The following is a 71192-nucleotide window of genomic DNA, read 5'->3' as shown; positions in this document are numbered from 1 at the left end:
ATAATATTTGATATTTCATGGGAACAAGTCCTAGTCAAATTCTATATGGTCCATTCAAGCCCTTAACCTTAGCGTCATCATCATTCATCTTTCTAACACCACTACAAAAAAAAAAAAAAAAATGATCATTAACGGCGATTTTTCATTGCCGCTGAAAGTGTTTTTGTCGCCACTAATGTGATCACCACAAATATTCCGCCTCTAATGATCAATAGCGGCAACCTAACACATCACTGCTATTGAGTGATCAATAGCGGTGACAAAAGTCGCCACTAAAACTATTTTTTGTCTCTGCTAAGTGGTTTTTGAACCAAAGACGTGTGTCGCCATTACTGGTCTATCAATAGCGGCGACAGTTGTACCGCCGCTATTGACAGACCAATAGGGATGACATTTGGGTCGCCATTATTGATAATCCAATAGCGACGACAAATAGGTCGCCACTATTGAGAGACCAATAGTGATGACAGTTGGGTCGCCGCTATTAAGGAAATACAATCATTAAATAAATCAACATAATACTTGAGAGGGTTACCTCAATTCTAGTACAATATTATCCCAGCAGTCAGATATCTCAATTTTAGTAGAATTTATCAAGAGAAGACAAAGTTCATTTCACGCCCCCGTTTTGGGATATAAGGGAAACGTGAGTTTGAGTACTAAAATCATATAAATGGAAGTGTGCATTTACAACATATAAATTTAAAACTCCTATTTTATTAAACCTTTCTATTACTACTTCTTTACAAGGTCATGAACTCCAAAAAGAACAAAACATACTATACAATATTAGGGTTTGGCCGGTTCATCATGATCTATCGCTCTCAGCGAGGTCTATGCCCTTACAAGGAAAAGACTTCGTCTTACTGTTGTCATCTGGAAAGGGGTGGAGGAAAAAGGGGTGAGTTCGACAACTCAGTAAGGAAAATACAACACCAGGGGAATAAAACATGTTATGAACCTTTATGCTATAATCTTTAGTCATGCATAATGACAGATTTATTCTACTCACTGATAAGAATTATTTTCACATATGATGAATTGCATAATGTAAATTGATTTATAACCTAAACCAATAGTATGTTGATTTTAATTTATTTTAGATGATTTAAGTGTTTTTGAGTATATTAAAATTTACGATGATGTTTAAAAGTATGAACATGATATGTGACTTTAGATTGAGTATAAGTTCAAGATTCAAGTTATGAATAGTTGTCTGAGAAGTGATATGCTAGGCTGTTTATGTTTTATAAGAAAACACATATTAAAGCATGCTTCATAAAGTGAAATGTATTGTTTTAGGACATGTGGCATGGCATATGAACATTTAAATAGAATTTGAAGAATATGAATAATGGTATAAGAATGACAGTTTATGCAGTTTAACAAAATGAACATTTAAACAGATTTTTTAATGATTCAGTAAATTCTTTTTATCAGTTTTCTCTTTAATCCTTTATCTGTGGTTTATCCCTTTATAGACTCTACACCGCCAATTCCCGTGAGCGGCGCACGTTGGCTTTGTCCAAAGGACCTATAGACTCAGCCTGTCGTCACAGAGAAGAGTCGCCGGGTTGGGGATCTTCCCTAGGTGAAGGCCAACTCCGGATGGTAGCACACACCGACTTACGGTATGCTTGCCATGCTACCCTATGGGTACCAATTCTAATTGTAGTAGTGCCTCAGGGTTAAACAATTACTGCACATGAACGTTTCTCTGTAATACTGTAGGCTCTGCTTTATCTGTATACTTTATTCCAAAACTATAAGAGCCGCTTTCATAACTGTAGTCATGTGCAGAATTTAACTTTAGATTCTCTTTTCTTTCAAAACTGTATTCATGAATAAAATCATATACTTTGGTACACTCTGTAATCATATCTTTGAAATGCTCTTAATCATCTCTATGAGTATGCATAATTCATAATTTTTGAAATGCTCTTAGTCTTAACTATAATTATGCATAAATCATAATTCTTAAAAATGCTCTTAACCATAACTGTGATTTATGCTCAAAATTCTTAAACAATATCATATGAGTAATAAAGCTTGGCATTAAAAATCACATGAGCTACGCTTTGTAAATTTCCCCAACAATTTTTCAAAAGATTTGTAATAAAATCTTGTTGGGGGTTTTTCGGTGTTGTATCCCCTTACCTAGACTTTCCATTAGCGTCAGAATCGACCTTTTACCTAGATAAAACACAAGGATGAATTTAGAGGAGCGTTCTGATATTTCAAGTTTAAAACTTAACTAAGATATCTTATATATATATATTCTACATACAAAATCTCTATTCTAAATCTACTACACTTATGAAGACCATATTTCTATCCAACTAATATTTCCCTAGATAGAAATTCATTTCAACGAAGAAACACACCATATAATCATCTAGAGAAAATATCAATAATCATCCCACAACAACTAAGCTCATAATCAAGCCTAAAGCCATGGTCAAAACTCAACTCTAGGAATCACAAGCAATCGATTACACGGCTAAATCGGGAATCCAAATTCACAAAAATTCCCAAAACAGTACACAGTCAAACTCATAAAAATTCTCCATATTTATAAATATGGCAGAACACCTCAATTCACCCAACTCTCAGAGTGATTTCAACAACTAAAATCAACACATCACTACTGACACATAAAATCAATACTTAAAACTTAGCTCAACCTAACAGTGGATTATTTCCATTCAGGAGTACACGGCCAATCTTCAAAACCCATAATACCACACAATCGGTTAAGAGACAAGAAACCCAATTCAGACTATAGCCAAAACAGGAGGAATATACACTCACTGCCAACAACCGGAATCACACCCAATCAGTTTAACAAGCCTCAACTAGAATCACCCCACTGCCAAAACTTTTACAGCCAAATCAGAAACACAGGCAACAACAAAAATATTCATCATCAATTTCTAAATATCATGCATATTGATCAAATAGCACAATACCCATATATACCTATTCAATCGGCCAGCACCCACGGAAAACCACAAAACAGAAAATACCAAACAATGATATCTCCCACCAATATTCAATCACCACATAATTAACAAGAAATTACTCTAATTTAAAGAATAACTCACATTAAGAATTTTCACAGAAAATCCACCGACAAAACAGTGAAATCGGCAACGGAAAGGATCGCCGGAAGTCCACCATCGAAGAATCGGGTTGCGGGTTGCACTCCCGGGTCTGGCGGGTTAAGGTCGGGTTCTAGGTCACGGGGCTTTGAGTCTTCATGGATCGGCCGGAAAAACACCTGAGCCCGCCGGAAATCGGCTTCTGGTTCGCCGGAAGTCCACCGGTACCGCCGGAAATCACACCGGACTCCACCACCGAAGGATCGGGTTGCGGGTTTCACTCCCGGGTCTGGCGGGTTTGAGTTCCTGGGTTCCCTCGATCGACGACCCAACTCCGGCCATCGAAGGATCGGCTTCCAGACCGCCGGAAACAGCGTCGCTGGTTCTCTCTCTCTCCGGCCATCTCTCTCTCTCTGGGTCTCTCGGTCTCTCTGCCTCTCTCGACATCTCTCTCTTTCTCGATCTCGTCTCTCTGATCTCTCAATCTCACTCTCTCGTCTCTGTTTCTCTCCTCTCGCGCTCCCTCTCTGTTCTCGGGTAGAAAAAAAAAAAAAGAAGAAGGAACGAAGAACAGAGAAGAAAGAAAGAAGAAAAGAAAGAAGAGAAGAAAAAGGAACAACTTGCACGGTAAGTTGTTGCTTCTTTTTTTTTTTTTTTTTCAACTTATCGATTAAGTTACTTACTAAATAAGTTATACTTTATTTTATTATAAAAAAAATATTATTAGGCCAATTAATAAGTTTTAAAAAAATATCTGGGGTATTATAGTTCAATTCAATGCAATCATCTGCAAATATGCTAAGAAAATACAATCATTAAATAAATTAACATAATTGTTAAAATTCATCTCTTCATTTCATTAAAGAAACTCCCTTGTTACAAAACACTCCAACTTTTAAACAAACTGAACATCAAGCTGCAAAATATAGCATATATACAACATACAACCAAACTCTAACCAAAACAAAAACAAATCTACAGAATCTAAGTATGCAATACAACAGACCAGAAGTATATCTTTAATTTGCAGTACCACAAAACAGAGAAATCTGCATATACACTTGCTAATAAACACTCCAGCTTTAAAAAATGTTGGACCTCAAGCTGCAAAAACAGCAAACAACAAACACTACAACTTGCTATACACCCCAACTCTAACGAAAACCAAAACAAATCTGCAATACAGCAAACCAGAAATATCTTTAATCTCCAGTACCACAAACCAGAGAAACCGTAGTAACTACACTACATATACCAATCAACCAAAGCAATACAAGTATTCGATCATTTTTTTTTTTAATATAAGTAATGCATATCATTAATGAGCATAGGGGAGCGCAATCCTGTGTACCTATTACAAATGATGTATACAAAAGGTAACCCTCTCAAGTATTAAAAGAAATACCTTTCAAAAATTGAAGTGTTTGTGATTCAAAGTTGAGATATTATATGCTAATATCTCTAATCCGATTGGCGAGACCATAGAGGAGCTTGTAGCGGAGTGACTCGGACTGGGCAATAGCGCAGAGCCCTCTAATCCTCCTCCCCATCTCACTCATAAAATCAAACCCTATAAAATCAACACGTTGGAATCACACACAAAACCAAACAATTTTTTTTTTTTTGTTCGATGAATAAGTGAACTATATTTATCTCAAAACAACTATACAAACTGTCTAAAACAAAATAATCAATAACGAGCTCTAACAAACAAACAAAACTCATCAAAAGCAAACATGATAGAATACAATTTTTTTTTTTGAAAAAAAAAAAAAAAAAAAAAAAAAAAGCAAACTGGACAAAAGCCATAAAACAGCCAACCAACTGTTAGAACATGACAGAAATAAGCAAAATTACTCCAAAATACTTGTATCAATTGGAAACTCAAAATTACGCCAAATGCTAGATACAGTACAACTCAAAATCAACCGACAAAGGATACCCTCCATGGATTTTGATTTCTATTTTCTGCACCTAACATTGATAATTTCTGACCAATCATTTGGAAACACATAAGAAATCAAGGAATACTTACAATTAAAACTTTCACAAAAAGCTCCTGGGTATTGATGCTTATTGTAACAGGTCTATGGTCTACAGATTGGGCCAAGTAAAAATAATTCAATTACATGGGCTTTGTTAGATGGTTATAACTAAATGGGTTTCGTTAGTTTGTTATAACACTTGGGCTTAGCTGGCAACAATGGGTTATTCTATAAATTCCAAACCCATCTTGTATTGGGCATTCAGTGAATCGTAATCTCAAGTTTAGTTCTATAGGTAGATTAGCTTTAGTCTTGTAAGAGGAGTTCGATCAAACTCGAATTGATCTAAATAGTGTAATCAGTATATCTTTTCTATTCAATTCCATATCTTCTCAATCTCATTTCATCACTATTTCTTACAAATCAACCCTAAATCCCTAAATCAGCAACAGACTTGTTACAAATTGGTATCAGAGCACTTTCCTTAGTGACGAAGATGCAAGAAATGAGTTACAATTTTCAAGATGGTCGATGAGCAAGATTCCAGTACCAAGAAGATTGAATTTTCGAATTTCATTACCTGCAAAGCAGGAAATTCTTTCCAAGAAGACTATTTTTGGGGAATTACCAAACCAGGCTGCAAAATTCAGAATTCAAGCAATACCCAGAACCCATAATGGACGAATTCTACCGCCCAGGACCCAGGATGGAAGGATCTCATCGATATCAAGAATTCAAGTAGTATCTAGAACCCAGAATGGACGGATTTCACCATTATCATTCTGAAATTGGTGCGGGTCATCAGTCGGGAGAGTTCTTGCCACAAAGATTCCAATTTCAAGAAGATCGACCAGGAGGGGTCCGGTATCAAGAAGATTGGAATGCTGGTGGATCCAAGTACAGAGATGACAAAAATGTTGGTGGGTTCAAGCACCAAGATGTTATGGGCCTATCATGGGTCAAGCCCAGAGGTATGGATCTACCATGAGTCATTATCAGCCAGCCGCCAGAAATGGGTGACGTAGCAGGAAGTTAGAATCAGTCGAGGGAGCATTCTAGAAGTATTTCAGAATCTGTTATTCTAGTGTTAATTTACCTTTTTACCCTAAGTTTTTATCAATTACTGTTAGGCGTTCAAGGAGAGAGAGTAGGATAGATTCTTAGCTGAGTCTATATAAGAACTATGTGATAGAGAAGGAGGCAGACTTGAGAATTATTGTGAAGTTCTTTTTGGAGAGATTGAGCCTCTCGAATAGCTCAGAATTATCAATTTAGTATTATTCAGCCATTTCCTTCCATTTTCCTTCTGTTATCACATCTTCACCTTACACAAGATGATAGAAATGCTGCTAGATTCGTTGGTGGTAATGCAGGAAAAGAAACGAGCCAATCACAACGGCATATATGGTGATCGATACTCCAGAAAAAAATCAAGAAATGGTGGGGTACTATCTTCCCAAATTTGATGGTCAGAATCTTTCGGTTTGGTTGATCAAGGTTCACCAATGTTTCAACTATTATGATACTCCCGACGATTTTCACAGATATATGTTAGCCTCATATCATATGGCAGGTGAGGCTCTAATTTGGTTGGAAAAAAATGGAAAGAGAGAGAGTCTTTACAATTGATACTGATTGGAATAGTTTCCAAATTAGATTTGGACAACATGAAATTGTTGGCATACCTAAAGACGAACAAGAATCAGTGGAACAAAAAGGTGATGAAATTGAAAAATTAGAAGTTTCTGGTGAAGAAATTCAAGAAGCAACCAAGGAGCAAATCAAGACCGTAGGACCGGATCATAGTCCTTTATCCACATTGCCCGAACTATTGGGGAGCATCAGTGAGCAGACGGTGATACATTTGGGCGATCTTAATCCGAACAACGTCCTCCAAGAAGAGAGTTTAGTTCCAGCCAAGGAGTTCGAGTCCATGAAGAGCCAAGAAACTCTTGGGGTTTCAGATCAAAATCAAGGACAAAAAAAATTCAGGAATTCATTACCATTGATCGTCGTAAAGGTAATTGGTGTGCTAATTCCAAATTTAAATTGTAGCATCAAATTCTTGGAAGAAGTTTGCGTCCTCATCACCTTGTCTTTGACACAATTCCAAGATGATGATGTACTCTATCAAGATGAAGAGAACGTCTTTGATGAAATGTTGAAAAGTAAGTGGAAGCCAAGAGGAGATATGTTTTGGAAATACAATTGGTGGGTCTTCAAAACAAGGTGGAAGCCAAAGGAAGTGGTGGGTTGGCTTAGTTTTAGCAACTTTAACTACGGGCAGAAGAATCTTGGATGGGCTGAGAATCTCACGTTGATGGTGAAGTCGAAGCAGGAGGTGGTGACGCATATTTTGAGACAATTTGTGTTTCACTATTTGACTAAAAATGGTGTGAAAATTGTGATTTTCAAACATAGATGGAGATGGAAGTTTAGACACAAGCTTGGATGAAGAGGAGTCACTAATGGCGTGCCAGATGTGCTCTTTACATTGGAAAGAGAAGAGTAAAGTTGAATTCAAGGTCAAAAGTGTACATTTATTGTCTTGATTTTGGAAGAGTAGACAATCTCACATGCCTTGGATAGTGTGATGTCAGATGTGCCTTGGTGTTGGACAGGGTTGCAACGGGCGAAGCTCGAGGTATTGCATTACAGTGGGCTTGGTTGTTTACGTGCAATGAATCTAATGTGCAAGGATCAGTTTAGGTGGGTGATTATCATATGGGCTGAAGGGCGATTGGCACATGGCAAGATTCACGGGCATGTATAACCAAATTGGTTGATCTGTTAAAATTACAGCAAATGGGCTTTCTTTCTTTAACCCGCACCTTGTGGGCAAGGTGCTCTTGACGGAGTGAGTAATGTAACAGGTCTATGGTCTACAGATTGGGCCAAGTAAGAATAATTCAATCACATGGGCTTTGTTAGATGGTTATAACTAAATGGGTTTTGTTAGTTTGTTGTAACACTTGGGCTTAGCTGGCAATAATGGGTTATTCTATAAAACCCCAAACCCATCTTGTATTAGGCATTCTGTGAATTGTAATCTCAAGTTTAGTTCTATAGGTAGATTAGCTTTAGTCTTGTAAGAGGAGTTCGATCAAACTCGAATTGATCTAAATAGTGTAATCAATATATCTTTTCTATTCAATTCCATATCTTCTCAATCTCATTTCATCTCTATTTCTTACAAATCAACCCTAAATCCCTAAATCAGTAATAGACTTGTTACACTTATACGAAGATTTCTTCTTACAATTCCAAAGTTTCAATATTTACAATCAAAAACTTGCACCAGACCATTTTGTTTTCCATTAAGCTTTTAAATACAAATTAAACCCACATATTAATAAAACACACACACACCCGACACTTGAAAAAATATGTTCTTTTTAATGGAATTAGAATTGATTTCTTCATTTTGGTTTGGAAAAACAAATTTATGTGCTTAACAATCCAACTCCAGGTAAACTGTTTTTCCATCAGACAAATGAACAAACCTTAAAAAAAAAAAAAAAAAAATCCAAGCAATATAAGCACAGAGAGAGAGAGAGAGAGATTACCTTCTTTTTCTAGGTGAAAAGGAAGACCCAGAGCGTTTTGGGTCCGTGTGGCTTTGATGATGGTAGCGAGGTGGGCAGCAGTGTCGACCTGGGCTGCTTCAATTAGAGAGAGAGAGAGAGAGATGTTAGATATGTTGGAGTAGAGTGAGACGTGCAGGAGAGAGATAGAGATAGGGATAGAGAGAGAAAGAGAGAGAGATGTTAGATATGTTGGAGTAGAGTGAGACGTGCAGGAGAGAGATAGAGATAGGGATAGAGAGAGAGAGAGAGAGAGATTTGATATGCAAGGGAAGCTCAATTTTTTTAAAAAAATTAATTATTATTATTATTATTATTATTATTTTTAGTTGGTTTTGGGCGAAATTTTTTTTAGCGCATTCCATTCCCGCGTTAAGCATTGGGTGTTATCAGCGGCGACACCAACTAGTCGTCGCTAATAGTCATATATTAGCGGCAACAAATATTATTTGACCCATTTTTTTTTTTGGGTAAAAAAGAAAAAATTACATATAACCCCTTTAAACTATCACCACATTGTCAATGTCTCCCTCAAAACTATCAATTATATCAATGTCCCCCTAATGACAAAAATACCCTTCATAAGATTATTAAAATAAAATAAAAACTAGAAACTTATTAAAAAATATAGGGTAAATGTATAATAAATTCATGAATTGACGCGCGATTTGAAAATAGTCCCTTACTTTTTAATTTTAAATATTTACTCCTTAACTTTTTCGTGTTTTTGAATTAGGTCATTTCTTCTATTTTCCATCCAATTTTGTTAATTCCGTTTGGCTAGTCACCGTTTGGCCATGTTAGCATCGACAACTAAGCTTAAAAACGACGCCATTTCAATATTTACTTATTTTTTTAATAATTTTATTTTAAAATGATAAAGTAATTAAAAAATGAAGGAAAAAAAGAAAGAAAGAAAGAAAGAAGGGGGGTGACCGGCCACCCCCTTGATCTTAGTGCATTGGATTCTAGACTTTGTCATGATACATTTGACAAAGTCTAGAATCCAATGCACTAAGATCAATCATGACAAAAACAATTAATAGATATCTAAAATAAAAAAAAAAAAATCTAAACGGTGAATACATTTTAAATAAGAATAGTAAATAGAAAACTTCACTAATAATATTTAAAAAAAAATCATCTTTTCTATATAGGGTTTAATTGTTTTTTAAAAAATTAGTAGGCTAATATGATTTGAGGCTAGAATATGATTTTATTTTATTTTATTTTTTATTTTTATTGTGTAGGGTTAATAGCAACGACCCCAATTGTTGCCGCTATTGACCCATTATTAGCAGCGATTCTTAATGTCGTCGCTAATAATCTAGCATCAGCAATGACTTATGAGTGTCACCGCTAATGTTCGATCATCAGCGACGATATTTAGTCACCACTAATGATTTAGTATATATTTGTGGCCACTATTAGTAGCGACTTTGGTGTCGCAACTAAAAAGTCGGTTGTTAATGTAAAAATTTCTTGTAGTGCACCTAAAAAATTTATAAATTTAACCTTTCTAACACCTCATAGGGCTTTACTACAACTCCCTACATTGTCTTTAGCATAAAACAAGATCCAATATGAGATTTCAGCACTAAAGCCCTCATCTTTCTTCCAAAATCCAAACTTTACGTTAACCCATAACAAGTCTTTCCTAAATTATTCTCAAATAACGTGGATGTACTAAATCCTTTAAAACAATAAGTGAATGGGGGAGCTAAGCCTATGCTAATACTTCACTAACAAAAGCGTGATCATACATAAGAATACTCAACCCGATCCTTACTGATGCTTCCTATGCTTGTCAAGCCCTAAACGGTATATCAAGCACTCACTTGTTGGACCTTTGGCGTCTATGCACAAGCCCAACTTGTATGACATCCAAATTTGTCCTGCTGTTCGCTATGTACACCCATAGCACCTTGCCATGTTACAGACTTGTTTGCTCACATCACCGAGCACACCTTAACCTTACCTTGGCCGCGATCATGCCATTGCTCTAATAAGGCCAACACACTACATCAACAACATATAGTGCACTATGACATGTAGTGTAATGCTCAAGCCACCTAATATTGAGCATTCATACTTCATCAACTCTTGTTATCACTTTCGAGTAACTTCTTGTGTCTTCTAGCATGCCTTCTTCATGTTGTGACAAACAAACAATTTTTTATATATATAAAAGTACGACTTGAAATTCATTTTCTTTTTGCTAAGCATGATTTAAAACCAATCCACTTGAGTAGGTTTTTGACTATTTTTGATGATCAAACCAACATGTGTTGACCACTAGAAATCATCACCTGAATCAATTAGCAACGGCAGGGTTATTGAACAGATGTATTGTATAGGGTGCAATAATTCTAATTTGGGCTGTTCATTTTAAACGAACGACCCAAAAAACTGCCACATCATCTAAAAAAAAATTACATCTCATTTTTCACCAGTTGCCTCATCTCCCCGCCCACTGTCGCTTCTCTCTCTTCTCCATCATCAAACTCTTATCCTGCTACCTCCCCTATTGTCACCCCTTCATGCAAGGTGGCTGAGCCACCTCCAGTGACCGAAATGGGGTGGTTCAGCCACCTTCAACTGGCCTTTGGTGGTGGCCAAACTACCCCCAATGGCCAAAGGGGTAGTTCGGTCACTTTGCTTGATGGGGCGACGATGGGGGATGTGGTAGGCTAAGAGCTCAATGATGGTAGAGAGGTGGCGGAGGAGTAGAGGGAAAGGCGACAGTAGGCAAACATATGAGGCACTTGGTCTAAAATTATAAAATGAAACCACCCTGTGCAATGCTCTAAGTAATGCAAGGGATCTCGATGCATATCAAACTAAGGTATTGCACAGGATCTCAATGCCTGTCAAACTAAGGTATTACACGGGATCTTGATCCATATTGAACTTCACTGGCATTGAGAGGTTTTGGTTGGTTAGACAATTTGAGATTGGTCGATGTCGATATCGTTGGCGTTGTATCATATGGTGGAGAGCGAGGCAGAGGTAAAAGGAGTCATTAGTAGTCCTAAACTTGTTGAATGACATGACACATTCGACGTAGTGAGGATTTCAACATGGTTGTGGAGAGTGTAGACAAGGGAGGCAAAGATAGTGCAACGAGAGAGTCCTAAACAAATATTTATATTAACGTCGTTTGTTGAATTAGGTATTGAATTAACTTTATATGATGATGCATTTGATCGCACGGATGGATTCGGACAATAGATGCCTGCAAAAAAGGTAGAAACAATAAGAGGCATGCCAGACTTGCTAGTAGGAAAACTCTTTGATGCTTAAGTTAACAAAGAAAATAGCATATTGCTCGAAGGGAGAGAGGTAGAGTGTTCTTTTGGAAAGTGTTTGGCGTATGACAACGATTGTGTGATTGAACTTGAAATGATCGTATATGCTTTCCTTATGTGAAGGGTCTGATGGGGGTACTACCTTTAGCGAGGTGTGTTAAATTCTTCACTTACTGGTAGGTTATGACCGTAGCCATATTTTGTACCAAATTCTACGCTTGCTAGCAAGTTACGGCCTTAGCCAAATTTTTCGCCTAAAATCACAAGACAATTGAGATGACGCTTTAGAGTGGTTATTCTTGGTGTCACAATCCCGACGTTACCTGCGCAACCACTACACTGACACAACTGGTCGAACTATCTAAATTTCCTTTCTATGATCGGGTCTGATTATTTGTGCTCTATTTTGCTCTCTCGCATCCACCTTCGTGGTCTAGTAAGAGCTTGCAATTAAGGATTTATCATCCCTACTCAAATCATAAGCTTCTGAATCGGCATTCCCAACTTGGGTTGGTGTAGTGTATAGCTTGTCCATCACTATCGAATTTTTAGAGATATACCAAAATCTTAATTGGACGAGTATCAAAGCCAACCAATGCACGTTTGTTTGGATGGGAATAGTCGGCGCATTGGGATTCCGGGGTATTTCGGCCGACCCCACCGCCAAATCGTGGGTAAAGATTGAAGAAGCCTGTAATTCACCACCGGCCAGGACTTAAGAATAGTGGGCGAGGGGGCAGGGGCAGGGGCTCGTACAGTCACTTGCCCTTTCATTTAACGTGGTCCCTACAAGCTCAATGGTAAAATCTACAGTACAGCCAAGAAAGTACTAGAACCTTTTCCAGTGCCAAGCCTCCCACTATATCTTCCCACGTGGCAAGAAGCTATAGGCCGAGACACCGACCGTAAAAAAGCAGCCCGTAGACTCCCACACGCATAGCTCTTATTGAATTCCGCAGGCCGAAATTTCAGTCTATCTATAAATACACGGCACGTCTCTACTGCGCAACCTCTCTTTTCTCTCTTCCGCCTTCGCAATCGCTGAGCTAATCAGCTCCCCTCTTTCTCTCTCCTTGGAGCCATCTCCCTCTCATGGCTTCCCAGGCGAGTCTCCTCCTTCAAAAGCAGCTCAAAGGTATGGAAATTTCAATTATCTCTGTGTCGGGCGGAATTTGGTATAGGTTTTCTTTTTCGAAGGGATTGATCATGAGCCGGGTTTTGATTGATCTTGTTATGTGGTGCAGATCTTTGCAAGAACCCGGTGGACGGGTTCTCGGCGGGTCTTGTGGATGAGACCAATATCTTCGAATGGAGCGTAACGATTATTGGACCGCCAGATACTCTTTAGTACGTGCTTTAAATTGTTCTTTGCAAGCATAAATCTTGTGCTTTTTGGATCACTAATTGGGTTTTCTTGTTGAGTTTTTATGGGTGAGGGTGTGGATCAAGGGCTGGGATTGTGATTTTGGGGAAAGTTTGTATGTTTGAATAGCTATTGGGGTTTTGGAATTGATTGAGCTAATTGGGTCTTTGGTGCTTGTGGAGTCTTCTTGATTTGATATCTTTTCTGAGGGTTATTGACTGATGGTTGAATTGAGATATTGTTTCAAATTAGTCATTTTTGGAAGAGAAAAGTTAATAGAAGGAAACTTAACTCTCAGCTTGTTACTAGACTATGAATTTCTGTTTATATCTGTTTCTGACAATTTCTCATTGACGGTTTGGGTTGGAGTTGTTGAAAGTTTCATATTTTGAAAGGATATGTTACACATCGGTTCTTTAAAAAGATGAGGGAAGAGAATGAAGAAACTGATTATCATTGTTCAGAAAACACAAAGAACCAGACTTTTATTTTAACTTGTTTGGTCACAAAGGCTGATACTTTTTGCCTATAACCCAAAGAACCAGACTTTTAACTTGTTTGGTCATAAAGGCTGATACTTTGCCTATATTTTTTTTGATGGCTTTTAAGTCCAGGGATGTATCTATTGCTACTTGCTTGATTTGGTTGTTGAGTTCGTTGCTTTTTATCAAAGCATGCACATGTATTTAACATTGATTGAGGGGTTAGTTCCTAGCATGTAGCTTTTCATATATCTACCCTAATATTTTTTTTCTATAAAATAGAGCAAGTATACTGTTTATGGTCATCTTGTTGAGATTCAATCTAGGGTTTAAAGCAAAAAAAGGTTTCATCATTATGATTATAACACATTACTTGATTGCAGTGAGGGTGGTTTTTTCAATGCCATTATGAGCTTTCCACCCAACTACCCAAACAGCCCTCCAACAGTGAAGTTTACTTCGGAGATATGGCATCCTAACGGTTGGTTACTTGTTATCTTTTTGTTCGTGTTAGTGGCATACTGCATGAAACTGATTTATTTGATGCATTAATTGCAGTTTATCCCGATGGTCGTGTTTGTATATCAATTCTTCATCCTCCTGGTGACGACCCAAATGGTTATGAGCTTGCAAGTGAGCGCTGGACACCGGTCCATACGGTAGGTCATAAACACTTCAAACTAGTATTTCTCTCTTGCTTCCATTGGATGAAGTTGGTGATTCTGAACTTAGAAGTCTCCACTTTCCAACTTCAGGGTTGGGGAAGATTGTGCGAAGTCAATATTCTGAAGTAAAACGCTTATAGTGAGTCAAAAAAATTAATATAGGCATACAACATTAATGATTACTCAGAACTAAAGACTATTGTGTTAATTATTATATTGAACTTCAATCAGTGGCTTGGCTGTATACGTGTTATGGACTTGACAGGAAAAGTGCAGTGTTTTGGACTTGCCATGCAATTTGTGCATTATTATTCATGATAACAGTTGAAAGCATAATCTTAAATAATGGAGCTATTCAGAATATAGAGCTACATTGCAATGGAATGTACAGTGACCAAATCCTGTAACACCGTTGTCTAACTTCAGATGTTGTCAGCTACACAAATTACATTTTCTCGTTTGAAGTGGGGTTGAGCATCTGACTTGAAATCCAACCTGCATGATGCCACTGACCTAGAGTCGATGAATGTTGTTGGTTGGTTTCTGACAGTCCAGCAGAGTGATCAGGTTTCAAACATTGAGAAATTGAAGGCTGTGACAGATTGGTTGTTGGCTGTCCGACAAAACTACTTAACTGATGTTTATCAAAAGAATAATGTACCTCGTTACAATGATTTATCACCGGCTGATGTAGCATATTTTAAGCGGCTTACAACGTCATCCACTTAAAAAAAAGTGTAAGCCACTTCAAACACATCACGTTAGTCGTAACATGAGTTTGATAAATGTGTATGAAGTGTAGCATTACTCCTATTAAAATCCCAAATATTCATAAAAAAAAATTCCTAATAAACACAATTACTTTTTTCCCCCTTCTCTCGACCCATTTCGTTAGTTTTCCCCTTCTCATTTTCATCACTCATCAAAATCGATCCTAGATATCGTCAAACCCTTGTCATTCATCTGCCCCCTTTTCTTGTTTGATGACTCCTACGTATACTCTTGGTCTATCCTCGTCAGATCTTGTCAACAAGTATTGGTTTTCATTTTTTTCTTTTACTTTTTCATGCTCTTATGCTGGTTGAGGACTGATTGGCCTTGTTGCTTTGCTATTTTCACTTTTTGTGGTCTATTGGTTGTAGGATTTATGTCGTTGATGGTATTAGTTCCGGTGGGTGGCAGGTATGGGATTATTTCTTGTGGTAGGTTTGGTCCTTCTGCCATGGGGGTATGGTTGTAGATGATCTGAGGCCATGGAGTGGTTTGTGTGGGGTAGTGAGTCCTGATTGGCGAGCTTGGGTGTGGTGGTTGCGGTTTTTGGGCTTTTCCGTCCGTGAATGGCCGTGATTGGTGGTAGTGGGCAAGCGGTTGGGGCAAACTTAACAGTCTAAACAATCCAAAACAGACCAAACGAGTAATAGATATGATGGCCCAAACAATCAAGCAAAACCCAAAAACCAAAAATCGGGCTCAACTGACATTCGAAATGCATTGCACCAACATTCGTTACTGGCCATCAATGGGCTTGGTTTAGCGCCTAGTTTCCAGTGACCCACACCATCGTGTTAATCTTCTATATATATATATATATAACTGACCGTTGGTTTGATGCTCACCCCCTATCTGAAGTGCATTGCTAGAATTGAGTTATCATAATATTTCCATGGCTTGGTTTTAAAGGTCTCGAGGCTTATGCTTTGAGTCTCATGTTGAATGCCATTGAGTACAAGTTCAAGGCTCAACTGTGCTTGTTTTAATGAAAGGTTTTTTCACGGTAGACTTTTTTGGTTCTTTAAAATTATATATGTTAGTAGAATCTATTTTTCTGGTTGTAGGAAATATATTCACTGACAAAGTCGTGGGTGCCATTTTCTTCTATTTTTCTGCCTTGTAGGATTTTTTTTGTTCATAGAAGTTTGCATGAGGTAGACAGTTGAGAATTTTGGGATTTATTTTGTCTTGATTTTTCTCGAAACAAACACAGCCTGGAAAGGCTTCTCTCCGTGTTTTCATGTCATTTGGTTTCCCTTTCTGTCTGTTATCTATGATTTATTTATTTTTTGATAAGTATTATCTATTATTTTCCCTTGTTGTTTTAGTTGATTCTTATCTTATAGCAATGGATGACTGATTAAGAGGTTTTCTCCAATGGTTTTATTGCTTCTAAATTTCCTATAGTTTAATTTAGTAATGTCAAGGTGGAAACTGGTCCCTAAAAAGAGGTGGCTAAAAGAAAATTGGAGAATCCCAATGTCATCAAACCAGTCTGACACTTCAACTAAGCAACTTTAGCCTGTTGGTTTTCTTTCAATTTTATGAGTTTTCTGTTATGTGAACTCAAAAGATTACGAGACTTGAGGCTTAAACCCTTGGCTCAACAATTTGTTTTCCCATCAAGATCGTTTTATAAGACCCTTGAGGGCTGAAGCTCTGTACCAGCACTCACCCTAGAACTCTATGGTTAACTGTGAATGGTTGATCTTTACCATAATCTGCATTAACAGGTATTGTTATTGCTGTTGCAGGTTGAAAGTATAGTTTTGAGTATAATATCAATGCTTTCCGGTCCCAATGACGAATCCCCTGCAAACGTTGAAGCTGCAGTAAGTGATCATTCGCTACTGATTTTTCTCTTTATATTGATAAATTAAAGAACTTATAACGTGTAATATGTCAATGAGAAAATGTTTTAAGTCATTCTAACAGTAAATTTTGTTGACAGATTATAAGCATGGTTGCAAATCAGTTGTAGTTTTTGGTTAGATATTTTAGATAATTCTCTTTATTGATTCCTTTTGTTTACTTCTGGTGTACTTAGGGCACATTATGCATTTAATAAGACTTGACTTACTTGTAAAAAAAAATTCTCTTTATTGTTTTAGTTCCATAATGTTGGTAGCCTTGTGATAGATTACTTTAACTTGAAAAACTGTTGAACCAAATGAGGAAAATGCTAAAGCTTGTCATACATTAGGTGAAAAATGGATTTTGTGGCAATTCAACGGCAAGGGAGGATTAATCTAGTTGGTTACAAGCATCCACAGAGGGGGACTAACTTCCCACAAATATATTTTAACGAACATTTGATGAATGTCATTTAGTGAATGAAGAAGGAAATAAATGGGTTGATGTCATAATTTTGGCCATTCAGATGGTTGTGCTTGTGTAGGTGGTAGAAGTCATCAACTCCAAGGGATTGGCTCAAGTGGTAAGGGCATTTGTCTTTGTGGTAGTCCTATGAGGTCTAAGGTCTGAATTCCCTTGGATGCAAACAATTTCTTGGGGCCAGCTCGTCGGCGAAACCGGAGTATTACTTGATCCGTGTGGAGATGGCGCTTTATACGGATTTGAGGTTTACCTGACAGGATTGGATACACGAAGTGGCCTTGCCTTGAAGGGGTTTCTCGTCATTAAAAAAAAAAGGAAAAAAAGAAAAAAAAAAAAAAGGTGGTAGAAGTCATCAAAGAATGCTATGCATGCTTAGAGGATCTTGGAAATAGAGACATTTACTTCTATTACTTCACACCCATTTTATCACACACATTTCACACCGGCTGATGTGGGATGAGTTGAATGGCCACTTAAAAAAGCGGAACTTTATTGCCTTTATTCAGCTTATGCCATGTCAACGGTGTGAAGTGAGTGTAATAAAATGGATGTAAAGTGTAGCATTACTCCACAAATGTTGTATCTGACTGGGATCTCATTAGACCATATATATCTTTACCTTCTAATAAAGATAAATCTGTCCAGAATTAAAGGATTTGTTTTATCTTATTATCTTGGCTAGATTATCTCGGCAATCACCTAGTACAAGTTGTATAGCTTTAGGTTTATTCTTCTCTGCTAGTGTAAGCTTAAGTGATAAGCTTGAGTCTTGTACAGTCCTATTACAGGACTAACTCTATTGTTATAAATATCGCATTACTCATACGGTTTAAGTAGGCAGATTATCAAAATAATTGTAAATCCTATATGGTATCAGAGCCATCTCAAGACTAACGTCTATGGCCAATCCAACCTTTGAAACCGACTCCACTCAAACCTCACCCCCTCTTTCAATCCTTACCCCTTCCGCTACACCAATAGCACTTCAAAATGTGCATCATCATATTTCTGAAAAACTCAATCAAGATAACTACATCTTATGGTCCCCTTAGAGGGACAAAATCTTTTTGGGTATGTCGATGGAACACATCCACGACCCCCTGAGTTTACTCCCGACTCCACATCCGGCCTCCTCCTTGCAAATCCAGCTTCTCAAACCTGGTATCATCAAGACAAAATGATCTTCAATGCCATCATCTCCACCTTATCCATTGAAGCCCTACTGCATGTCATTAGTCTTTTCGCTTCTCGGGAAGTATGGCTCACCTTAGAGACTCTTTTCTCCGCCCAATCTCAGACTCGAATCCTGCAACTCAAGCAACAATTGGCTACCTTAAAGAAAGGAGCTCTATCAATCTCTGCTTATTATCAAAAAGCGTAGGGATTCTCCCATCTCTTGGCTGCAGTTGGAAAACCCATTGAAGCTTCAAAGCTGGTCACCATTATCCTTGTTGGTCGTGGCCCAGAATATGATCCTTTTGTCACCTCTGTGACCACACTCCAAGACTCCATCTCTCTCAATGAACTCTATGGCTTTATGCTCTCTTATGAGATGTGTTTAGAGCAACACAAATCAACAATTGATTTGTCGATCTCCACTGCCAACACTGCCCAACGACAAAACCCATCCTATCCACATAACAATCGTGGCTACAACATTGGCCAGCGCAACGCAAATTTTTCCCGCAGTAGAGGTTGTGGCTGAGGAAGAGGACCATCTTAGAACTTCTCGTTCTCTGGCCCTGGCCAATCTCGGCGTCCTACTTGTTAGATTTGTCAAAAACAAGGTCACACTACAACATGTTGGTTCCGACTTGAGCAAGGATATCAAGCTGATTCTTCTCCCCTGTATGCAAACATCGCCTCTACCTCCTCTGCATATGATTCTCTTCGTGGTATCCAGATACTGGCTCCAATGTCCATCTCACTAATGACTTGTCCAATCTCAACTTGAATGCTGAGGAATACACTGGACCTAACAAGGTTCGAGTAGGAAACGACCAAGGTTTGGAAATCTTACATTCTGGTCGTGGTATATTGCCTACACCTTCACACACACTTCATTTATTTTCACTCTTCCATGTTCCTGAAATTCAAAAAAATCTTATATCTGTAAACCAATTTACTCGTGACAATCGTGGTTTCATTGAATTTCATCCTAATTTTTTCTGTGTTAAGGACCTTCAAACTTGCCAGCTGCTCCTCCAAGGCCCGAGTAGTTTCGGCCTGTATCCATGGCCCTCCTTTCATGCTCCTTCTTCTAAGTCTCTTGCGGCCTACATTGGTGAAAAAGTATCATTGGATAAATGGCATCTCCGGTTGGGTCATCCAACTTCTCCAATTGTTAGTCAAGTCGTCAAGTCAAATAAATTGCCCGTGGTTTCTTCCAAGTTATCCTCAATTTGTTCATCATGTCAGCAGGGTAAGAGTCATCGTCTTCATTTCAGTTTCAGTCCTTCTATTTCTAATAATCCTTTGTAATTGCTTTTCATTGATGTATGGGGCCCGGCTCCAATAACTTCTGTAAACAATAATCTTTCTATCTAAGCATAGTGGATGATTTTAGCAAATATACTTGGCTCTATCCTCTCCAATTAAAATCTGATGTTTGTGCTACCTTTCTCTGTTTCAAGCAACTTGTTGAAACATATTTTGATACAAAAATTATCTTAGTCCAAAGTGATAATGGAGGTGAATTTCACCCTCTTCAAACCTCCCTCACTGCCATGGGAGTGTCCTATCGTCTAAGCTGTCCACATACTCATCATCAAATGGGGTCTGTCGAAAGAAAGCATCACCACATTGTTGAAACAATCCTCACCCTCCTTGCCACTGACACTATACCATTCACGTTTTGGGACTCGGCTTTTGAGATTGCAACTTATCTCATAAATTGGCTCCCATCCAAAGTCACCAAGCAAAAGTCTCCCTTTGAATATTTATTCAAAATCTCACTTGATTACAAATTTCTAAAATTTTGTGGCTGTGAGTGTTGGCCATTTCTCCACCCTTATAATTCCACCAAACTTGCTTTCTGATCTCAATCTTGTGTCTTCATTGGATATAGCAAGAATCATCTTAAATACAAGTGTCTTCATATTCCCTCTGGCAGGATTTACATTTCTCGGCATGTAATCTTCAATGAACAAAACTTTCCTTTCTCCAAATCAGTTCCTAATCGATCATCCACTCCTCTCATTCATACCTCCATGCATGTCCCTCTCGTTGCACCATCAAACAACCAAACTAATGACAGCATTAGCCTCTCTCTAGAGCCCTATCCAACTACATTCACTCCCTCACCATCCATAGCAACAAACACAGACACTTCAGATAACCATGCTCTAGTTCCTATAGATTCTCCACTCGTCTCCCCCCCCCCCCCCCCCCCCCCCCCCTCCCCACAAACCAAGAGTGCATGGCATGACCACCCGATCACAGAATCAGATTTTCAAGCAAACAAAATTTACAGATGGCCGAATCCGATATTCACCTCCTCAAGCACTCACGACACTACTCCAAGGACAGGAAATTGAGCCAAATTGCTACACAAACAAACAAGCATGCTGAATGGCGCAAGGCAATGAATGAAGAGTTTGATGCCCTTCTCAAGAATGGCACTTGGTCCCTTGTCTCCCCCTCCCTAGCTATGAACATAGTTGGGTGCAAATGGGTTTTATGAATAAGGAAAAAGGCTGATGGTACAATTGAGCGGTATAAGGCTTGTTTAGTAGCCAAAGGGTTTCATCAACAACCTGGAATTGATTTTTCAGAAACTTATAGCCCTGTCATTAATCTTATAACTATTAGAACAGTGCTCTCCATTGCTGTTTCTGCAGGTTGGGCCATCCATCAAGTTGATGTAAGCAATGCCTTCCTCCATGGCAACCTCTAAGAAACCGTGTATTTGGCACAACCTCCCGGTTTTCAGTATCCTTCACACCCTACGGCCGTTTGCAAATTGTACAAAGCCTTATATGGCTTAAAACAGGCGCCAAGAGCATGGTTTTCAAGGCTAAGTACACGGCTTCTAGAACTGCATTTCAAAAGCTCCAAGGCTGATTCATTCCTATTTATCTACAATGCTCATGGGATTCAAATTTTTGTGTTGATTTATGTTGATGATATATTCATCACAAGTTCACACACAGGAGCCATTTCTAGACTTATTCATGATCGAAATTCATCATTTGCTCTCAAAAACCTTGGACCTCTACATTTCTTTTTAGGTGATGAAGCCATTTGGTCCTCAGATGGCCTCCATCTCTCTCAACAAAGATACATCCTTCATATTCTGAAGAAGACCAATATGGAGCTTGCCAAACCTATTTCTACTCCAATGTCCTCTACAATTCTCTGCAAGTTTGAAGGCTCTACAATTACAGATACTGCACTTTATCGCAGCACTAGTGGATCACTTCAATACTTGTCTCTTACTCGTCAAGACATTGTTTTTTCTGTCAACATGGTATTTCACTTTATGCAAGATCCAAGAGAACCTCATTGGTCTGCTGTCAAACGCATCCTGCGCTACTTAAAGGCCAGAGTTGACTACACCTTTTGCATCCACAAACTCTCATCGCATTAGCTCATTGCATTCTTGGATTCTGATTGGGTTGGTTGTCGAGTCCGAGTACAAAGCACTTGCAAATGCTTCTGTTAAATTGATTTGAATTCAGTTTCTCTTAAGTGAGCTTCTGGTTTCACTTCCACATGCACCAATCTTATATTGTGATAACATTGGCGCAACCTATCTCACTTCCAATCCAATCTATCATGCGCGTACAAAGTACATTGAGATAGACTATCACTTTGTTCGGGATCAAGTTGCATATAAGTATCTTGAGGTTCGGTTTATTTCTGGGAAAGACCAGCTTGTGGATGTACTAACAAAGCCTCTTACCTCAAGCAGATTTCTTCAGCTTAGTTTCAACCTCAACGTCAAGTTGCCTATGTCGAGTTTGAGGGGGCATATTAGACCAGATATATCTTTGCCTTCTGATAAAGATAAATCTGTCCAGAATTAAAGGATTTGTTTTATCTTATTATCTTGGCTAGATTATCGCGGCAATCACCTAGTAGAAGTTGTATAGCTTTAGGTTTATTCTTCTCTGCTTGTGATAAGCTTAAGTCTTGTACAGTCCTACTAAAGGACTAACTCTATTGTTGTTATAAATATAGCATCACTGCTATACGGTTTAAGTAGGCAGATTATCAAAATAACTCTAAATCCTATAGATCGGAGTGGGTTTGTGTAAGCCAAGAGAGCATATATACCAAGGATGTAGGAAGAAGTACCTTGATATTATTTAGTGAACGAAGGTGAAAAAAGTATCGACTGATTTCTTTAGTCATCTTGATGATGTAAGAAAACTTAAATTTTTTTCGAGAAAAGCAAATCCATGTAATTAGATGGTAAACCTATTAAAGAATGTTGTACAATTGTGCAAGATCGAGAAATGGGGTGCCCAAATTGAGGTATACAAGATGTCCTCAACAACTACTTCTTGTGTTATTGTAAGTCTAGGAAACCACGGTCGTTAAGTAATATTATTCTGTACAATTTCATGTTCATATTTGGATTTTCTGCTTTGATCTTCTCAGTGATGATTATGATTATAGTCATTTTTCCTTCTTCTTTTTTTTTTTTTTTTTTTTTTTTTTTTCCGGTTTCTTTTCATCTGCCCACTATACCTGTTGTTGGTAGAGTATCATTCCGGAACAGATAACAGCCAAAGGATTTACTTGTTAATATTGCCATGCATTGTCTGGTATCATAAAGTTAATCTAAGATATCCATGTTTGCATCTCTTATTGCAGAAGGAATGGAGAGATAGGAGAGATGATTTCAAGAAAAAGGTGAGCCGATGTGTGAGAAAATCCCAAGAAATGCTATGATCTACTACCAGACCACCAATGCTCTTCTTCGTGCTTGTGGGTGCCAGAGAGGTCTTGAATAACTTATCAAAAAAGTTATTTTGTGGGGGTGGAGGGGGGAACTGGTTCGCCAGGCAATTCGTTGGTCCGTGTAGCATGCTGTTGAAGTTCTCACACCCATCTCTTCATTTAAGTTGTTTTGTTTTTCTCAGCATGTTCAATTGTATGACTTGGAATTTCTGTATTCAAAATGCTTTTTTAGTGTTCGATGACCAAGCGCTCTTGATGGGCCACTTTTATGTCGTCATCTGTATTGAGTAACCTGCGGTAAAGCCTAGGTATAAATAGACTTCGTTTCTAATGATTCAAATCTGGGGTGGGTATCCTCAACATTGGCAAAATCTGTAGAAAATCTGAAAGAATCGACTCGGATTCCTCCCCTCCCTAATATTATTATATTTGTTGTCTTGAAATGGAATGGCCCCCCGTTCTGTTGTTTCTTTTCTTTCCTTTTCCCCTTTTGCTTTGACTCTTGCTCTTACATCTTAAAATATCATAGAGAATATATTAAAAACGTCGCTGTTGATGCCATTTCCGTCAATTCCGTGTCCATATATAAACATCAACGTCTAGTGTTAAAATCAATCAAAGTGAAATCAGAATCCAGAAAAGCTAGAGAAACAGAAGAATTCAAATAAAATCAAAACCTTTTGCTGGTGGATACCAGCTGTGGCGGCTTTTGAAATATCAATGGGAATTGTGGTGCGCCAGGTGAAAGTGACCGTTACACCAGTTGTTCCATTAGCATGTCTGGGTTGCGCAACATGAAATGGGGCGATGATGGCAGGTCTGCGCGCTGGACAAATGGGAATTCAGGGTTCTGAATTTGGTTTAGAGATTTCAAAACCCTTTAAAATCGTTTTTTTTTTTTTTTTTTTAAAAACAATTTTTTCTGCCTTTTTATAAACATAAATTTTTTTCACATCGTGATTTCCAGACTAAAATCATTGCATGATTCAGAGGGTCATCAACAGCATGATTTCTAGAATAAAATCACTACTTGATTTAGAGGGTAATCAACCTTTCTAGTCTCTTATTTGATGATTTTGACCTTCTATCCAGTGGGCTATTTGGAAGGACAAGGGCTATGGCATCTACAAGTTTGAGCAGATTCATTTTATCCCAACTAATCAAACACATCAAGTAATGGAACAGTGTTTGGAGGCTAGAAATTAACGGTAAAGAAAACACTTAACGCCACAAAGCTTACCCACAAACCCAGAAAATTTCTCATTCCAAAATACCCCTTCGGTTGAACACCTAACCGGTTGATTCTCAACCGAAAATTCAAGAGGAAATTAAAGTTAATAATAAGTGAGAATTTGTTAATAATAAGTTAGTACTTTAACATTCTACAAAATATATTTTTCCTACATAAAGCTTTGCATCCAGACTCCATCCACATGAAAACTATACTACATAAAAGCTAAGCAAGTAACATTAAAAGCATCTAATTTGACAATATAATCCAAATTTTAAGGAAACCTAGAGGCCTATCACCCAACATATATTAAGAATTTGCACAAATCTAAACCATTTGAGTAACCCCAACAATAAAACCATGAGGAACGAAACAAAATCACTCAAAATCCACTTGAAATATCTAGATCTTCAACGACCCACAAAGTAAATCCCCCTCAAAATCCTTGCAGCATGTTGCAAAAAGTCGTACAAATCAAATTAATCGGCAAACATCTAGAAAATTAAATTTAAATCAACCAAAAAAATACCATAATCAACTGGCCGATAAACAAGAACGGCCGGCCACAAAGAGAGAGAGAGAGAGAGAGAGAGAGAAAGGGCATTGGGTGGGTGGTGACAACGTGCGTGAATAGGGATGGAAAAATGACCTAATTTCCCCTCCTCTAAAAAAAATTGAAAATAATTTCCATGTCAACGTTGTTGTACAAATGTTATGCAGCAAACATTACTCTTGTAGTTGTATGCTAGTAATACTACAACGAAAATGTTATGCTTCTCAAAAATTATCTCCAAAATTTGTTTATGTGTCATGATTTTATGTAATTTATTATGTAATTATCTCCAAAATTTGTTTGTGTCACGATTTTATGTAATTTATTATTTTAGAAAATGTGTCATCATCTTAAAAGATTGCGAAATTATTTGGAGAGCAAATTTTAGAGAAATTTTCGGAAAAGTGTAGCATTTTCTTACTATAGTAGTAAGCAACCAAATTTGATGGGTTTGCTAAGGCGTTTTACCAGGCTTAAAGTCTCTCTGGCTCGTCAAAAATTCAAGACTGTTTTCAAATAAAATGTGAAAATAAAAAAATTAACAGTTTGAAAATGAAAAAGAATTCATATTTTTAAATTGCAGACAAAAAAAAAAAAAAATTATATATATATATTTTTTTTAAAAAAAAACCGGTTTGAAAATGTGAATTTTTTTTTTTTTTTTTTTAAAAGGCAGAAAAAAATTGTTTTTTTTTTTTAAAAAAAAAAAAAAGATTTTAAAGGGTTTTGAAATCGCTGAACCAAATTCGGAACCCTGATTCCTGAATTCCCATTTGTCTAGCGCGCAGACGGCAGACCATACTTACTCAACCCAGCCATGTTCATGGAACAACTCGTGTAACGTTCACTTCACCTGGTGCACCACAATTCCCATTGATATTTCAAAGCCGCCACAGCTGGTATCCACCCGCTACAGGTTTTGATCTTATTTGAATTCTTCTGTTTCTCTAGCTTTTCTGGATTCTGATTTCACTTTGATTTTAACACTAGACGTTGATGTTTATATATATACACGTAAATGGCATCATTGCCTCTTATATATTGCAATCATGTATTCCAGTTCCCAATCATTGTCGTCCCATCGGGCAGAGTGACCGAACCACCCTTTTGGCCACTGGGGGTAGTTCGGCCACCCCCAAAGGTCAGTTGATAGTGGCTAAACCACCCCCTTTAGGTCACTGGAGGTGGTTAGGCTACCTTGCGCGACAGGGTGACAATAGGGGAGGTGGCAGGATAAGAGCTCGATGGTGGTGGAGGAGAAGAGGGAGAAGGTACAGTGGGCGTAGAGATGAGGCAACTGGTGAAAAATGAGATGTAATCTTTTCTAGATGATGTGGCAGTTTTTGGGTCGTTAGTTTAAAATGAAGAACCCAAATTAGAACTATTGCACCCCGTGCAATTCCTCAGTTCGATAGCCATGCCTTTGCTAATTGATTGATGATTTCTAGTGGTCAACACATGTTGGTTTGATCGTCAAAAAAAGCTAAAAACCTACTCAAGGGTATTGGTTTTGAACCGTGCTTAGTGAAAAGAAAATGAAATTCAAGTCGTGATTTTATATATATATATTTGTTTGTTTGTCACAACATGAGGAAGGCATGCCATGAGACACAAGAAGCTACTCAGAAATGATAACAAGAGTTGCTGAGGTGCGAATGCTCAATATTAGGTGGCTTGATCATTACGCTACATGTCATAGTGCACTGTATGTTGTTGATGTAGTGTGTTCTCCTTATTGGATCAATGGCATGATGGTGGCCAAGGTAAGGTCAAGGCGTGCTCGTTGATGCAAGCAAGCTAGTCTATAACATGGCAAGGTGCTATGGGTGTACATAGCCAACAATGGGACAAATTTGGATGTCATACAAGTTGGGCTTGTGCATAGACGCCAAAGGTCCAACAAGTGAGTGCTTGGTGTACCATTTAGGGCTTGACAAGCATAGGAAGCATCGGTAAGGATAGGGTTGAGTATTCTTATGTGAAGTATTAGCATAGGCTTAGCTCCCCCGTTCACTTATTGTTTTAAAGGATTGAGTAGATCCACGTTATTTGAGAATAATTTATGAAAGACTTGTTATGGGTTAATGTAAAGTTTGGATTTTGGAAGAAAGATGAAGACTTTAGTGCTGAAATCTCATATCGGATCCTGTTTTATGCTTAAGACAATGTTGGGAACAGGAATATATGTTGGGAACTGGAATACATGATTGGGAACTAAAATAGACATTGTCTTGTTCTTTAGTCTCTTATATTCCTCGAAGACGCATTTGGGGGAAGTGGACAACTTGTTGTGGACTCCCTCTAGCATCCAGAAATTTACAGTGAAGAGTTATTATACTCTGTTATTGTCAAGTGAGCACAGTTCTTTCCCTTGGAGAAGTGTTTGGAAGGTCAAGGCGCTTCCTCGCGTTGCTTTCTTCTTGTGGACAACAACACTTGATAGAATTCTCACGATGGATACTCTTAGAAAGAGGTTCTTCTCTTTAGCTAATTGGTGTTGTCTGTTTAAAAAGAATGAGGAAATGACTAATCACCTTCTCTCATCCACTGCGAGTATACTTCGGCTCTTTGGCAATTGATCCTTAATCTTTTTGGAGTCTCATGGGTTATGCTTAATAACATCCAAGAACTTATTTTTTGCTGGAAAGTACAAGGGATGGGACATCCCAAAGAGGCTATCTGAAAAGTTATTCCTGCCCTTTTAATGTGAAGCATTTGGAGAGAAAGGAATCGTCGTATTTTCGAGGATAATGAGACAAGCATGCTCTTTCTAAAATCTTCTCTTTTGAGATCTCTCTTGGGTTGGGTTTTTGTTAATGTTCCTAACTTTGTCTCTACAAATGTGGTTGATTTGATTAGCTTTTTACATTGTAGCAGCTTATAGGGTTGAGTCCATATTGTATACACTTTGTGTACAAGGGTTTAACCCTTTTTTTTTCTCAATAAGATCAATCATTCATCAAAAAGAAAAAGAAATTATCATCAGAGAAAACTACATGACATGTTCTAATGGACTAATGAAAACCCTACAGCGTTGCATAATGTAAAGTATCCCTAAACATTTTATTGCTAAATACAAAATGGATTTTTTTTTTTGTTATTGCATGCATGCCTTTCTACAATCATATTTTAGTGCCTAGAATTGAAAGTAGTTATGAAAAACTATAATTTTACTCTTTTTTAAAAGTTGTTATTTTACTTTTTTGTATGCTGGTGGTAAGTGCCACAAAATCTTTTATTAATCATTGGCATCCTGAGTGTTCATTAATCCATTTCTTTTGGTTTGCCCTTATTTGAATTAGAATATGTTTACATCTTTTCCCCAAATTTTTCCAATGTCAATTACAATATCATCGGTGTACATGTCATATTTTTCAGCCTCTGTTTCATGGTGTTGAAACATTATTGCGTCAGCTGGTTATTGAGTAATTCTTGTCAACAGCACTACTGCATTTGGCCTTTCTAGCTGAGAGCAGATAACCAACTAAAGCAACTTTTGGCATACATATTTTTCCCCCTTTCTTATGATTCTTCTATTTTATGGTCCTTTTTTCGTTTTCTGGTGAGTGTAATGTCAATTTCTTTGGCTACCTTAATATCTTATATCAGTCTTAGTGAATGATGTTTTATTTTTGACATGAAAGATGATAATTGCTTTTTGTCTGTGACTGATGCCAATTTTCACCCAATCTACAATGGTCTGTACAGGATCCATTCCGACTGAGGCAGCTGGCATATTGAAAGGATTTCATGGCAGGCCCGTCTTTGGGTCGTGTGAAGCTCACTGATCTAGTACCCTCTGAAGGTCTTCCTTCTGATTCTTATAAATTATCAGTCTCGACTTTGTCACAGTCACTAGCTCAATATTCTGCTGCCATCATCCAGTTTCCTGCAAGTGATGGGGCTCTTTTAAGATCTGGATTGGATTCTGCTCGCCTATACTTTCACCAAAGAGCATCATGCCCAGCTGCGGATATGATGCATACCAATGACTCTCGTGAGTGGTGCAAGACGTCTGGTTACAATGCAGATCCTCAGCTGTGGCTAGAAACTTATGATTACCGGCCAGGCCTTACTCCTAATGAGCCCAACAATGTAATGGATCTCCCTCCAGCTGGTTTGCCAGACGTATTTGCTCTGCTTGGAAAGGCAGCTCGGGATATTCTGGATGCCATCAGCTTCTATTTGAACTTGCGCAGCTCTCCATTTACTGAGATACTAGATAATGTTCCCCTGAGAAATCGGGAAATTTCATCTTCGGTATTGTCTGTTTGCTGTCATGCGAGGACATCATTTCAGGGAGCACAACACCATAATTTAGCAACCCAAGAGGATGGCCAGTTGGTTATTTTTCCTGACCACGAGCACCAAGTTGATAAAAGCTTGTTATCTCTTGTTAAATCAGATAAGGCAGGTTTACATATAAGAGATTTTCATGGCCGATGGATTCTAGTGGATGGAGATCTTGGTCCTCAAGAAGCCATTGTTTATCCTGGGCTTGCACTTTATCAGGCAACAGCAGGCTATGTCAACCCTGCGTTGTACAGAACAGAGATTAATAGCATCCAGGGAAACATGTATGGACGATGTTCTTTGGCTTTCAAACTCATGCCCAGATCCATGACCAGTCTCAGTTGCTCAGAGATGAGAGCAGCTGGTCACGGGGTTGAAGCTCAGTTCCAGCTTCCAGTATCGGTGGATGACTTCATGCAGAGATCCCACCCAACTGATCAGCTCTTCAACAGGCAGAATATCCCGTGTTTCAATTTTCCCGCAGCCCAAGATGGTAGGCAGCATTCTTACAATATTTAGCTTTTCATTGCTTAACCTGTAGATTTTATGTTTCCATAAATTAATTATAATCTGATTCCATAAGCCTCTTTCTGCTGATGACTTTACTACCCTTCATTTTCATTCTGGCTCAGATTAGGCTATTCATACCTCAGTTAAAAATACTACTTGTTTGTTACCCTTCCTCCTTTTTCCAACACCACCCCCCCTCCCAAAAAAAAAAAAAAACCCGAAAAAAGCATGGACAAGTGACGATTTTAAGCTCCAGATTTGGTTTAAGCCAGTCTTTATATTCTTTTGGTACTAACCAAACATCTAATTTCCTTGATCTCAAACTACGAAATTTTCTGCTCATATAAAAGAAAAAAATATTTTAGTAAGTTTATTTTGTTTCCTGGCTTCAATTTGGGTAGGTGCTTTCTCTCTGTCTCCCCAATATGTTTTTAGTTTGTTGAACATCAACTTTGCAATTGATTAGATAGAGCACTTAATATTCCCAGTTGGTCTCTTTGTTATATCTCTGTATCTCTCAAACCTTTTATTTCTCGATGAAGAAGGATAATGGGTCATGACCTTAGATCAGATACCACCATTGGAGTTGAAAGTTAATAATTTAATTACACTCTACTTTCCCATTTTACGCATTAAAAATGTTTGTAGAGAGGAGTTGTGGATGTAAAATATTTTTATGTGTTAAAAAATATAAACTTTTTTACGGGAAACAAGGCGATGTTTTTTGGTTGACCAAGTTCTCCAAGCGCAGCCAAACATCGGAAAATGCTGAAAATGTTTTACGGAAAACGTTTTATGTTGCATTCATGGAGCCTAAAATATGTTACTTCTTTTCTGTGCAAGTAGCCCTTAGCGGGAAGTTTTTAACAGCAGGTCCTTGCATCGATGAAATGCTGGTACAGGATCTATGAAGCCCTTGATGAGGAGGAGGAAGAATGATTCGAGAAGCAAACCTTTGCCACCTTCCAAGAGGTTACGGCTTGAGGCTCAGAGAGTTCTGAAGGAGAGGGTTCAGGATATTGCTGATAAGAAGGGGATCAAGCTGAGGTTTTGTAACCTGAAGGAATGTGAAAGTCATGTTCACACGCTAGATAGCCCATGTGCCAATATAAGAATGGAGATCGCGTGGCCACCTGGAGTACCATTTGTTCATCCCCATGATCTACCTAATAAGGCAAAGATTGGTTTCCTTGAAGCATACGAACCTGGTTGGACAGCTACTCATGATATGGAGTTAAGTCTTACTGAACCTGGACAGGCCAGTCAACGCTCGGCTAATTGTAACTGTAACTCTCCTCAAGTTTCATATCCACATTGCAATGCATCTTATGTTAGTTATGTATTAGAGGCCGTTGAGTTATTTGCTTTACACATGCAAACACAACAAACTGAAAAGAGGAGCTGGCTACCTCTGAGTATTGTTAATTTTGTCATATCACTAATATGTTCAGTTGTCAAATAGTTGTCTGAAGACTGTGTTACAAATTGCAAATTCCTTACTATAAACCCACCCACAACATGCATTTGTATTTGATTGTCTGTATTCATATAGCTATCTATATATGTATTATGTTCTTTTCTTTTTCTTTTTCTTTTTTTTGGAAGAGGGAGGGGGGTTGTAGAAGAACGAGTCACTAACAATAGTACATATTGTTAAATTGATTTTACTCTAAGTAGTAGACATCTTCTCAGATTTGGAAGGTATGAGAATTGGTCTTTTTTTGTTTTGTTTTTTTTTTAGCTGAACATCTTTTACAAGTAATAAGAAGTTTTGCTACCATCTTTCTCTCTTTGCTCTTTTATGGTTCTCTTTGTTTTGCTACCAGCTTGTTCAAATGCATGTGAAAGTAACCATTAGCTACCGCAACATCCAACCATTCTTTCAATTCATGTTATTCACAAATTGCTAGACTTTAAAATGGTAGTTCTATGACAGGAACTATAATTATTTGATAGAAAGTGCTATAGCTGAAGTAGAAAGTACTGTGTTTAACAAAGAGCAACGAGTGTGAAGTTTTCATGGACACAGGGCCTCGGAAGTGGCAAATCCCAAAAACCTAGACATGAAGGACATTGGTTGTTTTCTTAAATATAAAATTTCAAATCATACATATATATTGAGCATCTGGTCCTTTACATACACAAAAAAGAAGCATTGATTCATATGCATTGGAGTGACAGATGGCAAATAAAGTATGGGAATAATGACTATGATTTTCTTGATAATAAACACATTATTCTTATTAATCTGCGCTTTTAGGTCAGTTGAGGAAAACATATTTGTTAATGAACTAATTTTAGATATGGGTGGATGTAAGTGTTGTGCCCTCAATTGTCTCATGGCATTTTCATTTCTAAGATGAATAAAAGCAAGTAACTAGAGCATTTGACATTCATATAGTACTTTATTACTATGATATCCTATAACTATATGAACATGTTAAGATATGGTCTATGTGTGATCATGTGTACACTCATATGCATGCATGCATATGCCCAGTCATCTCTAGATAAATAGGACATATTGCGATAAGCAAGTCTTATCAAAAAGTTATTTCTGATCTGGGAAAACTTTAGTATATGAATTTTCAATTAGTCAGACTCTTTTTGGGTTTCCAAAAGATTATTGAATCTGTTGATGCACGTGCGCACGAGTTTATATTCCCTTTGGTTTTGCTTGAACGGTGTTAACTGTGTTTCTTTCTGGAGTCTGATGCGTCTAGATTTATCATGACATTTAATCTTGTTGAAGGGGATTTCACAATTGAACAGTTGAATTGGTCATTTGGTGTTTGGCTATATATGCTCAGGAGAATAACATCATCTACGTCTTGAATGTGAAATCCTGTGAATGCATATATCTTCAGTATTACTCTTGAATTACCTGGAGTTGGGTGCATATGAGAGTCTCTGCTCAAAGAGAGAAATGAGCTCTCCCTCCTGATCTTCATTAATACTTTATCCAAGTTTTCATTACTAAATTTCTGTAACAGACAGTCACCAAACTAGCTTCATATGTTACACCCTTGCACAGCTGTTGTCGTTTTTGAAACTTTTTGTTTTTGTTTCTGTATTGTTGTTGATCTCTTTGGTTGCAATTAACGAAAAAATGTGTATAAATTCTTGTGTGTGCAGGAATCAATGTCCATAGTTTCAAATTTGTGGCCACCTTTGATCAGCTTGTGAGTAGATGGTTTGCAGGAACTGTTCCCTAGTTTCCCCATTCTGTTGAACTTTGCCCGTGATTGCTTTGCTTGAATCTTATTCCAATCCATCCTGGGTTGTGCTGCTGCTTCTCATTGCAAGTTTAACTCAAGACGAGGAAGACATAAAAGGCATCATCCATAATCCTGTGATAGATATCTGTAAATATGTATTTTTGAGGAGAGGTTGGCGTTGTTATGAAGGGCCAATCTCAAGAGAGAGTGCCCTATTTATGATGGAACGGTCTACAACTGATCTGTCGAAAAGGAATGAATAAGGAGGGAAAATGTGGCGGATTTGTTTTCATTTGGAAAGCAACCTTCTTATCATTGTATTTTCATCCGACACAAAGAGAGTGAGAACGTACGTTGGATGGAGCTAGTAGCAATGTTGACGGTTGGTAATCTTGTACATTGTGCTTAAACCTAGGATTCCTCCCAATCCTATTCTTTTTCTTCTTTTCCCAGTTACTTAGCAGGCAGACAGAGAGAGTGTGTGTGAGAGAGAGTGAGAGAGAGAGAGAGAGAGAGAGAGAGAGAGAGAAGACATATTATGCATTTGTTCGCTTTCTTCAATATCTTTCGGTGTTTTGCCACATCTCGCACCGCACATGTTCTTTTAAAACATTTTTAGATGATAGGCGTTGAACGTCCCTTTGCAGATGCATTCAAGACTTTGTATTAATAAAATGGGTTTCACTTTGATCAGTCGTCATGATCTGTTTGGCGATTGGCATATAGGGCAGTTTTTATGTTTTTTTTTTTTTTTTTTTGAGGAATAATGGTATTTTATAAAATCAAAGAGAATTCGCTTGCTCAGCAAGTACAATACTTTGGATGGGAGGAGGATATCCCTCCATCCACACCTGATCTAGCCTTAGAGACAAAGCCACTTTAGCCAAACAGTGAGCAGCAGAATTTGCTACTCGACTAACATGCTGAACCATAAATGAATCAAAATTAAGGAGCGTTGCCTTAGAGTCCTTTATCAAGTTGCCAAAAGAACTTCAGCTTTCAGTAGATCTGTTGAGCTCCTTTACCAACTGTGAGTCCTCCTCAAATAAAACATGCTTCCATCCTTGGGAATTGTAGAATTGGATCGCCTTCCATGCAGCCAAAGCCTCGGCTGCTGCAGGGTCTGTGATGCCCTTTTCTACCGCATGAAATGCCGCCTTCATAGCACCCTCGTGTGATCGGATCACCACCCCAACACCAACCAGTCGTTCTTTTCTATTCATTGCAACATCCCAATTTGCCTTCAGCACACCAAAAGGGGGAGATTTCCATGATGAGGAATTTTGGACAGCTTCTGTTTGGTCTATCTCTGGTAAGTCTATGGCCTGTACAAACTCAGAGTGTTTGATCTTAGCCTGTCCCAACAGAATAGCTGGAGGGGTAAAAACCCTTCAAATACCAAAGTATTTCAACGCAACCAAATCAACCGTAATACTGTCACTGCCTCCAGAAAATCCTCCTCTTCAAGTTTATCTAGCAGCTGTTGGAGAAGTCCCAGGCTGCCACTTTCGGTAAGAGATAGTTTTTGAACACGACGGCTACTTTCCTGCCAAACTGCTACAGAGGAAAGAGAAGACCACAAGATATGGAACACTGTTTCTGGCTCTCTACCACAGATGGGGCACAGTGGGTCTGCGGTGGTTTTTCGTTGGTGGAGATTTTTCTTGGTAGGGATTATGTCATTGCTCATCTTCCAGAGAAAATTCTTGAGGACAGCAGGCACACACAACTTCCATAAAGTTTTCCAAAACGCCCCCCTCTCTGAAACATCCGAACAGGATCCCTTCTCTACATCTCTCCTAGATTTCTCTAGATAATATGCAATTTTCATAAAAAATAAGCCACTTTTTGAGCCCAACCAAACCTGGTTATCATTGTTCATTAGAGGGCTTAGAGGCAGGCTGCATATTAGTGTAGCTTCTTCTTGCTCAAAAATCTCCCCAATGAGCTGAAACTTCCACCCCTTTGTTGTTGGGTCAATGAGGTCAGCAACCTTGGCATCGTGGTGAAGGACCCGAACTAAGGTTTGTACTTTAAAGGACGTGGGGGATGGGAGCCATCTATCTCCCCAAATCTTAATACTAGCTCCATTCCCCACCCTCCATCCTAACCCCCTTTCCATAATTGGTCGAGCTTTGAGAATGCTTCGCCAAGCATAAGAAGGCCTACCTCCTAAGCTTGCCTGCATAAATGAGCCATTAGGGTGATACTTATACGCCATGATCCGAGCCACCAAAGAGCTTGGAGTTTGAAATAAGCGCCAACATTGTTTTGCAAGCAAGGCTAAATTAAACACTTCTAAGTCTCGAAATCCCATACCACCACTAAGCTTGGATGCCCCCATTCTCTCCCAACTCATCCACGGTACCTTCCTTCCATTAAGCTATGAGCCCCACCAAAACCTACTCATCAAGGAATTGAGGGATTTACAAAGGGTTTTGGGGAGGAGGAAAACACTCATAGCATATGTGGGGATGGCAAAGAATTTCCTTACCTGCGAAAGGAATTTCTCCTTCCAACTCTCCAATTTCTTCCCAACTCTTCCCTGGATTCCAGCAAAAGTTTTCTTCTTTGCACGACCCACCATGGCTGGTAATTCGAGATATTTCTCATAGCTCGTGGTTGCTGGATTTCCCACAAGAGAATTAATGTGCTCCTTGAACTCATGCTTTGTATTCTTGCTGAAAAAAATGGATGTTTTCTCAGCATTCAATTTTTAACCTGATGCCGATTCATACAAGTGCAGCAGCTGGTGAATTCTTCCCCATTCCATGGAATTGGCCCTGCAGAACAATAGGCTATCATCCGCAAAGAATAGGTGGCTGAGCTTATAGCCTTTGACTGAAATAGGAACTCCCGAAATGCTTCCTTCCCTTTCATCATTCTACAATAATGAACTAAATCCCTCCGCGCACAATAGGAACAAGTAGGGGGATAGCAGATCCCCTTGCCTCAATCCTCTGGAAGGAGTTATCAAACCGGCTGGTCTACCGTTAATCAAAACTGAATAGGTGACTGAACAAACACAAGTCATAATCAGTGAAATCCAAGCTTCATCAAACCCCAATTTTCTCATAATACTCTCGAGAAACTGCCACTCAACTCGATCATAGGCCTTGCTCATGTCGAGCTTAATGGCCATATACACTTTCTTCCCCAACAAACGAGTGGCCATGGTATGAAGGGCTTCGTAAGCAACTAAGATATTGTCTGAAATGAGTCGTCCAGGCAGAAAAGCACTCTGCTGTTGTGAAATGATCTCAGGCAAAACCTCCTTGAGCCGGTTTGCCAGTACCTTTGCTATTACTTTGTATAGAACATTACACAAACTAATGGGACAGAAGCCCTTAACATTAGAAGCATTAGCAGATTTTGGTACAAGAGCAATATATGTAAAATTAATGCCAGGATAAAAAAACACCTAAATTGAGAAAATTCAGAACAGCTGAGCGAACCTGTTGGCCAACAATGTTCCAAGGCTTCTGGAATAAACATGCCCCGTACCCATCAGGTCCCGATGCCTTCAACGACTGCATTTGAGAGAGTGCCAAGTCCACTTCTTCAAAGGAGTATTGGCGAAGGAGGATTTGATTCATAGCTAGAGTGACCCGGGCTGGAACTGCTGCTAGACACTCTTCCATCCCAGTCGACCCTGTTGAGGTGAATAAGCCCTTTAAAAAATCAGTGAAGGCCAATTCTACATCGGCAACCCTGGACCAGCAATTACCACCCTCATCATTGATTTTGCTTATAAAATTATTCCTCCTTCGTTGTGTGGCCTAAGCGTGAAAAAACTTTATATTCCGATCTCCTTGCCTGAACCAGTTCCGTTTTGCTCTTTGCTTCCATTTCATATCCTCCATCTCCAATAATAAATTTAATTCCCCCTGCAGCCGTTTAATATTCTCCAAGTTCTCAGGTTTTTCCTCCTCTTGCAAACATTGCAGTTTGGTAGACAGCTGCTTAATTGTTCTCTTAGCCTGGCCAAATTTTGCTCTACTCCACTTCTGGAGCTCAATTTTGCACCTGTCCAAATTCGCCATAGCTTCTGTCATCGAATTGGAACCACACCCCTCATCCTGCCAAGCCTGTTGGATGATTTCAGAGCACTCTGAATCCAAGTTCCAGCTGGTTTCAAATCTGAACTGCTGTGGGCCAATCCGATTAGCTCTATCCTGATGAAAACGAATCCACAAAGGATTGTGGTTTGAACTCCTCGTAGCAAGGACTTCCACCATAACACCCGGGTAATATCGACACCTAATATTTTTCAGTATGCTAGGGTTTTGAGATGTTTTTGGAACTGACTGATAGCAAGATTTTGCCTACTGAGGATAACAACCAAATAAATGTCGTCAACAGAAGCAACATGAGAAATCTTTACAGGAGTTGGAGTTCAGATGAAAATTTACATAATCAAAGCAGAAACCATTCGTACTAATTACTCACTGATAATTGTTGATCATCTCATGCAAAGCAAATTGTGCCCACTACTCACTATCAGCAATGTTCCAGCCTTGTTTCAAGCTTGTCAAAAACAGTATCCATTGGCATAAGCTTTTGGCTGGGCAAATCATAACTTCCTCAACTACAAAATGGTGGCTGGTCTTCAAAAATCAGCTCAATGGGTGTTGCATTAGCATAGAATATTTCTTCTAAAGTTGTAGAAAGCTCTTTGTGGGGGAAGGAATATATGGATAACTACATCACCTGCCACCAATACAAGTCAACAGTCTACCTGAACAAACAACTGCAAACCAAAAATTCCCAGCAGTTAAATCAATTGTTGGGTTAGAACAATGACCTAAATCGTTTTGTGCATAATAGTGAACCCCTTGCGGGACCATCATTTGTTTATATATGCTGGGCATCCAATAGCAATGGAGAACTCATAGATTTTGCATGATTCACTACCAAAAACAAGTGCAACTCTTCATACATTTGTAATCTAAAATGGCATGCCTGTTCAGCTCAAAGCAAAGATATGTAGATGCATATGTGGATAAACGGTGACTTACCCTAACAGGCGATAGGAAAATGGACGGAAAAACTACGGAATGACTGATTTCAAATTTGCGAGAAACTTAAGCAGCAAAATTTGATTTTTAAACAGTGAAAAACTGATTTCAAATCATACGTTGAATTAGAAATTTATTAGACATTTACTCTAAATTTAATGCGACATCCTATTCCTTAAAACATCACACGGACTCCAGGCAAATTTTATTTAGGAAATAATTTTTGTGGAATACAGTTTTAATTGTGCAAAATATTACTCGGTCAAAGTTTCACTTCTTGACTTAAAAAAAAAAAAAAAAAGTTTCACTTCTTGGATCTGTCAATTATGCAATTCTAGGACAAATGTAATCGGCATGATTTGTGAACAGTAAGGTTGTGAGTAGGTTTTTTTTGGCCAAGGAAAGAAAAAAAAAAAAAAAAAAAAAGATATAGAAGAAAAGTTAAAGCGGAGTAAATAATATGTTTAATAGGATCACATTCTAATAAAATATGAAAATCTGAACCATTCATTGGTGAGATTAACGTAAATCGTTGTAATTTTGAAAATTGATTCTATTGTGATTTGATCAACTGGGTAGATTGTGGAAGAGATGATTTAGCTATGCGCCTGGAGCCAACGGATCCCATCCGAGCAGCACCATGCTCAAAGTAAGAAATTGCGTGCCAAAGGATCATCCCCATCCACAACGGCCACCAAGCCCATTCTCGACAAGTTGTGATTGTTACGTAAGATTTACACAATTTTTATATGACACACTTACGTTCATATGGGTTGAAACCTATATGAGTAATGTATACAAATTGTGTAAATTTGTTGTGTAAATATCATTTCTCATTCTCGAGAAGCAGGGCATGGTGGGTCTCACAAAAGATAAGTGATTAGTGTATAACAATTGTGCACAACTATTGTGCAAGAAGACTTTCCCCTAAAAAAAAAGTATACTCCGGCACTTCACACATGGCCATAGGGGTTTATTTGTCCTATTCTCCCCTACTCTACCCCCACACGTGTTTCTTCGGGCCCGCTCTCACCACAACAATATATATGACTAAACTACAACAATATATATGACTAAGAGTAATGATACAAACACAATATCTTTATATAATAATTATACAATCCTTCTCATATAGGTATGGCTTACTCTTACATAGGTCAAACCCATAAAAGAAGAATTGTATAATTGTTATATAAAAATGTTGTCTAAAAAAACATTTCCTATTGAGTAATATGAGGCGGCTTTCACTAACCTTTTAGTGGAATTGAAAAAATTTTGCCACTTGTTAATGACGTGGAGTTATGACCCGGAAAGAAAAAAAAGAAAAAAGATGAAAATAGAGAATTCGTATATAGTGTTGATAAATACTTTTATCCACAAAATAATTTGAGAGAAAGGCTGAACAGATTCTATTATTTGGCGTGAATATAGGATTCGAATTGACATTTTTCATGGACACCTTGGAATCAACTGATCATTTCAATTGAAGCTCTAGAATCAGACGTCAACCTTTGTCCAATTAATGGGTCCCCATCTTAAAATAATGTCAGATTGGAGGGACAAAAACCTAAGTGGGGGACAAAAAAACAAAACAAAAGTTTTCTAGTTACATGGACTTTTTTTTAAAATCTATTTTACATCTATTGAATATATTTTTTTTAAATTCATCATAAATTTGTTGGACCACGTGTGATTCTACATATTTAATAGATTTTAAAAAATATACAGTAAATATAAAAATATCATTTCTCAAACCTTTTTCGGTTTTTTTTTTTCTTCAAAAAAACAAACACATAAATGACCTTGTTCATATAAATTTCTCGTCATTTTCTTTTTGGATCTGAATTATTCATGATGATCGAAGTACATGTTTTTAAGGGATAGTTCAATCGGTTAGAGACCATATCTCAAGAAGTAAAGGTCACTAGTTTGAATTTTTTTCTCCCTCTTGTGTGGTGGAGATGTAAAAGAAACTAGAAAAAAGAAAAGAAAAAACAAATTTAGAATTAAATCCAAACGTGTTCGTCACAACTCATACATATAGATGCACGAAAGTACAACTAATGTTTTTGGTCGTTCCACTCTGACTCTCAGTCTCGTTTGGGTGGGTTCACGTAGCTCCCCATCCTCACCACAATCCCGTCAATATCACGCACATAACCAACTTTCTGGCCCCATTCTTTCGTCTCCGGCTCGCTCACCGGCACTGCACCGCTCTCCACCGCCCTCTGATCCAACCCACCAAAACAGTTGTTACAATACAATTAATCACATTTTCACAAGCAACCTTAATTCATGCAAATCACGTACCTTGTAGGCAGCATCAACATCCGCGTACGCAAAGCAAACCTCAATTGCCTGTCTCATGCTGCCGGACCCAGGGATCTGGACCGCACCGGTTAGCTCGTCAGTCTCGTGTTGGTGCAGCGGAGTAAACGCTATCGTGGTCTGCCCGCTTTCCAGCTCTCCCCATCTACCAAAAGGTCCAAAACCCATCAAACATTTTGTCTCTCTCAGTGGTTTAGATATATATGGCTCTAACGTTAACGTACCTGTGGGATTCGTCTAAGCGACGAACATTGTAGCCAAAGGCTTCGGCATAGAAGGCCACTGATTTGGCTACGTCCTTCACGTACACAACCGTGTAGGCAAACGCTGGGTTGAGAGAAGACGCCATTGTTGTTCGACTGGGGCTCGATGCGCGAGCGTTTTATATATTCTGCTATTTCTGATAGCTTTTTACACGTTGCGAGCAATTGTAGCAAGTCAAAGTTACACGCGGACCTCATGCATGTTAAGCAGGATCCATTGCCGTCCACCTGGCACCTATGGTTTACTCCGTCCAAATCTACTACATATAACATATTCCCAGTTACGTCTGGGGGTGGGCACGGGGGGTCAGGTTTGGTTTCAGACTTTTCTTGAACCCGGCCTCCCCGTGATGGGCGGGTTCCCAAAAATGGTTCCGAACCCATTCAAATTCACAATTTCACCCTACCGAGGCGATAAAGATCCCCAAGTGATATCTAAACTCGTGACCCATATCCTGTCCAGCAGAAAAGTTATCCAGTTCCCGATCTGATCGGCACTGGGAGACTTTGATGGGTTAGAGTTGGTGTTTCCTTTTCTTTCTTTTTTCTTTTTTTTTCTTCCTCGGAAAGAAGTTTCTTTCTTCTTTTCTTTCAATTGTGAAGCAACCAAACTATGAGCACTGCTATCTCTTCTTTTCACGAGCTAGGTCTTCACCAGTCCTCAGTTAGCTTCGAGCCTTCGAGCTTTTCCTCAGTGTACGTCTTTATCTTTGTCGCTGTTTTTGCTTGGCTCTCCTCTGGTGGTCTCGCTAGGGCTCTCTCTAAAACCCGAGATCATGTCCAAACTCAAAGTGCTATTCCTGGCCCTTCTGGTCTGCCACTTCTTGACGTGTTTACGAAGCATACGATTGGATTTTCGGTGCTTTGGGGCCTTTCCTGATCAGTAGGATATCACTAGCTAGTGATGATGAAGATGAAGAAGAGGAAGATCAAGAATATCGAGAAAATCGTGTGGGCGCTGAGGGAAGTGATGGAAATGGAACTTCGATCAAGAACTGTCTTCTCCAAGTGGACTTGTGTATGGTTTATACAGGAAAATCAAAACAATAAGTTGTGCAAAGAAGCTAAAAATGAGAGAGAGACAACCCAAGTGATAATGAATCTATTTCTGCACCTGCTGCTCCTCCACCAAATACTTTGTTGCTTATGCGCTGTAGATCTGCTCTTCCAAAAGGCAGGTTGGAAGAAGAAGAGGGAGGAGGAGCAGGAAGAAGAAGAAGCTGAGGATGAACATGAAAGAGGTAGAGAAAAAGAACGGAGAAATGCAAAGAGTTTGAAGTCTTTAATGGCTTGGCTTGGTTTTCGCTTTCACTGCGTCTTTGACCAGTGAGTTCTCACTAACCTTGCGGAGCATTGATGGCGTATCATTGGGCCCGGTTCACTTGTTTCATCATTTCAAGTCAGTAAAAAAATAAGTAAAAAATAAGCTTCTTTAAAATAAATTCCTATTTGTAAACAAACGGTTTTAGTACTTTAATTTGGCGCCACATTTTCCTTTAGGTTCCTGAAAAGTCATTAGAGAAATTTGTTGATGTCAAATCTCGACCGTCCAATTTTATTTATTTATTTATTTTTATTATTTTTTTTTTTTAAGTAGATGTGCTGTTAATTTCATTCATAACGTTAGAACTTCTTCTAGTCTTTTTTTGATATTGATTTGGAATGACATAAATATAATTAAAAAATTATATTCATGTTATTCAAAAGAATATAGATATAACTTGTTTTATTACATTTATGTCATTTCAAATAAACACTAAGAGAACACTATAAGAAACTCTAATATTCTTCAATTTCATTACACATGCAAGCTAGATCCGAACTGTATAACACGGTATACTCGTGAATTTCGAGACAGAACGAGGCGATATACAGGTTCGGGCAGGTTATGCTGAATCCTAGTTACGTCCAAAACTTAACAAGCTAGCTTTTTCGATGCCATGTTGATGAAGGCAGCTATTTTGCACATTCTATTAATACATATTTGGAAATTATATTAATCAACATATGGAACAACATTATTGTATTAATTATAAGATAAAGTATAAATAATGTCTTATAATTTATTATAGTAAAAAGTAATCTATATATATTAAATGAAAGATTTGAGTATTTTATTGATCAAAGATCACGAGCATAAAGCTCTTACATCACGAAGTATAAAGCTTTACAAAATCATAGCCGCATGCTATAAAGTTACATAACCATAGATATATACAAACAAAATTCTTACAATAAAGTGATATCTATGATTTTCATCTTTCGTTAACCCATATACAAAAATTATTAAAGAGCATATCTGTTCCGAGCAAACTAAATCTAAGATAAGAGTAGACAAATATCTTAGAAATTTTTTATTTAAACCGGCCCTGAGAGATAACCTCTCATATCGAACTATCCAAGCCGTGAGAAATAATCCCTTATACCTGACTAATATTCATCCTATAGATCGCCCATGCATTATGACAGATCTAAAACTCTTATTCAAAGCAAAAACATAACCAGCAAATAGCAGCAGCGACCAGAGAGGAGATAAAATGGCACAGTACGGAGGTAGATGGACAGATGCATAATGAAGAAGCCAAAATTATTGATTTAGTTGGAGAACACCTACAAACAAAAGAAAAAACTAGAATAAGAGGAGAATCTAGGAGCGGAGAGTAAAAAGAGAAAAGAAGAGGAGAAGTAGGGGCTTAAATTTTTAACTTTTGAAATGGAAGCCGAAAAATTAAAATAAACCAACAAAAGCAAATGGCAAAAAGAGAACACGAAATTTTATGTTATGTGTGTTAACCACGGGCGTAAAGTGAATCGCATCATTTCTCATAATCAAAGTGTTTTTATACCTTGAAGACTAATTACCCATAATATTTTAGCTGCATATAAAACTCTCTAAACTAGTAGGAAGGGAAAGATGAGATACTTAACCCTAAAACTTGATATGAGCAAAACTTATGACCAAGTAGAGTGAAGTTTTCTGGAGGTAGTTTTGAGAAAGCTTAGGTTTTCCACCAATGGATACAATTAATCGTGAAGTTCACCAGTTTAGTGTTTTACTTTATTATCATTAATGGCGAGCCAAAATGGTATATATATAGTTCCTATTAGAGATTCATTATCTCCTAAACTTTTTTAATGCATGTGTAGTGGTGCTGATCAATTCTTTCCTTTATCAGGTCGAGGACATTGGTGCTCACCAAATTTTACTAGTCAAAATAGTTAAAAATCGCCTTTTTCTATTTTAGCCATTTACTTTTTTAGAGTACACTTAGCAGTCTTATCATTTTAACTATCTACAATCGCTATTTTATTCAAATAATCTTTTTTTAAAATAGAGGTGGTGTGTGATGCATGAGAGAGAAAGTTTAATAGTTTTTTTTTTTATTATTATTGTTCTGGTGAGTGAATAGTGTTTATTATTGTTGGTAAGTACTGTTTACTTACCAAATTGGTGAAGCAACCGAGACCATTTTAACAAATTAACTCATCAAAATAGTACAAAAAAAAAAAAAAAAAAAAAAAAAACTATTTTGGTGAGTACACTAACTTGCTAAGCATGGGTTTCAATTGCTAGGGAGAAATAAGGTTAAATTATTATTATTATCTTTTTTTTTTTCTTTTTGCTGATGAGAGTTTTCCCTTTTGCAAAGTATATTCTGATTATTCTCTTAGATGATGTAGACTGTAACGGCTGCTGGATGTCCAGGAGAAAGTATACGAAGACTACTGAGTCACCTACTCTTTTAACCTTTTCTAATGCAATGGCACCATCTTTTCACCATCAAAATTGAAACTTATTTGACCAGAAGAAACAATTTGGAGCTTTTTGATAATGCTTTTGGAAAGTTTTTTTTTTTTTATTTATTTATTTATTTTTTTTTGAAAAGTTCAAATTTGAGAAAATATTTTTGGTGGCAACCCTCAATAAAAAAAAAAGAAGGGTGGCTATCTAACCATCCCGATCTAGCTAGAGTTGTTACGTGACAACCATTAATTTATTGTAGTGGCTATACAACCAACTTTAATCAAATTAAGGCGGACGTTCCAACCACTCTTTCTTTACTTAAGGGTACTCTCATGACTATATATTTGTGGGAAATGATATTTATATTTTTTGTACACAATAGTTACACTTACACAAGACACATTGAAGTGGGGCTTACATACTGAGCCCATCCCAACGTATCTTGTGTGAGTGTAATTGTTTTGAGTATGATGTGTAAGTATCATTTCTCAAAATTGAATACTTATTTTGACAAAATATTTAGGGATTTGATTCTTGTACAACACCAATACAACAACTGTACAACAATCCCTCACATGAGAGTGGGTTTTAGTATGTGGGATCCACCTTCATGTAAAAGATTGTTGTACAATTGTTGTATTGGTGTTGTAAATCTAACATTTTTTAAATATTTATATAAGAATGTGTAAAAAAAATTGAAGAGATTCTGGGTATTAAGTTTTTTTTTGAGTTAACAAAGTTTTGGGAAAGTTGGGCATCTGGATTCAGACATTTACCAAACATACCAAACATAGCTTTATTTCCCGGTCAAGTTCCCAGCGACACGTATCAGGTCAGGCTAGCTGTCGATATCGGAGTGTCACGTCAATTGCTGGGGCCTCCGTTCCCTCCGCCAGTTCGTTTCCCTTTCTCATTTTCTACATCATCGATTGTGCTGGAACCAAAGACTATGAAGAAGAACGAAGACTCTTAATTCAAAAGCTTCTCGTTAACTCCCACAACAAGAATCTACTGAACCAATTCGTCGAAAACGCCAGAACCGAAAAAAGCCTTGCTCTCTTTCTCTGACTTTCCAGTTTTTACGGGAAGATTTCCAGGTCTGTGATTTTGTTTTAATTTTTAAATTCTAATTTCTGGTTTATTCGTACGAATTTGAGGAACTTGCTCCATTCATTTTTTTGAAAAATATAAAATTTTGGTTGAATTATGCTTAGTAATTGTTAGATCGTGAATGTTGTAGAAAATTCTATATGGCAAATTACCATCGCGATTGGAACTTTGGCGAATCGAACTCGACTGATGGTACAAAAAATAAAGAAAGATTGTAACTCTTTTCTTTTTCTTTTATCGCGATGTTGTGTGGATAAGTGCCTGTAATTTTTGTGACGTGATTGTAACTTTGAATCGCTATTTAGTTCATTTTTTTATTAAGCTGTGTGATGGTTTAAGTTTTTTTTTTTTTTTGTTTTTAATATATATTACCAAAAAGTATAATAGAGAAGGATAATTTTGATTTGGCCGATCAATTTTTCTTAGTACTACTGCTTTTGCATATCTGAAGTATTTCGTAGGAGTAATATATTGGAGTGAAAATAAAACGATTTTTCCTCTTTCAAAACAAAAAAATTCCTCCTAAGATGTTTTCTGATAAATTAGGAAATCGATGACGGCTTTTTACCCTAATTTTTGTTGCCAAGTTGAAATCCAATGGGGACACTACCAAGAGGATAATTGATTTTTACTTATATATCGAGTTCTTTGGTATTATCTGCAAACTTAATATGTGTTTTAGAAGATTGCCTGCAACAATAAGCGACCAAATCATTAGATTTGAACATTTTAGTCAATGGTGTTTCTCATGTACGCTCCTCATTTTCCAGTTTATTGGTAAGTCACAAACGCACCTGATGAGAGTTGAACCCATGACCTCACCCTCCATCTTGCTACAAAGGGAGGAAGTACCATTTGAACTACAGCCCATTGACATCTTATTTAGATGCTAATAAGGCAGTGGTTTCATATTAGATGGCAGCATGATTTTTGAGGGCATAATAATTTATAGTTTGCAAACCTGTATTAGGGATGGACAATAGATGGTAAGCAATATCCTTTTCAAAAGGAAACTCACTTTCCGTAATATTTTTTTTTATATTGAATGTTTGCTTCTACCTTACTTGAAGATGGTTAATGGCCTATTTATGTGTAAACAATTATTTCATGCATTTCCTGATTTGTCAATGCTTCTTGCTGGTTGATATTCGTACATGCTTCACTAATTAAGATTAACAGCTGGGGAGATACGCTTTGCTTAAGTAACTCTTTTTTATGTATCCAGGGGTTCCAGCTGCTTTAGAGTAAATTTATGGGTTAATCATTCTTGTCCTTATGAGTACTCTGTAGAGTACTAGTGGACTGCAAACGTGAGCTCCTATCAAGTCTTCTCAATGGGCGACTCATTGCAAAGTTCTAGGTTAAGCAGAAGCTCTGAAGCGACCAGTGTCACAACTGCAAAAAAGGTGTCTAAAAGAAGTTTAGTTGCTTCTCGTCCTAGAGCTTCTTTACAGAATCCTTTAAGGCACATAGCTTCGGTAAGCCATGGTATACTTGGAAGTGGTGCAGTTGGTAGCTCAGCATTGTTTCTACTCAAAGTTGCTGCATTAGAGACAGTACGGAGGTTTTCAATGGCCAAATGTCCTTTTGCATGGCGTGGTCTTCAGACACTGCAAGTTCTTTGCTATCCACCATTTAAGTGGATTCAGAGATGGGCTCCCTTCAAGAGTTTGGTGGAAGGCATGCAGGTTTGATTTTACAATTTTATGAAGGTTTAATCATATGTGGGTCACCCTTTATATAAGCATATAGAAATATTGAGAGCTTAAATATCATCCATATCATAGAGTGTTTAACTCATCAAAGCAACCTTTCTTTGATCACGAATTTGGGTTTTTGCTTTTACATGAATTGCACAAGCAGTTTATGCCTTTATGTACAACTTATGTGTGGTATAAATTTGTACATGGTATTACTTTTAAAAATAAATTTGCACATGGTATTGATTGTATCTTTTCATTTTGTTTTTAACTTACTTAAAATTATTGTAAATTAATCATTATCTTGTTAGTCTGGTTTCATATATACATGTGCATCAATATATTTGTTTGCTCTACATTTTTCTACGCACTTGTCATGTTCAAATTGATTTAATTTTTGGTTGCCGATGAGATCTAGCTTAAATGACACTTCCTCCCCAATTAAACGTGTAGGGTAGAGGTTTTGTGTTCAAGATCCATTGGTTGTGTGTGTCACCGATTAAAAAAATAGAGGGTAATTACTTTTTCTCCACATGAACTACCACTCATTTATAAGTTACCCTCATGAACTGACACTTGGCATTGAACTACCATTTTTTTAGAAAAACCCCTGGTCGTTAGGAAATCTTGTTAAATCAAACGAAATATTCTCTTTTTAGATGTTAAATCTTGTTAAAGAAGGGAAATATCCTCAAAATAATAATAAAATAATAATAATAAAATTAAAAATGTGAAAAAAAAAAATCAAAATTAAGAATTAAATAAAAATATAAAAACTGAAAGTTAATAATCTTAAAACTTCAAAAAAAAGAAAAAGAAAAGGAACAAGGGATGGTCGTTGAACCACCCCTTGGGGTGGCCTATTCAGCCCTAAGTGTTTTTTGGGGGTGGCTCTATGACTTTTGAGGATAGTTTGTCCACCCCAAACCACCTGGGGGTGGCGCGGCCACCACCCTAGGATTTCCTTTCTTTTCTCTTCTTCTTCTTCTTCTTCATTTCTTTTTCTTCTTTTTTTTTTTTTCTTCTTTTTTTTTTAATCTTTTCTGTTGGTTTTTAAAACTTTTTATTCGTTTAGTTTTAAGGATATTTTATGTAAATTTTGTTTCTAAACTAAGGTATTTATGTCATTTCACTTTTTTTTAACGATTTTGATTAACCGAGGGGGGTTTTGTAATAAAATGGTAGATTCAATGCGGTTGAGTGTGACAGGTGTTAGTTCATGGGAGCGACTTATAAATGAGTGGTAGGAAAAAGGTAATTACCCAAAAAAATAAATAAAAACAAGTTAGTTTGATTTTTTTGTTAATTTAAAAAGCAGTTCGGAACATAAGCCTTGCATATGGAAATCTCAATTATATGCTTCATCCTTTTGTTTTTTTGTGTGTAAGGTAATTTTATATTCTGACTACAGTGTAGACTATAAAAGTAAAATAAAAAGGTGCAGTACAATTACGAACTGTTAAAACAATATATATTGGAACTTATTCCAATTTATAATGCAAAATGCTTAGTCAACTCATTCCAATGCATTCGAACTGGAAGTCTTGCATATATGGAAACATTTTATTTGGATAGTTTGTATAAAATTTTATAATTGTTACTGTGGTCCTCACGGACGGCGCTAGTACTTTTTAAAACAATTATGATTTTGCATAATTCATGAATGTGAAATTAAGTGTACTGATAAGTTTGTTCTCTCCTCTTTGGAGTAGTTGAAACCATTATAGTTGCTTTTTTATTGCAAGAGCTATAAATATAGGAATACATCTGCTCTTATACATATGACATGCATTATCAAATTCTTGTGGTTGAGGTAGTCAAGGACAATTATCTGTTCTCTCTTTCATGAATGTTAAATTTCTTTCTATTTCTTCTTTTCCAAGTTCTTTAAATTGGTTCTTAGGGTTGTTTGGTATTAGAAATATATGCCCCTTCTAGCTAGGTGGCTTCTCCAGGGCAATTATCTGTTCTCTTTCGAATCTCCTTGAGTGTAAACAATTTTCTTGGGGTCAGCCTACTGGGGAAACCGGAGTATTACCTGATCTGTATGGAGGTCGCGCTTTACATGGGTCCGAGGTTTACCTGACAGGAATGGGTACACGAAGTAGCCCTACCTTGGAAGGGTTCCTTGTCATTAAAAAAAAAAAAAAAGAATGTTAAATTTCTTTCTATTTCTTCTTTTCCAAGTTCTTTAAATTGGTTCTTAGGGTTGTTTGGTATTAAAAATATGTCCCTTCTAGTTAGGTAACTTTTCTTGTATACTGCTTGTGTATCTGGGGCGCCTTATGCTTTTAATGATATTTCGATTACTTATACAAAAAAGAGAAAGAAAAAAAAAAGATTATTTAAAATATTTCCATGCTTACAGATGTTGTCAGGGCCTATTCTAGTCCTTTCAATTGCAACAACTTTGTCTGATGAAGCAGTGTGTACAAGTGGAACCTCAGATGGTGTCAGTGATTCTCATACACATTCAGAACCATCTTCAGAGCTATCCTCTGTACAGTCTACTATGGATACAAGGTATATAATTTAGCAGGATGATGCTTGCAAATTTTATATTTCATTTGTTATTTGACACCTTATATATTTTTGGAGAAAGGTAAAAGATGAACGTTGATAACAGACAATCAGATTTAGTTCAACTGCTATAAAATTTTAAAGATTATAAGCATCAGGTTAATTTGATTGACTGGAATTGCAGAATTCTAATGATGCTTCTAAGGTAACTTAGAGTGACAAGACAATTTATATATTATTGTTAATGGAAATTGTCCTATAAGGGCTTAAGTTTTACCTTGTGACAAACAAGGGACTAAGTTTTTAGTTTTGACAATTGAAGGCATGAGTTTTCGCCTTGTGACAATTAAGGTTGACTGTCTAATTTTCTGTCAATTTCTGAAGGGAGAACCTGCCTGCTCTCATTATGAACACGTCGAACCAATTAAAACATGACACGCGGACATGCAAATAACTTAAGCCTCATCAGCCCCAGATAAGCACTATGTCAGCCCAGCCCAGCCACGGTTGCTGGGTCCTCTCCAAGCCACAGCAGTGACTGGGAACGAACCAGCCATGGTTGGGCTGCCACCCACGGCAATGGCTGGTTCATTCCCAGCCATTGTCGTGGTTGGGCATGACCCAGCCATGATTGGGTTGAGTTGCCGTGGCTCTAATGAGATGCTGATGTGGGGCTGATGAGATTCTGACGTGGCTTAAGTTGCTTACATATCCATGTGTCGTGTTTTAATTGGTTTGAAGTAGGTATTAACAGCTGGCAGATTCTCCGTTAAGAAATTTACGGAAAATCAGACGGTTGTCCTTATTTATCACAAAGCGAAAACTTAAGCCTTTAATTATCAAAATTAGAAGCTCAAGCCCTTATTTGTCATGGGTAAAACTCATGCCCTTATGGTACAATTTCCCTATTGCTAATTATGAAGTTTTCTTGTTCATATGGAGAATGGTTTAGTCAATTGTCAAATCTGGACAATTAATGGAATCTCTCGTTCTTGGGAAGTCAGGATTTCAATCTTGAATTCAAAAGATTTTCAGAACATATCGATATGTATGGGAGGGGTCAAAGATTGGAGTTGGAGCTGGCTGAACTTCGTTAGACTTCACGTACTTACTTGGTTCTAAGTGTTTGGTTGGACTTGGTACAGGGTTAGACACATAAATCATTGACCCCTTTTTGGCATTTTTTCTTTCTTTATTTTTTATATAAAAAATCTCTTAACATATTTTAAAGATAGAATAATTTAGCAGCTTCAGATTTAGCAGTGGGAGTGGTTCTGGTTTTTTGTCAGATATATAACCATACAATTTGAGCTTGCTGACCCTTGGTTATGGGACCAAGCAAAACAATCTTATCAGGTCATATATATCTAAATAAATATCAATTGTCCTCGACTGATCGTGTTCAGACCATGAGACAACTTTTTATATAGATTTCAATTTTTGAAGTCATTGTCATTTTTTCTTGTGAGATTGTGTAAGTGATTACCTGTTTTGAAAATAATAGTGACCAGAAACTTTACATGAATGTTTGTGTTGCAGCAGTTTTCTTCAGTCATTTTGTCTTACTCCTTTTGTTAGGTATTTGAGGGTGTCTTGATAGTTATTTATGTTTATAGCTTTCATGTGATACCCAGGACTTCTGATGGATCGCCTCAAAGTCTGGCATCTGAAAATTGGATGATACAACTGCATAAAGAACTGAAAAACCAAGGGATTTGTTTGCCAGAAAGGTAATTGGATGAGTTTTAGGTATAAACAATGGTCAAGTGATGCACTTAATTTTTTGTTTTTAAATAAACACGAAGGAAAAGTATATGATTGAATTTTTCTTTTGTTTTTTGTTTTTTTGTTTTTCTCTAAACATGTTTGCTTTATATTTGTTGTAATCTCTTATTACACTCTTATTCTTGTTATTATATAAGACTAAAATATTGTTTAGAATTTTTGGCATCTTGCATATTAATGTGGTTTTTCTATTTTGTATTGCTTTCACCTGATCTCTATGATCTTGTTTTTTCTTTTTTTGAAGAGTTCTCTATGATCTTGTTGAACAGCTGAATACGACCAGAATACAAGTTAACTCAATAGATAGTCTTTACTTATAGGTGTGGTTTTCTTCCATACTTAATCCCCCCTTCAACCAGAGTACTTTCCTGTTGGCATCATTTTGGGATTTTAAATCCCTAATTCCATTACAGGAATTACTAAATTCTCATAACCTTGATATTCTATCCACATCTCACCATCTTGCTTTTAATTAATATATAAAGATCCTCTGCACTTTTTAATTGTATGACATTATTTATCAAAAAAATTATTATATAAAGATAATTCAATGTAGAATTAATTGTTGAGATGAGCTTATAATGCTATTTTCATTTCCTTAACATGGTAAAAAGTCTCTTGTGCATAACCACTTTGATGTGACATAACCTTTTAGTACTGATCTGGAGAAATAGCTTCTTGTGTTTTTGAAACTTAGCGTATTTATATTTGGATACCTTGGCTTCTCTTGTTGCAGCGGACCATGACATACTAGTGTTTATGCAGAATTAATGAAGATGAGCTCCATCGATTTTACACTGCCGCTAATGGTGATTTTGCGTACTTGCTCTCATCAATTAAGAAGACAATCCGCTGGAGGGAGACTTACAGGATTCTTTCAGCACAAGAACTTGAAATGTGGTCAGATATGGTTTTCTGGCATGGATTTGATGTGAAGCACCAACCATGCCTCATAGTAAGACTTGGACTTGCTTTTGTCACCTTGCCATCTCAAGACAAACCTCGCTTTGCTCAAGCAATCAGTATGTTTCTTTTCTCTGTCTGGTAAATTTCTGGGTTACCATATACCCCTATGGTTGCTCCCAATTGCAAAGTAAGGATTTGACCACATTAAGTTACTTAGTTATTAACAAGCTTTGTTGGATATAAACATATATGCTCTCTCTCTGTCTAACTTATGATCACTGTCTTCAAGCCTCTTGCTGTGCATAGTCCACATCTATGATCTGTCATTGAAGGAAATCTGTTTTGTATTGGGCAGCACCAGCCCAGCAATCAGCTTCCTTCAGCACGACTTTAGATAGTGGGAGAAATATAGACTGTAAATTCAAGTGAAGAACTATGGTTTTGGTGGTCAATTGTACGTCGTTATCAAAAGAATCATTGGCTCAGTATGTTGAGCTTGAAAACATAATTAGTTGTTAATGTGGTAAACTGGTAATTTGTTGAACTGTCTTTTTTTACTGCAATTTCCTGCGTCGTTGAAATGAGGAACTCCAATTAAGGCAGTAAATGTCTTAACCATCGATGTGGTTTGAATCTTGGAATTAATTCATTCACTTTATAGTCTCATAGTGCACACTGTCGGTTGTTTTTCTTTTATCCTATTTTTCCCATCAGTATTCCATGTGGTATTGTAACTCACTCAATTGTTGCAACTACAGTATCTCAGGTTGAGCATGGAGTCTTGCATTTAGTTGACGGAGAAAATTCACAAATTATAGTTTTGGTGGATTGTGAAGGGTTATCTCCTCTGAAAGTTCCAATGCAAATGTTGAGATCCTGTTCTGCCCTTTTGCAAGATCATTTCCCAAACCGTCTTGGCTGTTTGTTTGTCATACGACTTCCTCCGGTCGTTCGCGTTATTGCTCAAACTTTTATTCAAGTAAGCTTTTATCTTTTTATTGGGGTTTAGATGTTTGATATTCTTGCTTTTCGTTTTCTTTTTATTTCAAATATGGATCTGATGGCAGTAATGAATGGATATATCTTTCAGGTTCTGAAGCCCATCACTCGGAAAAAGTTGAAAATTGAAGGAGAGATGTACAAGAAGGTTCTTTCTGAGTACCTTGAAACACTACCATCTTATATCGGTGGTAAATGCACATGCACAAAATGTTCAACCATGAGCATCGGTTACATGCAGCAGCCTCCTACAAATTGGATGAACAGGATTTACCCTAGTGCAGTAGTGACTGACGGTGAGGATCCACGTGCACGCCATCTAGTGGATGAGATTGATATTAACCTGAATGGTAACTGTGACCAGGTGTTGAGAACTGCCATAATAAGCATCCTGATGTTGTGGGTTTTCATAGCCGTTGTTGCTGGACTGTTTGATCCTGGAAGCCGTCCTTTTTTTGCCTCCTGGAAATCAGAATAGCAGTGGACCGCCCATCATTTCTCTTTGCTCTTTATTATCCCTTAAGATTTTGATGTCCAGCATAAGTTAATAAATAATTTCTGTCTGGAGTTTCGTGGAGAGTTGTGTAGTAGCTTTGTAATCATCTTGTCTCTGATCAGATGTAATTTTTTGCAATTAGCTATTATCTTTTTTTAATTGTCAAATTTTGTATTTATCGATTTTGTGGGAATCAAGCCTTATTGTTGCTATAATAAGGATTATGATCTTCTAGAAATTATTTGCTCGAATTCTTTTAAATTTGGACAGGTGATTGTGAGAGATTACTTATGGAATTTACCTGAACGGATAAGTAGTTGGACAGCCTAATTTTTATTTAATCAGGTGTGTCCCATAACTAGTCTCTCATAATCACCTGAATTCGGGCAAATAATTGTAGAAGATCATGAAAAGTCCATTATGTTTAAAATGGAGGATTACTGATCATGAAAAGTCCACTCTCTTCATCGACAAAATTAATCTTATTTTTAAGTTTTAGACCGTCTTAGTTTGTAGTTTTCTCTCTATTTACGGATGCTTGCACTATGTACATGGTGCCTCTCATTTAATGTATAATGTATAATAATATATAATGGTGTGCACCTATCAGTTTCTTCTAAAGAAAAGCAACAACTAGGCAAAATTAGCCTCCTTCAGTTCGAACCAAGAATTTAGAAAACATTTGATAGAAATTTTATCTCAATTATCAGATGATGAAAAAGAAGATGAATTGTGAAACATCCATGAAAGAGTATGATGAGATGGAAGTAGAGAATAAAAGAAATGATGAAGAACTATGATATTGAACTAGTGAGTGGAGAATCATTAAAAAAAAAAAAAAAACCCCAAAATCCAACAACCTCAAAAGGACGAGAAGAATCTGATGAATCCACTTTTTATGAACAGTAATCCTCCATTTTAAACATACTGGAGTTTTTTTTTTTTTTAAAAAAAAAAAAAAATGGATTCCTTACCTAGTTAGTAACTCTGGAGTAATTACTGTGCTTTTCATCAACTACTGCTTAATAATGAATTCGTAAAAAGTTAGTAACTCTTGAGTAATTACACATGCCACAGATTTCTTTCCACAATAAGTTTTACATTATTTAACAAATGTGCTCATGTCATATGAGCACGTTATCATTTCATTTTCTTGCATATAAAATGGCATTGAGAGTCGAACAATCATTCATTTTTCAAAGTCATTAGCCTTAATTAGAAACTTAAGGTTCTCAAAATTAAATCACAATAATTCACAAAATTATCATTTCTCTCTATTTTCTGAATGATTCTTAAATTTGAACAGTAAATACAACAATAATTCTTGAAAATTGATAATTTTGTCAGTCCATTTTTGTCTGCTGTATCGGCATGAATAATTCATCAGATTATCTATTGTCCTTTTGAGGTAGTGGGATTTTCCATGATTCTCCACTTGTTCAATATCATGCATGATTCATAATTTCTTTTATTCTCCACTTTCATCTCATCATACTCTTTCATGCATGCTTCACAATTTTATATCTGCATAAAGATCTTGAGAATATCCTAGTAGCACTGATTTATCTTCTTCTTCATCATCTAATAATTGAGACAGGGTTTCTAACAAATGTTTTTTGAATTCTTGCTCCAAACTGGAGAAGGCCAATTTTACCTAATTGATGCTTTTCTTTATAAGAAACTAGTAGCACCATTTAAATGACACGACAACATAGGTAATATATCCATCGTTATGAGCTGTGAAAACTAATCTAGACCATAAAATAATTCATCTCATTCACTTAAAATGAGATGATCATGTGAAATCTCAAGATCATGTAAAATCTTGTGGGTGTAATTTTGGGATAATTTTTTCTAAAAAAAAAATATATATATATATATATATATATATATATATATATATAATATATGATGCGATATAAATACGAAAATTATTTTTATGTTTTTAGAAGTATTTTTCTATTTTCGAGAACAGAAAATAATAAATCAAGAACATAAATTTTAACAATCAATATATTCTCCTCACAAAAAACTAATTAGAATGCACTCCAGAGTTTCAAAATAAGGATTAATTCAACCTTCATTCTACCACTTATACATAAGCAAACTCTAGCCTAGCCCCTTGTCTCTCTTTTTTGTCTAAGCAAATACTAACACACTAGCATAATTAGCTAAGCTTATTAAGGCATACCAAAAGAGCAAAATGGATTTGGCTTACATGGAAAAAACAAAAAAAAAAAAAAAAATTACCACATTAGTTTTTTCAACGGTCAAAATTTAATTTTAAGATTTTTATAAAAAATAATAAAAAAATTAAATTAAATCTGAACCGTTAAAAAAACCTGAATCAAGATGCTGTAATTTTTTTTTTACAGCCATCTAAGCCAAATCCGAAGAAAATTACCTCTCCTAACAACAGTATCTTATCCACGTACCCACAATGGTACATAGCAAAGCTCAAACCTATGACCTATCACACCCTTGGCAAGATCACTGCCTTGAGAGGGTCCTTCATCACAACAGTGAAAGCAAAAGTCTCAGTCGGGTTGGGTGGGGCTCCGGGAACCGGCAACCACTTGAAAGCATGCACCATCCTTGCCAGCAAGAGGAGTACATGCAGAGTCCCCAGCGTCATTGCCGGACAAATCCTCCGGCCGGCTCCGAACGGCATCATCTTCACCCCCCTCGTCCCCGTCACGTCCACGTCGACCCCATCACCGACCAAGAACCTCTCGGGTCGGAACTCACCCGGGTCCTCCCACAGAACCGGGTCCTCGGCCACCCACGCAGTGTAGAACTCCACGCTCGCGTTTTCGGGAATGGTGTACCCTCCGAGCTCTGTCTCCTGCGTGACTGCGTGCGAGAGCACGAAATGTCCCGGTGGGTGTCGCCGTAAAGTCTCTTTGACCACCGCACCGAGGTAGCTCATTTTCTCTACGTCGCTCTCAGTGATGAGCCCATCTTTCCCTACGTGATCCGAGATTTCCTTGTACAGCTTTTCTTGAATCTCTTGGTCCAGCACCAAGTGAAGCAAAGCCCACTCCAAAGTAGTAGCGCTCGTGTCCGTCCCGGCGTTGATCGCCTCCGAGCACAGCGTCACGAGCTCTTCTTCTCCCAACTTGCCCCGACCCGGCGCGTCCAGGCCGAAAAGCGAGTCTATATAGGCGGCACCAGCCGGGCTCGCCATCTCCGGACCACCATTTCCACCGCTCTCCACGAAAGCCTTTCTATTTCTTACGAGCGGAACCAAGCACTCCAGCTGTTTGTTTCTCAGCGCTTTGGCTTCTTTGAGTTGCTTGCGGAACAACGGAGTGAGGACTGGGAAGAAGTCTGGGAGCTTCGGTAACGTGATCAACATCACGTCCTTTAGCACGCTTTCGATCCTTTTGATCTCATCTTCGGAGATCTTTGCGCCGAAGCAAAGGCATATGAGGATGCTACATATGGTGAGCCTACAGTTGCTCATCACCTCGACAAACCCTTTCTCTGAGGCCTCTCTCTTGAGCGTCTTCATGTGGTTTTCGAACGCCCATTTCCGTATCCAACTGCATTGCTTTACTCTCACAGGGTTTATCAGCTCGGTCACGAAGTTACGGCGTAGAGTCCTCCAGAGCGGCCCGTACTCGGCGGAGTTAATGGCGCATTTTCCGACGCTAAACAGGAGCCGGATCGGCGAGTCCTCCGGCCTGCTCGCGAATGCAGGGCCTCTCTGCACCAGGGCTTCGTGGATGAGCTCGGAGCTGGTGACAATCACGAGCGTGCGTTGGCCCATTTGCATGGTAAAGATTGGGCCATATTTTGCACGTAAATGGTCGCGTACTAAAAAGACGAAATGCCGGCGTTGGAGAATGACTTGGCCGAGATTACCCAAAATAGGCCAGCCCGGCGGCCCAGGGGGAAGGTTTTTGGACCCACCTCCGGTGACGGACCAGTAACGCCACCAGAAGCGGAGAAAGAGAAGAGCTAGGAAGAGGATAAGGAGGTCCGTGAATCCCATTCTCAGAGGAGAGGAAATGAGCTGCTAGTAAAAGGTGTAAAAGACAATGAAAGCTTACAAAATTTACAGGAAAATGGTACTTTTTATGCCGGAAAAAGTGCTGGTGGGGAGGGAGTAGTTGTTTGGTCTACTTAAACTGGCGCAAATTGAATAATCTCATCAGAAGTATTTACTTTTGACAGTACGGATGCACATGGCGATGACGTTGGTTTCCATTATCAGGAGGAAGGCTAAGGCTACTACTCATTTTCTACCTATCCCATGCTATCAGTATCACCCACTCCGACGATGCCGCGGTGTTCGAGGAGAAATGGTATATATATATATAGTTTCTTCTGGTGGTATATATATATAATTTTCGACGAGTAAAATAAAAAAGTCAATGAAAAATAAGTTTTTAGAGTCATGCGAGCATAAAAAGACATTAAAAAAAACTCTAATATTTTTCGTGCATCAAATCTTCTGTCTGTCTTTATTAAAAAAGAAAAAAACTTAAGGATTAATGGCTCTGTCACATCGGCACATGAAAGTGAAATAAAGTTCAAAAAAAAAAAAAAAAGACAACGAAAAAATGAGCTTTTAGAATTATTTAAGTAGATGTAAAAATTAACCTTTGAATCTTTTATTTTTTTAATTTTTTTAATTTTTTTTTTTATAAGTATTGATATTGATTTTTACTTAACACGTTATCTAATTACATGTAAATCTACTAAATAGTATAGTCATGCATAAACATTTAAGAACTTCTGACTCTCAATAAATAATTTAGCTTGCATAAGTCTTTGACAGCAAAGTCATACTACAGCTTTTGAAAAAAAAATTAATAAAGTAAAAAATATCGGATGGGATATTTGAACAAAAGTATAGCTATAAGTTATTGGATTTTTATTCCTAAACAAGACTTGACTTTGAAATTATCGTTAAATTTTAATTTAACAGTAATTTTAAAAATTACATTATTTTTATGAAATAAAAATAAGATAGAAGTCTGACGTGCTCTTTAGGCCCCAAAATATGATATTTTTACAACTGTTGTATAACTCTTAACTATTTTTTTTAAAATCAATCATTAAATGTGTAAGACCCGACCACTTGCAAAAAAAACAAGTCTAATAATTAATTTGAAAAAAAAAATTAAAATTATATAAAAATTATGCCGAAGGTTATACAACAATCATTTTTTTTAACACCGTCCCTTGTTTAGTTTGAAGACTTTAGAGCTCTTAGCTCAACGACATGAAAACCATTACCAAACCAACGTTGTCGTAATTAATTAATCAATTAAGGTGACCGATGTCGTTTCCTTAATAGAGATAGCTATCATATTTTCAAAAAAAAAAAAAATAATAAATAGAGATAGCTATCATAGGCTTCAAGTATATTTGTTCTATATATTTATTGGTTAGCACATAAATGTTTTTTTTTTTTTTTTTTTTTGATAAGAGTTTAAATGGGGGGGTTTGGTAGGTGGTCCATACGTATATATATTAAAGGCCATTAATGCTCGACCCATTGCTAGTTGCCATCATTTAAGTTCCTCACCAACTTCATAACGATTAATTGGTCAAACCTAACCAATGGGCTAGGGCATGAATCATGATGGTATACAGGTTTGGGTTCGAGAACAATTAAAATTGACTCACGTGTTTCTTGCAATTTTATTATGAGACATATATATATATATATATTCACTCACGGTTGTAGTTTCCCTCTTCCTTTTCCTGTAATTTGCTTTAAAAATAAAAAATAAAATAACAACTTCACAAAATATATCGAATTATACGCTATTTTGAGATAAAGATACTGAGCTAGCAAACGTTTCAAATTGGGGTATTCATGTTTCCAAACGCCTTATTTAAGGGTACTCGGTTAAAATTTCCTGTTAAATCCTGACAAAATTTTTAAAATACCCATTTTTTTAAAAAAAAAATAAAAAATTATAAAAATTTTAAAAATTCAGGCATGGGTATTCTTACAAATTTCTATAAATTTTGACAAACACCTAAATTCTAAAAAAAAATTTCTTAAGAAAATATGGGTATTTTGAGTATTCCGTTAGAATTTAACAGCAAATTTCAACGGAGTACCCTTAAGTGAGACGTTTGAAAACGTGAATATTTCAGTTTGAGACGTTTGCTAGTTCAGTACCCTTATCTCAAAACGACGTATAATTCAATACTTTTTGTGAAGTTATTAAAAAAAAAAAAAACTCAACCTTGTAAATTTGTAATTGACATGGATTTGGTTTAAACGTGGTAAAAAAAATTACTGTATATATGCTGTAATTTTATTAATGATTTGTATTTAATTTTAAATTTTTATAAAAAATTAAATTAAATTAAATCTAAACAATTAAATGAAATTACAACACATGCAATAATTTTTTTTACTGCAGCTAAAGCCAAATCCAATTGACATATATCTTTCCACAATCTAAAAAAACTGAAAAGACAATTAATTTTAGCCCGTAAAAAGTAAAGGACCGGCTCCTCGTTTCCTCCACAAAAGTGATAGAGAGTGGCCTTATTGCCATTGAATGATGATACATGGGACATCCAACCGTCCCATCACTTTTTTTTTTTTGACATTTTAATTAAAAAAAATTAAAATTTATTCTTTGATATGACCGTCAAAGGACAAATTTTGTTTTTTTTTATTAAAAATAGTGAAAAGAGGGTGATAGAAACGGTTGGTTGTCCCTCATGTATCAACACTCATTGCCATTATTACATGACCTCGAAAACGGATCCTCTCTCTATTTCAAATGAAATGGAAAGGATCCTTCTCCCATCTTCTTCCTTTTTTTTTTTTTTTAATAAGGCAAATATTACTTTTTGCATTACTAGAAAAAGGCCCTGGGCATGTGCTTCATAGTGGATAGAAGTACAAACACTCTACACGTTAAGCCAGATAAATTGATTTGGGTATTGTCTACAAATACACAAATATTATAATATCTGGCATTTTGAGCCCCTCTTAGACATTAAACTTTACTACTAAATATGAGAGTGCTGATCCGAGCAATTAAGCCCTAAAAATAGAACCATAATATCTGTAAAACTCATAGATAGACTTTCACAAAACAAGAAATACAAGAAACATAAAACACAAATACACTTTCGTATTAAAAATAAAACTGATTTTAATTAAAAAATTGTCTCTAATGTGACGTCTTTGATGTCACATCAGAGACAACTTTTTGATTAAAATCAATTTTTTTATTAGAAAAGACTATTGAAGACGATTTCTCATCCCCTGTGTATCAGGTCTCTATTGCCATTATTACATGACCTCATAAACGAATTCCCTCTCCATTTCATTTGATGCATAGTGAATTAAGGAATTTTGCAGAACAAAAAACATTTTTCTAAGAATAAATCATGCAATCAATTAAAAAAAAATCATACATTAAAAACCATAAAAGAGTTGGAAAATAAATATTACAATCTTATTAAAAAGTTTCACCCCTAACCTCAGCTTGAGATTTAGCTAAACGTGATTACATAAATAAATTTCATCGTTAAAATCCTAAACATCATGTTAGCAAAATAAAATAACTAAGAAGAAAATAAAAACAAATCTTGAACCGTCATCGCTATCTTCTTCGATTTGGAGCTAAAAGTCTTCTTCTCTTTTTCTGCAATTTTCGAATCCCTTGTTTGTTGTCGTGTTGCTTCTCTTATAAAGATAAGAGTCATTCTTCTTTTGGGATTCGTATAACTATAAGAATCTCAGTCTTTTATTTATTACACGTCTCTCTTTTACATCTGAAACAAAACACTGCTTCTTCTTTTTATAAGTGCCAAAGACATATTTTTCTTTTTGGTTTTGTCATGTAGTAGTATTATAATGTTTCTCCAATTCGTGGGTCCAGCAGTTTGGTTTTACCTCTTCTTGTATTACACGTTAGACTCTATCTTGGCCGGGCATAGGATAGACTTCTTCTTTTGACCCACCTCTTGGCTTTTACTCTTTGATTTCTTTTGTAATTCCTACATAATACAATTTCTTGCATTAATATATCATTTAATCTTAATATTAATATTTGAACAATATTCCACAATTAAATATAAAATGCAATAATTAAATTATAATAAAGTATGATAATACTTATTTTAATATAGAAAATAAGCATTTTTAAGTTATTATCACATTCCGTCAATTCTTAGAGGTGTTGATGTGAACAGATGTACCATTTCCATCTTTAGCCATAAACGAAGTACCATCTACGATACAAAATGAACCACATGGGGTAAAAAATAAAATCTTTAAACCACATGGGGTCAAACGTATTTAACCCTAATAATAATTTTTTAAAAAAAAAAACACATTGAAAACTTCACATTCATTTGCTACCTTCGGAGGCTATTATTATTATTATTAGGGATAAATATATTTTAGCCCCCTAAATTACCATCATTTCTCTAGATGGCCCCCCAAACTACCACTTTCTGATTTTTTGGCTCCATCCGTCTATTTATGCCGTCAATTCTAACAGAAATTGACAAAAAACACGAAAATATCCCTCCCTTAACAGTAGGAATTTCAAAGTGTAGGAGGGGTATTTTCGAAAATCTGTTTAGAATTGATGGCATAAATGGACAGATGGGGCTAAAAAATCAGAAAGTGGTAGTTTGAGGGGCCAAAATTTAAGCATTGGTAGTTTGGGGGGCCATTTGGAGAAATGGTAGTAGTTTGGGGAGCTAAAATATATTTATCCCTTATTATTATTAGAGAAATGATTCTTCACCACCTAAATATACAATTTTTCACCACCTTGTCTATGTGGCAAGGTGGTCCCCTACTTTATTTTATTTTTTAAAAATAAAAAAAACTCTAAAGTTAGTAGGGGACCACCTTGCCACATAGACAAGGTGGTGAAAAGTTGTATATTTAAGTGGTAGTGAATCATTACTCTTATTATTATATTTTTTATAATTACATTCTGGAAAGCAAAAAAGGGAAACATCAAACAAAGGGGATCTTTCCCACTACAAATGAGAAAAGAGGGAGAATGAGAAAAATGAGTGGGAATGCAGCTAGGGTGAACTTTAGCCGCGGCCCAATAAGCCACATAAAAGACGCAGAAGCTTGCACTTCTGTAAACTTTCATTTTCTTCCAAGAAGAGGAAGGGAGGATGGTTGTAACACCCCAGTTCCATATTAGGAAGAGATAAATAACTCACATAGCTAGAGTGAGTGATTTATAAGAGATAAGTGAGTATTAAGTCCCACATTGCCTAGTTACTAGGTGAAACTGGGCTTTATAAGTGATTATAGGGAAAGCTTCAAATCTACTAGTTCTTTTAGGGTGATAACGCAGATCTGACTAACACTTTTCCTTGAGTCGTTACAAATGGTATCAGAGCCACCTAGTAACGCTAGGTCATGTGGTACTGGAACACTGCATGACGTGGCCCTGACGGGGACGTCAGAGGTTTAAGGGGGGGAGTTTGTAACACCCCGATTCCATATTGGGAAGAGATAAATAACTCAAATAGAGTGAATGATTTATAAGAGATAGATAAGTACTAAGTCCCACATTGCGTAGTTATTAGGTGAAATTAGGCTTTATAAGTGATTCTAGGAAAAGCTTCAAATCAACTAGTCATTTTAGAGTGATAGCGCAGATCTGACTAGTACTTTTTCCTGAGTAGTTACAATGGTAGCAATAAAATCTAAGATGACATCAACAAAAGTCTAGTTATGGTCCCTGGACTATGGTGGCCGGGGTGTTGCGGGAGTCACCTTCCAGTTAATGTGAAATTCAAGAGCTTCAAAGAGGTAGCCAAAGAGGTTTATAGCTAGAGAGGCGGCCAGCGCCTCCCCATAAGAAGGCTTCACAAACAGCAGCTTAAGCAGTGAAAGAATCTCTAATTACAATATTAAAATTAGCCTTAAAAGGAGTCAGCCACCGGCAGGATCCATGATTCCAAAAGGGTGGAGGCCTTTCCGTGCTGAATAATGCTCCAAAGAAACTTTTTTAATAGAACTGGTGATAACCAAGACATCTGAGGAGATACCATCATGCAGCAAGGTTGGAGGTAGCATTTGAAATTTGAGAGAGGTGAAACTGAAAAAAAAAATAAAAATAAAAATAAAAAAAATAAAAAAAAAAAATTGGGTGATAAAATTTTAATTTTCAAGGAAAAACATGGTGACTTAGGAGGCCCTGAACTCTGCCCTGAACTCATGCACCACCTTGCATGTTCTTGTGAAACCAGAGAACATCACATGTAACACAAGTAAAAATTTGAAAAAGATGGACATCCTTCTTAGGGATACCAAGAACATGGATAGGATTGATAATATACTTAAACCAATCTGACAAACTCATCCCATACCAAGCCAAAGAATCTAAAACCTCCCTTGTAACCTCTTTCCCCATTTATCTAGGAAAAAAAAAAGAAGAAAAAAGCCTTTACCCGTCTCTATATATATATAAATCTATTCTTCATAAATATGCATATGCACGATAATTATCATAATTAAGTTGATGGTATAAAGTCCAAAGACGAAACGTGACCAAATTAAATATAAATATATATATATATATATATATATATATATATATATATATATATATATATATATATATATATATATTTTTAAATATAAATATTTTGAATGAATATAATATTAATCCCTCTTTATCTTACGATCTAAACTGCCCCAGCTCCTTAGAATCTGAAAGGTCACTAATACTTGTTTTAAAAAAGAGTAAATTAAAGTTCAATAAAAAAAAAAAAAAAAACAAAACAAAACAAAACAAAACAAAACCCTAATTGTAAGGAAAAAGTGATTCTCAATTTCAAGCACAAAGTAGTGGCCGATCATTGAATATTCTTAGATAAATAACAAAACCGTATAACCTAATTAATGGCCTCCTCGTAAGAATTGGAAGAATATACGCAAGCAGGCCGTAATCGAGTCGAGTTGAATTTGGTGTTTTCATGTGATATAAAAATAAAAATAATTTTTAAGTGTTCTATATTTAAAATTATTTATTTTTGAAAAGTAAAAGAAAAAAAAAATGAAAAAACTTTAACAAACAAAGTGATCCTGTTTGGAATTGCGTTGAAAAATAGAATTTTTGTCAATAGAAGAAGTCCTATTTTTAAACTTCTCCTAAAACTCAGTTTTAGGCTTTTTTTTAGAGCAAAAAAAATGTTTTTTTTTTTTAAGTTTTTTACCAATTGGACCTATTTTTTATTGACATAACTTTTTAGATACTAAAAGTACTCTTAAGTTTTTTAACACAATCTCAAACCGACTCTGAATTATATTTTTTTAAGGAACTTCTATATTAGCCGAAGATAAGGACGCCAAATAAGACTTACCAGTAATTGATTATATATTAAAAAGCTTAAAATTTTATGTTACTACATTTATAAGAGCATTAGTAGCAGATGCCCTATAAGTAGTTCTTTTCCTTAAAATAAGGAAAATGTGAAAAAAAAAAAAAAAAAAAAAAAGAAAAAAAAAAAAAGTTACCAAAAACCATACCATAACAGTTACCCTATTTTAGATAGTCACCCTTGGGTAGTACTGTAGCTTCCCAACAAGATATTATAATCCAAAAAAAAAATCATCTCTCTCTCCTACTCCTCTCTCCTTCCTCCTTCCCCCGTCCTCCATTGTCTTCACCTCAATTTCACCTTCCACCTTCCTCACCGGCTCACCCCTTCTCAATCCCCACAAACCCATTTTCCGACCACGTCTCCACAGCTCAAACTCAATCAAAATCTGAAATTTATTCAACCCCGGCAAAGCCCCAAGCCCCAGAATCACCTCCTGATGTCGATGTTCAGAATCAAATCCATCAACCCGTCGTAGAGGCCGAGGATCTTGAACAGCTTCTCGGGGGATCGCTAGCTTATGCTTATCACTTCGGCGAAGTTAAAGAGCTGGATCGCCGGGCCCTTCGTCATCTATTGCTCATCGTTGTGGAGACGTGGTCGTCGGATCTTCGCAACTCATCGCCGTTATCTATTGCTCCTTCGTGAAATTGCGTTTTCATCTGGGCTTTCTTGTTTGATTTTTTTTTTCTTCTTTCTTTTTGATTTTCTCGGGAAAAATCTGGTCTTTCTAAAAATTTGGGAACGCTTTTGTTTGTTTGGGGTGGGGAACAATTGTCGGCGATTCAGGAATGGATTCGGGAATGGATGGATTGACTTCGTCCATAGGGTAGAAAGCGATGAGATTGGCTTGAGAGCATCGCCGGCAGGATTAATGGGTGACGAGAAACAGGGCATTTATTTTTGTGGAGGATAAATAAATCCTCAAGAGGAAACCGTGGAATTTGTAGACCAGTGGAAACCGGATCCGCCACTACACTGTGAATTTCCCACCTGGGTTTCTTAGCCTTGACCGGAATTATTGACATTAGGCTCCAGCGACGGCGACTGGACTGTGCTTTTAACGATCGGCGCACGACACGTGGGGCAGTTGGTGGCTCTGATCTGGTGCAGTTGGGTGGTGGGTTTTGAGAGAGAGAGGACGAAGAAAACAAGAGAGGAGAGAAGAATAAAAAATAAATAAATAGGAAAGAGAATAAATAAATAAATAAATAAATAAGAATAAAAAACAGTATTTAATTTATATAGAGAAAGATAAGGGAATCTATTGTGAAGTATTTTTTTATAGGGAATCAAAAAGTGGTTTAGTTTCCTAAATTTTTTCTAAATTAGGGAAAATGGTTCGGTGTCTGTTGCTAGTGCTCTAAGGAATAAAAATGATGTTAAAAATTATATTTTTATCTTATAATTATTTCATTTGAAGTGTCATTGTATTGGATGCTAGTGAAAAATACAATTCATTTTCAACTTTTTCCTCACACAATAGTGTTGTATCTCCCTCGTTTTGGCTATCTTTTTGTGCATGTGTAATAAATAATGTAGCTAATCATTGAAAACATAGGCTATATTTGGTAATGTCTTCACAAAGTATATTAGGTTTTCTACACAAACATTTTTAAAAAAAAATTATTAACAAACAATTTATTTTAACATACAACACTTTTTTAAAAACTTTTTACACCTTCTTGTAAGCATATAGCATATTTTGACAAAACGTGTGCTTAATTTTTGCAGGTGTAGAGATTGACTTCTAATTTAAAAATAATAAAATTAAACAAAAAAAAAGAATTAACTTATATTACATCAAAAACACTTTTTCAAACTAAAAACAAAAAAATACCTTCCCAAAACAGTTACCTTTAATGTTTATTTGATTGAGGAGATGAAACATTTGTAGTTCAATCATGAACGGTACAAGAGAGCATATATGAGTACAAAAAAGAGGATTTGAATCTTCTAACATTTGCTATTTGAATAGTTAGTGAAGTCCATCTATTCTAGCATATAAATAGACTGTTTGAAACCTACTCGAATCAATGAACTTTATAAAAATTCTCTCATATATGGTACTCAAATTTTTAACCATTCAAATAATAAAATTGCTGAAAAGATCGGTAAAAGTAACCGAGGCACTAGGGCACTAGGTCAACCATATACTAATGTGGAGACAAACGTGGGCCACATAGAAATGGACCATGTCGTTGCTTGTGACCTTTACTTGGAATTCCACTGCATGAGCTTTGAGCCTTGTGCACCTTTGATTACAACAAGCATTCCTCATCGATAAAATGGCATGGCATGCTTCTTCCTTTAACTAATTAATTTGGCCCTTTCAGCTCCTCAAGGAACACGTACGAATTAGCTAGTCAAAACTGGTTGAGTGGAAATCTACAGAAACCCCACTCCACTTATTTGCATGCGATACTTAACAGCTCTTATTATTGCCTTGATTGTTTAAGATTTGCGCTTATCAGCTTAATTGTCAGCTCGATCGGCTCGAGTGTTAAGTCTGTTAAATTAATTGACATGATCGATGATTTAATTGCCAATGCTTAGGAATATTACTTAAGATTTATATGCAGTGACGACACAAGAATGATGTTATACCTAGAAATGAAACTTGACTCCTAAGCATGGATGGAACAGTATATCAACGTTCACTACTCAAGAATTGGAGTTACTGATGATATAGATCCTTTTACAAAATCAAGCTGTAACGGGATAATTTAGTGGGATAATTTGGATAGATTTTTAAGAAGAAACTTAGACCTTTTGAGTATAAACAATCCTCTCTGTTAAACTTTATTTATGAACTGGATTCCACATATTTACCACCTTAGTTTGATAGCTTGAGGACTCCAAAACAAATTCAAAAATCGGCTTGAACTCATATAAGGACTCTAACATGGACTGAATCAAGACATCTCTAAGGAGATGCTCTTTTATTAAAACTTAGGAGTATACATGTGGATGAATATTAACCGTTCGTATCTATTATTCTTAACTATCCGCTATCCGTACATGCGAATATGGATACAGATATATAACGGTTTTAATTAGTGTATGTGAATGTGGTTCTAACGTCTTTTTGGATTAGGTATAGGTTACATATGTTTACATTGTTTTAAGTTTTTTTCTTCACAGTCACTCATTCACTTCACCAGTTCACCGTGACGCTGCCAGAGCCCAAGCCACCATCTTTTACTTGGAAAATGTTCCCTAATGGCCTTTTCTCAAACAAAAAAAAAAAAAAAAAAAAAAAAAAAAAAAAAAAAAAAAAAACTTGAAATTTTTCATTGGGAATGTGAAGGGTAGACATGACCAAAATGTGTAATTGTGTATGGGCATGTTCGATATATAAGAGATTTACCAGCTTTTAGAGTATCTCTGATTATGTTCTTTTAGATAGCTAGCTAGCTATATATGTTTTGAGGTATTCGTTGTTGGTCTTGTTGTGCAGCTGGTGATATAGATGGTTTGGTTGGCTATGTTATTTTTTCGTGTAACGCTTAAACGAAAATGTAAAATTAATGTGAAATCAACATATTTTCAAAACATTAGGGCTTAAAGAAAAAATTTAAAACAAGCCCAAGACACTAAAAATCAGACCAAATTATTTTCACAATCGTTTAAAATAGGCTCTTATAGAAACCTAAAGAAAGCACAAAATACTAAAATATGCACAATACCTAATATATGAATAGCGGATAATAACTGCATTTAATAACCGCAACAATCGTGCAGATGCAATTAGTAAAAATATGATGCGTATGTGAGTATCTAAAAGTAATGTTTGTATTTTGCGGATGAGTGCAGCTACGAATATTACAAATAACTACATCTGCATCCGCATGTACGTAAACTCCTATTAAAGCTTAGAGTAATGTTATACACCATAACATTGTCCCATTATTCAGATGTAGTAGAGTTACAGTGTAACACCCCAATCTCATATTAGAAAGAGATGAATAGTTCACATAGAATGAGTGGTTTATAAAGATACGGATATGTACTGAGTCTCATATTACCTAGTTAGTAGGTGAAACTGAGTTTTATAAGTGATTCTAAAAAAGCTTCAAATTAACTAATCCTTTTAGAGAGATAACGCAGATGGAGCTAGCGTTTTTTCTTGGGTCATTACAAATAGTATTAAAGCCACTTAATAATGCCAAACCATGTGATACTGTGACGACCCCTTTTTTTTTTTTTTAAATCATACAAATGGATCTTCACAGTGGCACGACTACATGTCGCTCAGCCAACGTAATGTACATGTTCCATAACATGTACTTGATATTCAAAGTTACGTCTAACACAGCGGAATATAAATATCAATGTGTAGCGAAACATATATCAAAAGCGGAAATACATCTAATACATAATTGTTATCAACAATAAGAGTCATTTACATGTCTAACTGATTAAAGCTTATAAAACATATTACACTAACTACATACTAAAATTACAGGCTCAACAAATACATATGCCATGTAGGATACGAGCTATAAGTAAATACCCACAATGCGGACTACCCATGAGTCTGTGACTTATGACTGTCGCGATGTGCTCCAATCATAGTATCTCATACGCTAGGTGGACGAGTCAATATCTATATCCGCAAAACCTGCAACCAAAGCATCAATTTCTGCACGGTTGCGGGGGTTGCCGCATCCGCACAAATGGAATTATAAGCTCATTGTCTCCGTATAAAACATACCGAGACCTCAGTAATATTAAACTAACTGAGTTTTCACAATGAACAAACTTTTCTTTTTTAGTCTCGCGCACACTATAACAGTTACCAATTTATAAACTTTTGTTTGAAAACCCCATAGTTGATATAGCGAACACCGACTATCAGAAAACATTTAAAACATACTATGTAGTTGGACTCATACGTAGGAGTTCCAATGGCTTGGAAGCAACTACGTATACACCCATCTACAATAATAGTTTTATGCTGGTAACTCAAATGCACAAAGATCTAACGTTATTAACTGTGATATCATCGTGCCTCAAGGCATTACAACTTCATGTCTATGGCACATAGTTGTCCATGCGGTTACAAGAGTGAAACTCTAATATCCAAGCACTTCTTACTGATGTACCACGACAATCTATCTACCTACTCCCAAGTCACACTGATATCCCAACCAATAGCATCACATCCAAGTACACCAAGCTTAAAACATGCCATTTTGCTCTTCATTATAAGCATTCTATCATTCCCCGAATATGGTTAACACTGAATCCTAGGGCATTACAACTTCATGCCTATGGCACATAGTTGTTCATGCAGTTACTAGAGTAAAACTCTGATATCCAAGCACTTTTTACTGATGTACCACGACAATCCATCTATCTACTCCCAGGACACTGTATTACTCATATCGAATAATAACAATATCCTTATACATCCAAGCTCAATGTTCTAAAATCATGCAACCAGACGATAGCAGTATACATAAGCTCTTTTGCCATTAAAACTCTTAGACATACTAATACGTCTAGCATAAAAACTACAATATTCTATATCATGGAAACATCATACAATTTAAATCATGCTATATATGCTATGCATGCTATTATACTGTTGTTAAGTTGCTGAACTAAGCTGTTACTGGGCTGCTGCTGGGGTACTGTTGGGTTACTACTGTGT

General features: G+C 36.7%; 6 protein-coding genes across 13 annotated transcripts; 3 read left to right on the top strand and 3 right to left on the bottom strand.

Annotated features, from left to right (window-relative positions):
- The first annotated feature begins 12952 nt into the window (after positions 1 to 12952).
- On the top strand, positions 12953 to 23834 carry LOC133877260 (ubiquitin-conjugating enzyme E2 7). Of its 2 annotated transcripts, none has more exons than XM_062315500.1 (6): positions 12953 to 13113; positions 13223 to 13325; positions 14207 to 14304; positions 14382 to 14482; positions 17014 to 17091; positions 23417 to 23834. In XM_062315500.1, the coding sequence occupies exons 1-6, from the start codon at positions 13071 to 13073 to the stop codon at positions 23492 to 23494; spliced, it is 501 nt and encodes a 166-aa protein (XP_062171484.1). In that variant the 5' UTR covers positions 12953 to 13070; the 3' UTR covers positions 23495 to 23834. The 2 variants fall into 2 exon arrangements, with proteins under 2 accessions (XP_062171484.1, XP_062171485.1); XM_062315501.1 differs by lacking the exon at positions 23417 to 23834 and adding an exon at positions 17658 to 18248.
- A 2187-nt stretch (positions 23835 to 26021) lies between these two features.
- LOC133877867 (uncharacterized) lies at positions 26022 to 33869 on the top strand. 6 transcript variants are annotated; one of them, XM_062316311.1, is made up of 4 exons: positions 26022 to 26203; positions 28666 to 28849; positions 28996 to 30073; positions 30993 to 31561. In XM_062316311.1, the coding sequence occupies exons 3-4, from the start codon at positions 29038 to 29040 to the stop codon at positions 31550 to 31552; spliced, it is 1596 nt and encodes a 531-aa protein (XP_062172295.1). In that variant the 5' UTR covers positions 26022 to 26203; positions 28666 to 28849; positions 28996 to 29037; the 3' UTR covers positions 31553 to 31561. The 6 variants fall into 6 exon arrangements, with proteins under 6 accessions (XP_062172295.1, XP_062172299.1, XP_062172298.1 ...); XM_062316315.1 differs by lacking the exon at positions 28666 to 28849 and adding an exon at positions 33226 to 33869 and having other exon boundaries at positions 26023 to 26203; positions 30993 to 31323; XM_062316314.1 differs by lacking the exon at positions 28666 to 28849 and adding an exon at positions 33226 to 33869 and having other exon boundaries at positions 26023 to 26203; positions 30993 to 31370.
- Positions 33870 to 34090: 221 nt separating this feature from the next.
- LOC133876846 (uncharacterized) lies at positions 34091 to 37546 on the bottom strand. Its single transcript, XM_062315088.1, has 7 exons — positions 37125 to 37546; positions 36764 to 37019; positions 36260 to 36654; positions 35803 to 35989; positions 34744 to 35691; positions 34334 to 34633; positions 34091 to 34231 (listed from the first exon to the last, which is right to left on the bottom strand). The coding sequence occupies exons 1-7, from the start codon at positions 37544 to 37546 to the stop codon at positions 34091 to 34093; spliced, it is 2649 nt and encodes an 882-aa protein (XP_062171072.1).
- A 2870-nt stretch (positions 37547 to 40416) lies between these two features.
- On the bottom strand, positions 40417 to 41003 carry LOC133877240 (uncharacterized). The gene is made up of 3 exons (XM_062315483.1): positions 40879 to 41003; positions 40637 to 40799; positions 40417 to 40554 (listed from the first exon to the last, which is right to left on the bottom strand). Exons 1-3 carry the CDS (start codon positions 41001 to 41003, stop codon positions 40417 to 40419), a joined length of 426 nt encoding a protein of 141 aa, XP_062171467.1.
- A 4455-nt stretch (positions 41004 to 45458) lies between these two features.
- LOC133878057 (uncharacterized) lies at positions 45459 to 54354 on the top strand. Of its 2 annotated transcripts, none has more exons than XM_062316545.1 (7): positions 45459 to 45759; positions 46998 to 47460; positions 49841 to 49995; positions 51609 to 51722; positions 52543 to 52799; positions 53442 to 53662; positions 53774 to 54354. In XM_062316545.1, the coding sequence occupies exons 2-7, from the start codon at positions 47107 to 47109 to the stop codon at positions 54158 to 54160; spliced, it is 1488 nt and encodes a 495-aa protein (XP_062172529.1). In that variant the 5' UTR covers positions 45459 to 45759; positions 46998 to 47106; the 3' UTR covers positions 54161 to 54354. The 2 variants fall into 2 exon arrangements, with proteins under 2 accessions (XP_062172529.1, XP_062172530.1); XM_062316546.1 differs by having other exon boundaries at positions 45461 to 45759; positions 51627 to 51722.
- Positions 54355 to 56167: 1813 nt separating this feature from the next.
- Positions 56168 to 58426, bottom strand: LOC133877156 (cytochrome P450 77A1-like). Its single transcript, XM_062315401.1, has one exon. The coding sequence runs from the start codon at positions 58173 to 58175 to the stop codon at positions 56652 to 56654; it is 1524 nt and encodes a 507-aa protein (XP_062171385.1). The 5' UTR covers positions 58176 to 58426; the 3' UTR covers positions 56168 to 56651.
- Between the last annotated feature and the right edge of the window lie 12766 nt (positions 58427 to 71192).

This window comes from Alnus glutinosa, chromosome 9, assembly GCF_958979055.1.
Source record: "Alnus glutinosa chromosome 9, dhAlnGlut1.1, whole genome shotgun sequence".
Lineage (NCBI taxonomy): Eukaryota > Viridiplantae > Streptophyta > Magnoliopsida > Fagales > Betulaceae > Alnus > Alnus glutinosa.
Note: the sequence above shows the minus strand (reverse complement) of the source record. Positions and strands in the feature narration are given on the sequence as shown.

Coding starts and splice junctions, on each gene's coding strand:
- LOC133877260 (XM_062315500.1), top strand. CDS start 13,071: ATGGCTTCCCAGGCGAGTCTCCTCCTTCAAAAGCAGCTCAAAG. Junction 13,114..13,222: donor CCTTCAAAAGCAGCTCAAAG/GTATGGAAATTT, acceptor TATGTGGTGCAG/ATCTTTGCAAGAACCCGGTG. Junction 17,092..23,416: donor CTGCAAACGTTGAAGCTGCA/GTAAGTGATCAT, acceptor CTCTTATTGCAG/AAGGAATGGAGAGATAGGAG.
- LOC133877867 (XM_062316311.1), top strand. CDS start 29,038: ATGGCAGGCCCGTCTTTGGGTCGTGTGAAGCTCACTGATCTAGTACCC. Junction 30,074..30,992: donor TTTTCCCGCAGCCCAAGATG/GTAGGCAGCATT, acceptor ATGCTGGTACAG/GATCTATGAAGCCCTTGATG.
- LOC133876846 (XM_062315088.1), bottom strand. CDS start 37,546: ATGGTGGAAGTCCTTGCTACGAGGAGTTCAAACCACAATCCTTTGTGG. Junction 35,692..35,802: donor AGGAGAAATTCCTTTCGCAG/GTAAGGAAATTC, acceptor TGGGGCTCATAG/CTTAATGGAAGGAAGGTACC. Junction 34,232..34,333: donor TTGAGGAGGACTCACAGTTG/GTAAAGGAGCTC, acceptor TTTATGGTTCAG/CATGTTAGTCGAGTAGCAAA.
- LOC133877240 (XM_062315483.1), bottom strand. CDS start 41,003: ATGGCGTCTTCTCTCAACCCAGCGTTTGCCTACACGGTTGTGTACGTG. Junction 40,800..40,878: donor CGCTTAGACGAATCCCACAG/GTACGTTAACGT, acceptor ACCTTTTGGTAG/ATGGGGAGAGCTGGAAAGCG. Junction 40,555..40,636: donor ATGTTGATGCTGCCTACAAG/GTACGTGATTTG, acceptor GGGTTGGATCAG/AGGGCGGTGGAGAGCGGTGC.
- LOC133878057 (XM_062316545.1), top strand. CDS start 47,107: ATGGGCGACTCATTGCAAAGTTCTAGGTTAAGCAGAAGCTCTGAAGCG. Junction 49,996..51,608: donor CAGTCTACTATGGATACAAG/GTATATAATTTA, acceptor TTATGTTTATAG/CTTTCATGTGATACCCAGGA. Junction 51,723..52,542: donor GGGATTTGTTTGCCAGAAAG/GTAATTGGATGA, acceptor GTGTTTATGCAG/AATTAATGAAGATGAGCTCC.
- LOC133877156 (XM_062315401.1), bottom strand. CDS start 58,175: ATGGGATTCACGGACCTCCTTATCCTCTTCCTAGCTCTTCTCTTTCTC.